This window comes from Miniopterus natalensis, chromosome 1 (assembly GCF_054644295.1).
Source record: "Miniopterus natalensis isolate mMinNat1 chromosome 1, mMinNat1.hap1, whole genome shotgun sequence".
NCBI lineage: Eukaryota > Metazoa > Chordata > Mammalia > Chiroptera > Miniopteridae > Miniopterus > Miniopterus natalensis.
In genome coordinates this window covers 97,719,653-97,780,600 of record NC_142081.1, presented here as the reverse complement: position 1 = coordinate 97,780,600, position 60,948 = coordinate 97,719,653, and the positions used below count along the sequence as shown (strand labels likewise).

The 60,948-nt window shown below is 49.3% G+C and overlaps 2 protein-coding genes across 3 annotated transcripts; both read right to left on the bottom strand.

Moving 5' to 3' along the window:
* Window positions 1-418: 418 nt before the first annotated feature.
* SEMA7A (semaphorin 7A (JohnMiltonHagen blood group)) lies at window positions 419-36,978 on the bottom strand. Its single transcript, XM_016210516.2, has 15 exons — window positions 36,918-36,978; window positions 27,525-27,741; window positions 13,057-13,208; window positions 12,526-12,567; window positions 12,079-12,171; window positions 11,780-11,864; window positions 11,519-11,629; window positions 10,750-10,889; window positions 9,974-10,158; window positions 8,981-9,089; window positions 8,699-8,897; window positions 6,071-6,198; window positions 5,734-5,888; window positions 5,455-5,516; window positions 419-5,174 (listed from the first exon to the last, which is right to left on the bottom strand). Exons 1-15 carry the CDS (start codon window positions 36,918-36,920, stop codon window positions 4,813-4,815), a joined length of 2,043 nt encoding a protein of 680 aa, XP_016066002.1. The 5' UTR covers window positions 36,921-36,978; the 3' UTR covers window positions 419-4,812.
* Window positions 36,979-37,090: 112 nt separating this feature from the next.
* Window positions 37,091-50,405, bottom strand: UBL7 (ubiquitin like 7). 2 transcript variants are annotated; one of them, XM_016210518.2, is made up of 11 exons: window positions 50,344-50,405; window positions 48,820-49,032; window positions 47,892-48,011; window positions 43,207-43,289; window positions 42,337-42,421; window positions 41,733-41,790; window positions 40,866-40,999; window positions 40,556-40,605; window positions 40,174-40,341; window positions 39,478-39,597; window positions 37,091-37,230 (listed from the first exon to the last, which is right to left on the bottom strand). In XM_016210518.2, the coding sequence occupies exons 2-11, from the start codon at window positions 49,001-49,003 to the stop codon at window positions 37,093-37,095; spliced, it is 1,140 nt and encodes a 379-aa protein (XP_016066004.2). In that variant the 5' UTR covers window positions 49,004-49,032; window positions 50,344-50,405; the 3' UTR covers window positions 37,091-37,092. The 2 variants fall into 2 exon arrangements, with proteins under 2 accessions (XP_016066004.2, XP_016066003.2); XM_016210517.2 differs by lacking the exon at window positions 50,344-50,405 and adding an exon at window positions 50,122-50,337.
* Between the last annotated feature and the right edge of the window lie 10,543 nt (window positions 50,406-60,948).

The window sequence follows — 60,948 nt, the reverse complement described above, 5'->3', positions numbered from 1 at the left end:
CTATCTATTATCTATCTATCTATCTATCTATCTATCTATCTATCTATCTATCTATCTATCTATCATCTATCTATCATCTATCTATCTATCATCATCATCTATCTATCTATTATCTATCTATTATCTATCTATCTATCTATCTATCTATCTATCTATCTATCTAACCATCTATCTATATCTATCTTTCATCTATCTATCATCATCTATCTACCTATCATCTATCTATATCTATCTATCTTTCTATCTACCATCATCTATCTACCTATTATCTATCATCTCTCTATTATCTATCTATCATCTATTATCACCTCTTTCCCCCCCTCCTTCCAGTCCACTCTCCTAAAAAAAAAAAAATCAATGGAAAAAATATCCCTAGGTGAGGATTAACACCAACAAAAAGACCATCTTCACATCTCAGTGCAGGCAAGGGTTTTTATTAGGAAGGACAGGGAAAGCAGAACAAAAAATCAGGGGGAGAGGGGAGTTGAAAGCTTTTCATGTGTAAGTCAGCACAGTCTATTCTGATGATTACCTCAAAACTGTTCTAGTTTTTATGGTTGACCATCAGCAAGTCTCCTAGAGCCAGAACATCCAGTTACTGGAGTCAGCTTCCTTTGAACTCTTACACAAATATGCAGTTTATCTATGGGTTACATATTAGTTAACAATTCACCTTTTATAAAAACACTTTTAATGGAAACAATATTAAAAGAATGGAGGGGTGGGTTATACAGGCACTGTTCTCAGTGATAGAGTTGCAGCTGTGACCAAAACTGAGAAGGGCCTCTGCCTTCTTGGAGGTCACATTACTCCAGCCAAGCCCATAACACTCCAGGCCCTCACACACACACGAATGCTGTTCCCTCTTCTATTCGTCAGAGACTTCTCCGCCAAAATTTTCCCTGATTTTCCATGGGTTGGGTACCCTTCCACCTAGGATCATCACACAGATGATCACCATCCAGCCCCACATCTGCCTCCCCTACCAGCCTGTGAGGGTCTTGAGGGAAGGGGCTGTGCTTTCCCTCACCAGTACCCCAGGGCCTGATTCTAGATAACTGGCCACAAAGCTCCATCTCCCACCCTCAGCTCAGAACTGAGCAGGAAAGGCATTAGGGGGGTTTGTCCAGGACTCCTTTGAAGAATTCAAGGTCATTCTGGAACCTCTGCTTGGGATCATCCTATCCTGGCATCCCAGGGGAAAGCCTCACAGGAGCAACGGTACAGAGTATTTCCAGCAAAGGTAGGTAGAGGACTGAGGGGGACAGCATGGAGAAGACAGGGGGTGCACAGGGCTGTGAGTGCTGGGTCAGAACATCAGGTCTGCATATGGAAGGAGCTGTTAAAGGGTTTCAACAGCAGGGAGAGAGAAGGCAGTGGCCTTCCCCCAAGGGAGATAGGTTGGCAAGATTTGGACCTACTCAAAGTAAGCCTTAGTGGCCCTTTAATTTATGAACTGAGGGAGACATAGTTTCCCATTCCCTGCTGGCTTTCCCAGGAGAGCTGAGCTTTGGTTTTTCAGTCTTGCTCCCCGTTTTGCACCCCACTTCTCCCCTGGGGTGGGGGAGGATGCACAAGACAGAGGGCAGAAGGCTGGGCCTGTGCCCTGGCCCCAGCACCCAAGAAGCCAATATTGGTGCCATATTGTGTGGATCTCCATGCCCCCAGTCCCAGCCTAATGGCCAGGCACCCACCGCTGCCCCACATCCACTGCGCTACTTGTGTGTCAGGGGAAAGCCAGAGAGAGGGAGGTTTGTGCTTGGCCATTCACATGGATTTACAGGACTCATTTCATGCCTTCATGCACACGGCTTCCCACCCACCTGCCAGCCTGGCCTCTCCTGGTGCCTCTGTACAGACAAAGGAATGTGTTCTTTCCTTTGAGTTCCTTGCCCTACGCCCATGGGGCACCAAGAGCATCCCTGCAGGAAACAGGGGGCCTATTGAAGTCCAGAGAAGGCAGAGACCTCACAGGAGGTCACCCAGCAATCCAGGCAGGCCCATACTTTCTTTACTAGCTGCTCCTGAAACCCACTTCCTCTGTCCTTTCCCTTTGAGGAACTTGCTTGGGGGGAGTGGAGAGGGCCTGGGAAGCCCCTGTGCTTCTTCTGCAGCTTGGCTATGAGCTGGGTAAACAGATAGATGGGCCTAAGATATAGATTCTGAGCTCCTTCCAAGACAATGTAAATTGGTCTTATAACCCAGAACAGTGTGTCAGAAGGTGCCCCCCAGAAGCCCTGGTCCAGTCCCTACCTCTTACATGAGGAGAATGAGGCTTAGGAAAGGCAAGGGCTGCCCAGGATCATAAAAGGTGATGGCAGCCCAGGATCTCTGCCCCCAGTCCAGTGCTCATCCAGGTCCCCCAAACTCTTGGACTGACCCAAGCATCTGCTGCCACCTTGGTCACCCTAGAAAGGCTGGGTGTGAGAGAGCAGAGAACCAGGCAGAATCTTCAATGTGGGGCTAGCCCAGGAGATCTCAGGGCAGACTGAAGGGGAGTGCCGTGGGTGGGGGTGATTCCAGCCCTGTGGGGTCTGCCAGAGCCTCCCAGAAGCTGGACTCAGACTCAGAGAGGGAGCTGTCCCAAGTTCCATTGCCACATCCCCCCTCCAGCAGTTATTGCTCTGGAAAACTTCCCAGCAAACCCCAAAAGGCATGGGTCCCAGCCAAAGGGGCAGGTGAGAAGGGAATGAAGGGGAGAGGAGAGAAAATGGAAGGAGGCCCCTGGAGGACATCCAGATTCCTCTCTGAATCCCCCACTAACCCTACCCTTCATCCCTGGACCCACCCACTCATACCCCTGGACAGCCTCTAACTCTCCTTACTTCCCACCCCAGCTTCAGGGGCCCCTTTTCACACATCCTTCTAGGTTGTAAAATGTATTTGCTTTATCTTTTAGGGAATTCAAGAGCTTCTATGTTACAAATCCCACCACAGCCCTGTCATTGCCCTGGGGTTGAAAGGTCGAGCCCCAGGCTAGCACACAAACCCTGCCCACTATCCCTCTGTCCCCTCTGCATGCAGACCAACACCTACCCTGCCTCGTGGGCCAAGCCTGGAGTAAGCACTTCACTCCATTTAGGCACCCCTTCCAGCTGCCTTCTAGCCCCCTATACACACCCTTCTATCATCGCAGTTTTATCCCACCAGCTCTTAGCTGATTAGCTTACTCCCTAGAATGGGCACCTAGAAGGCAGGGAGACCTGAGGCTATTTCTAGCATGGCCAGACAAGAAGGGGGAACTATGGGGGGTGGAGACTGGGAAAGGGGAAAGGTGAGAGGAGGTGGGATGCAGGAGCTGTCTGGGCTCTAGGGTCGATGGCTTAGCAGGCAGTGCACTGCTCAGGAGCACTGGGTTAGAATCCTGTTCCTGCCTCACTAGCTAGAAGCCCTGCTGAGGGTGTCCTCCCCTTCAAGCCTCTGAGAGGGCCAGTGACCAGGGGTGGGGGTGATGCTCACACAGACAGGAAGTGGAGTCACAAACAAGAGCCCTCACCCCATGACCAGAATGGCTTTGAAGGGAAGGATCAGGCACAGGTAAATAAATAACTTGTTTATTAGTAATATGTTACATCATTAAAGTGCATTGAAAAAAGATGCAGGGGCCAAAGCTGGAAGGTCACCAGCCCAGGCCCTGCCCTGGGCTGGCCAGACACACCAGAGAAGGCCCAGCTCTCCACAGAAATCCATGGACAGGGTTGGGGCCGACCCACCCACCTGCAGAGCTTGGCCCAGACTGTCCCCACAGGAATTCACAGTTTAGCCTTAGTTATAGCATGTCCTGAGCTGAAGGTGGGAGGCTAGGGCATGGAAGCACAGCCCCTGGGGAAGGGGATTGAGGGGAGGGGAGGGGGCCCCCACCTCCCACTCCCCAATGCCAAGGGCAGAGTCCTGGAACCTCCCCTTGAGGACCAACTCCTATATGAATGTGTGAATCTAGGTCTCAGATTTTCCTTCATTTTTCCCTGTCTCCCTCACCCCACCCCCTCCCATAACCAACAGGGGGGCTTGGACAATGTCCCCCTCAGCCTGGGCTCCCAGGGCAGAGCCAGCTCATGCCACCTCCTTGAACCCATGCCACCATGTCCCTGGACTCTTATCCCATGCCCAAGAGCCTCAGACTGGGAACCCCCACAACCTATCCCTTCCCAGCCCCTCCCTTCCCCACCCCACCCCCAGCATGTAGTTTTGGTATTTTCATACAGATGCAGTCGGAAGTAGCAGTACATGAAATAAGCCTAACATAAAAATAGAGCTCTTTCCGTCCTTCCGTCCGGAAAGCAAACATCCTTCAATAAACATGCAAGGAGGCTGCCTTAGTGGGACCCAGGGCTGGTGAGGGGCCACAGAGGGCAGCCCTGGGCCTGCAAAAACACCAACCACCCCCTGCAATGGCAGGAGAGAGGATGAGGGGGCAATCTGAGTATAGAGCATTCGAAGGTCCAGAAACGGGATCCCAGCTCCCCTTTCCCAACCTCTCTGGCCAATAGGCTCTTGGACCAGGAGCATCACTGAATTTGGTCAAGTTTGAGGAAGTTTTTCAAAAATAGTCTCCAGAAGATAAAGTCTTGGGCCACCAAAGCCCCAGCTTCATAGTCGGTGCCTTCATTCTCTGGCCCCCATCGCCCCCACCCCACCCGGGCCCAGCAGCTGCCTGTGGCTGGCCATCTCCAGGCCTGGCGTCCCCTGTTGAGCTATGCAGTCCCCCTGGAAGCAGTGGCGAGCAAGGAGCTCCCAGCCAGGGTGTCTCTGGGTGTGACTTCTAGTGCCCTGGGCTGCAGAAGCCTACAACATGCCCAGCCCCAGAAGGCCCTAATGAACCAGCAGACCAAGAGTGAGTGTTGGCAGGACCCCTAGCCAGAGGGAGGCCAAAAGGGCATGGGAACAGCCCAGGAGGTGCTGGGCCTTGGCCTCATCCTCAGACAGCAGCTGCCAATGTTGTGCCTCCTGGAGGTAGGAGCCCTCCTGGGCCTCGCAGTAGTAGTGTCCATAGTGGCCATCCGTGAGGTTCTCGATGAACAGGATACAGTTGGGACTCTGGTGGCCAGGCTCACAGCTCTGCTCCACCTTCTTCCCGTGACGCCATGAGTAGGTGGCATGGCGGGACTCCATGGGGCAGCTCAGGTAGTAGCGAGAGTTCCGGGCTAAGGAGACCTTCTGCAGCGGGGCTTCATCTGGTGGGGACGGGTAGGCAGCTATGAGAAGGGGCTGAGAGCTCTCAGGGCAGCCTGCGTCCTCCCCCAGGCCTCCAAGGCCAAGGTTTCTAAATGAACACAAGGATCCGAGCACCCAGTCTTCTTATTCTCCCCTGCCTCCCTCACCCCATCCCTCTTACAACCACCCCCACACCTAGGGGGCCCCCAGAAATAGACCATGTTTCCCTCAGAGAGAGCAGTCGGGGCATGGTGTACTACCCTCATTTTACTGGGGCCCTGACAGGGCTAAATCAGGTACCTGGCTTTGGGTTGGGGCACTCTTTGTGTGGCTCAGCTGGATTAATAGACTGCAGTACCGACCTGGAGTTGGGAGGAGAGAGGCTAAGCAGACAGAAGGCCACACACCTGGCCCTTCCCTGTCCTCATCCCTAACCCAGTATCTGCCACAGTGTTTACCAAGAGGAGGGTCTGGCCAGAATGGCCCAGCACCTAGCACTGATGCCTCCTGCAGCCCATTTACCCCACCCACATCCTGTATCCACTTTCTCCCAGGGACAAGGGATCACAGCCAACATACCTTTGGGAGCTGTAGATGGAGACACAGTGACCCTGGTCCCAGCCACAGTATGGGTCTCGAGCCATGAGGCAGCCGTGGCAGCCCCCACCATAGATGTCACACAGGTCCAGGGGCACCTGGCTCACCTCCCATTGGGAGCTCACATACAGTTTCCGCTGGAATGAGAGGCCACGTCAGGCTAGGACTTTCACCCCCAACACTGAGTTCTAAACTCCCAGCTGGCCTACAGCCCAAAAGTTCTGAAAAGGACATGTGAATTACATGCAAAAGAGCTCTGTTCTCAGCTGGCCATAACTGGGTAGCCTCACAGGGCAGGGCTAGGGGTGGGGAAGCTCACCCGGTCAGGGTCCAGTAACATGGCCTGGATGGCTGCTGCGCGGCGGAAGGGCTGGATCTCCATGATGTTGAAGATGAGGCTGTGTTCCCACTCTTCCGACTTCACCACCTTGTGGATGGTGCCCCTGTCTGTGGGTAGTGGGCAGAGGGTCAGCAGGCAGGCATCCCACCTCAGAGACAGGCAACCCCCCTCTAGCAGGACCAACCAGGAAAGACATGGGTGGGAAAGGCTGGGATATCATGGCTCAGGTAAGGGTCACAAGACTAGGTAAGGTGAGTCTGAGAGATGTGAGAGTCAGAGGGCAGCCCAGGAAGTCTCCAAGGCCAGCCCAGAGACCCATGAAGCCCAGGGGAAGCTGTAGCATGAAGAACAGAAGGAGCAGTCCTGCATATCCAATTACTGTGCTGAATCTGCATTACTTCTTTCCCCAACATCCCTGGTCCTGGGTATTATCTCCCCCCACTTTCAAGATAAGGCAATGAGGCTCAGAAAGACTAAGCAGCTTGTTCAAGGTCACACAGCTGGTGATTATAATCCAGAGGTGTCAGAACCCTACTCCTCAGCTTCTTCCATAACTCCCCTGCCTCCTGACTCTTCAGGAATATGTTTTCTTTAAATAAATTTTTTGGTTTGGATTATTTCAAATTTACATAAAAAATGCAAATATAGCACAGAGATTTTCATATAACATTCATATAACATTCACCCAATTTCCCCTAATGCTACCGTCTTACATAACTGTGGCACATTTGACACAACTGAGCAACACAGTATTATTAACTCAACTACAGACTTTACTGGGATTTCATGTTTTTTTCTACTAGTGTCCTTTATCTGTTCCAGGATCCAATCCAGAACTCCACATTGCATTTAGTGTTAGAGAATTTTTAAATTTTTATAAAATCTTACATCTGAAAAGAACCTTATATTCTACATAGGGATTCCCAAGGTCACATACAAAGCTGCCTGCCTCCAAGGCCAGTGCTCTATCCAGTCATACCTGTCTGGGTCTAATGGGCATGCTGACCCCCAGGTCCTCCCAATCCCACATCACCCGCTGTCCTAGTTTCCAGAATAGCCTACCTCTCTCTCCCTCCCTCTCTCCCTCCCTCCCTCCCTCCTTCCCTCCCTCCCAATTCCCTAGGGCATTGCTTGCCCCAAAAAACCAGTCAGATGATGAGATGGTCACTTGCCTAGGACATTTCCTTTAGTTCTATAACCCCTCTCGCAGGCTCTGGGATGTGGCCCAATGCATCTTTGGCCTGACAAGCTCCCAGCCCAGTCACTGCCCTTTACCTCCTTCCACAGTAGCCCAGTGAGAGCCTCCCATTCTTTACAGAGGGCTCAGAAAGCTCTGTTTCTTATCTGGTCCCAATTCTTCCTGCTGCAGGCTCCCAAATGGCATCTCTCAGGGAGAACCGAGACAACTACTCTCGTCATTCAAGTGTGCTCACCTCCCAGGTCTGTAGGAAGGGAGCACATGTTTCCCTTGGCTCAGGGCCTAGCCTTCTGTCTTGGCTCCTGCTCCCAGTCCCCCATTGTGTGACCTCTCCTCTGTTGCAAACCAGTGCCCTGTCATCCCCTGGCTAACTGTAACGGCTAGACCAGCCACTGCTGGAACACAGAAAGGACAAGGGCCCATGGGTAGAGCCAAGATGAATGTAGGAGCAAAGAGGTACGATCTCAGGACCCAGAAACCAGGTCCTCCTCCATAGGAATTGACAAGGCCACTGTGACCCTGAGAAGACCCAAGGTGAATCAACACCAGGAAGTCACATGTGAGGAGGGGTGGGTGCCTGAGGCCTAGACTGTGTGGCCCCAGAGGTGCTAGCACCTGGGGGGAGACACTGCATTTTATAATGGCACGACTGCCCACTAGGTCTCAAGGAAAACCTGTGGCCTGCCTACACTGATCTCCATGTTCACTCCCAGGAGTCCCCTTTGCTCACAGCTGGGACCAGGAAGCTGCCATAAGCACAGCTCAGGGCTGGTTCTTCTATGGCCAGTGGATTCTCAGGATGCAGGGGCATCTCCCAGGGCATTCCACCCAGCTTCAGAGGTCAGCCAGACCCTGCTCCCCCTGGAAGAGGAGATGCCTCTGCAGTTCTCTGCAAGACTGCAAAGCCTCTGCTATCTGGAAGTCCTTCCTCATGTCTCACTAAATTTTTTGCATCCCACATCAAATGTTTCCTCACCCACATAATCCCAAAGACAGGCAGAGGGTTCAATTTCCTCATTCTGTCTAGCAGAGGCCCACAGGATACCCAGTGACCAGATCTTTCCTCCTGGCTTTCCACATCTCTTCCTCCTATCCGCATGAGTCAGACATTAGGAACAAAGTGGCACCTGGCTTTGCTCAGACTAGTCACATTTCTGCCTCTGAGTCCTGGAACCTGCTCTTCTCCCACCCTAGGATGCCTTCCCCTCTTCCCTCTGCCCCCATCTCCTCTGGGAAGCCCTCCCGGCCTGATTCTTCCACAGCCACACATACTAACTCCTGACATCTCTTAGTCACTCAATTCTTCCTTCCAGGTATAAAGATCCAACCATATGTTAATTACACTATTACTTATAACTTTCATATCTATTTTCACAAGGCAGACTGGCGGTCACAGGGTAGTCCCTCACCTGTAGTTAGGTAAAGCACGTGAAAAGTCTCTCCATGGCTGGCGTGCATGCGGTGGACAACTATTTTCTGGTAGTGGTACTTAGAGTGAAAGAGTGGCGTCTTCAGAGGCCCAATGGGCTCCACTCTCTGTGCCACCTCAGGGTGACTGTCGGCCACCTGGAAGGTCTCTGTGGGTATTGGCTTCCGGTCTGGAAGGCACTGGGCAAGAAGAGGAGGTCCAGGTCATTGAGTGGCTGGGAAGTGGGGTAGGGGCCTGGGTCATGGTGGATGTCACTGCTCACCTTGCCAGGCCGAGGGGTGGGAAGGCCTGTGTGGTAGCCCTTGAGTGAGGAAGTGCGGAAGACCTTGTCAATGTCACCAAGGGAATATACACAGACAGCTGAGTAGTTCCTGGGGGGACAGAGACCACCTCAGTGGGGGGGCCCAGTACTCACCCACCTCCATTCACCCAGGCTAGCCCAGCGCCATACAAGGCACAACCACAGCCTTTTAACCAAGCTCTCCAGCCTGTAAGCTCCATGAAGACCAGGACTATCCTGGAGGTAAAGCCTGTGCCTAAGAGTTGTCAAACACCACTGAAGGCAGGAGGGAGGAAGGAAGTTTGACCTGCTGCAATCTAAAACCATAACCTGTCATGGGATCGCAGGGTTCAGAGGCCAGCCCCAGGGCAGAAGGATCCCCTATGTGTATCCTTGTTGGGCAATTCTCCCACCTCTCTGGGCACAGCTGCAGGATGCTGATGCCTAAGGAGGCCAGACTCCATCCCCTCCCCAGCCCAGCTGGGTCCACCCACTTGGGAACCACAGTGCAGGGTCTTGGCTTCCCTACTCTGTCCCCTCCAACCCTCCCACATCCAACACCTTTGCCTGCCTTGTTTTCAATCAATGAGAGTGATTAAGAGGTGTGAATAATCAGATGCAGGCAGTACCTGAATGGGTGTGATAGCACCCAGCACTCCATGAGGCCTCAGCAGCCTTTTCCTAGGGGCCAGCACCCACCCTGAGCACACAGCTGGTGGACACACAGGCACTGCCATGAGTGTGTGTACAGTACATGCGTGCACACCAGTGTGTATGACTCAGAAACATACCAGCACAAACATCTCCCCAAGCACTAACTGTGTCTCACTCCAGCCCCAGCAACAGCCCTGTCCCTTGAGCCTAGAGTCCCTGCTCATGCCACATCAACCATCCCTTCAGCAAGGCCCAAGCCCTCCAATCCCTACTGGACACGTAACTAATGACAGTCTCAGGTCCAGGACAAGGGTAACTCACCAGGGGTTGGAGAAAACGCCATAGACCCTAGTGTCCCTCCACTGGCCATTAGGGTCCGGAAGCAGGAAGACGTCCTGTAGCCTGTTGAAGTTCTTGTTGGTGGTGGGATCACTGCACACCAGCATGGCTTTCAAGAAGGTGTTCCACTTGGAGACTGACAGCGAACTCTCACCACCCTGGTCCCCCTGAAAGGGTGTAGGGGAAAGGAGGCCCCTCAGGACTTGCTAGGCACCTGCTGCCAGGAATGTCAGCACCCAGGCTTCAGAGGAGGAAGGTAGGCTCTGAAAGGGGCAGAGATCTGCCAGGGCACTAGGCAGAGGTGCCCCATGACTTAAGCCAGGTTCCTGGGTCAGCTCCAGCCAGAGGCCTGACTGACCAAGGCCAGCAGTGGGGACCTACAGAGTGAGGGTGATGAGTCTGTCCCCACAGAGCAGATGGACTCAGACACACATTTGCTCATTCTCACATATACAGTCACATATCCCAGCACTTTCATGTGAAACATGAAACACACCCATGTAAACACACTTTCATACACACACTCATACACACTCTCAGACAACTACACACACTTGCACACTGTCGCACATGCACATGAGCTCAACCATCTTTACCCACTCACAGATGCATGGACACTCTTGTGCATACACGTTATTCCCACAATCCCACACACAGACTCACTCACACATTTCACACACTCCTTCAGACAAACAGGCATGCACATTTGCACACAGGTGCTCACACACACACTCTTGCCCACTCAGCCTCCCACTCACCCTGCACAGCTGCGCCACACGGGATACATTGAGAGGGGCCTCAGGATTCTTGTCAGGGTTGTCCTCCCGGAAGAAGTAGTAGATTTTGTCATCATAGGCCTGGTCTTGGTGCACAATAGTGGCCTTAATGAACTGTGGATCTATCAGGGACACATGTGAATTGGTGTCAGAGGGGAGGCCACTCAGGGGACCCATTCCGACTGTGCATACCCCTCAAGTCTGCACAAGCAAACCTGGAGCAAATCAGACCTGGAATAAAACTAAGAACATCAGGCCCAACACCCCAAGGGGCCTGAGACTCTGCACCCCCATCCCACATGTTTTGCTCTCCCCCTACAAAGATGTCATCAGCCCAGGAACAATGACTTCATGCCTAGGGACCAGGAAGTTCCCCAGGCCTTTATGTCACTTCTGCCTAATTGGCAGAGACCTAATGAGGAGGCAAGGGGTGTTGCCCCCACATGAGCTCAGCAGAGGGACATACTAGGACTACACCAGGGACCCTACTCTGGGTCTGGGGCTTCCTCTATTTTGTTACCAGAGTGTGGAGAGCCCATCCTGCCTGTGTACCTTTGCCTCTGCTGTTCCTCTGCTCCCTGCCAACATCCTCGGCTCTGGCTGCTCAGACCTGTCCCAAGCTCCCATTTTCCTGACTCACCTGTGGCCCCAGCAGCCCTTGGGGAGCCCTCCCAGGGAACATGAGGATCCCATCTGCCACCCTGGGCATTAATACCCTGGTCCACCCCAGCCCCGCGGGAGCCTGACTCACTCTGCATGACGGTGTCACTGGTGTACAGTTCAATCTCACCCTGGATGCGGCGGAACCGAGGGATCTTCCCATTGTATTCCTGCTTCCGGATTGTAGAGTATACCTCATCCCCTGGGCACAGTGGAAGGGGCATGGGTAAGGGCAAAGAGCTCCTGGAAGTCCCTCCCTGGGGCCTGGGCCACCAGACACTGAGCTGATCACCCTCCCCCAGCCTAGGGCAGCAGCCCTCTGGGGACCCTTGTGCTCCAGCCACAGCCCTACCGTCAAACAGAACCAGGGAGTTCTCATCCGGGCTGAAGGGGGCATAACCTCTCCTCTCACCAAGTGACTCCACAGTGCCATTCACCTGGGGGAGACCAATGGGGTCAGACAGCCACGTAATCCCATGACTACTGCTTCCCGTGGGTGCCAGCTTCCCAGACAGGGTCCCCATCCTCCCAAGCATTCTATACAAGGTGAGACCAGCCTCGGAGTCCCGTGACCTCCTTCCCACCTTGGGAGGCAGAAGCCCACTCAAGCAAGGGTGATCTGACCAGGCATATGGGTAGGGGTCTTCTCACCAGGCTCCAGCAGCTGGGGTGCCGGGCATTGGTGCCGCAGGCCAGCAACGCCCCACCCTGTCTCTCCAGAAGTGTTATGTAGTTCTCACAGTCCTGCCCAGAAGAAGGGGAAGAAGAGAGGTTGGTCGGAGGCCCTGGCAGGCCTCAAACCAGAACCCTTAGTCTTGGGAAAGACAGTATCAAAAGGCTGAGCATGGAGGCAGCTTCCAAGGAGAGCCTAAAAGGGTGCAGGTGATTCCAACCCCTCCAAGAACAAAGGAAGAACACAGGGACCTCAGAGAAGAACTGTCTCCCACTCAGACTGGGGACCTTAAGGCAGAGCTGCCTCTTTCCTCCAACTGGGGCTCCCAAGGCAGGGCCATGCCTTCTTCCTCAGTCTCCCAGGGACTTCCCATCCCTTTTCCAAGGGGCCCAGCCTCCCCTCTACACTCCCTCTCCTCCACTCACCTGCTTGCCCAGGCAGGATCCCTTCGTGGAGCCAATGTTCACCTGGGAGGAGGGGGCACAGGTAGCATTAGTCCACCCTGTCAGGAGTCAGATGCCCTGCAAGTGCTGTCCATATGCCCCCAAGACAAGCTTGTTTTATATCATAGGTGAGCAACTAGGGCTCTGAGAGGGCGAGTGATTCACCAAGATCACACAGGGTGCTTGGCCTGATACCCAGAGGGTATTAGCCCAGGGGTCAGGTGCTAGCCCAGAGATCTCAGAAGCCAGGCGCCATGGGGTTCTGGAGCTCAGCTTCCAGCCCAGGCCTACCCCATCAGTGTAGCCCACCTGGCCAGGTGGGTAAGCTCCAGGCTTTTCTCCTACCTTCACGGAGCCTCCCCCAGGGACCATTTATGGGATATAATGGGAGGCGGACCAGTTTAGGAAGAGATGCCAGCTCCCTCTCCCAAATTCCCTGAGGCCCCTTACCAAGGCGAGAAGGGAGATAAAGGGAGAAATGGGGGAAAGGTGCATTGAGGGCCCCAGGCTCACCGTGTGCACAGAGGCATTCTTGCCCTCGGGGAAGTTCAAGAGGTAGACCTTGCCACGTCCACCGACCCATACAGAATCGCTGCCTGGCTCATGGAAAAGCACAGTGTGCGGCTCTACCGAGTCAAAATCCACCCGGTCCTTCCCTGTGTGGCCTGAGGAGGAGGCAATTAGCAGAAACTTGAAGCAGGGCTGTGGGCAGGGAGATCCTGTCCTTCCTCTCAGGCACACTGGCACCCTCCTGGCAACTAGAGCTTAGGTCTGGGCTGGGGCAGTGCCAGGACTCAGAGCCACGAGTGGGAGAAGTGAGGGGTACCCTGGTGGGGTCTAGCAAACAGCTGTCCTCACCCCAAAGCCATGGCCCCTACCCTACAATATGTGACCTCAGGGTAGGAGCAGGATTTAGGGACCCCTAGAAATAACAATCTCCCCCCTCCCCCTCCACACTTGGCTATTCCTAAGAGGCTGGGCTCAGGCAAGAGAGACCAGGACCTCCAGGCTATTTGAGGCTCTCTGCAGCCCAGAACAGAGCAAGCAGCCATCTCTGTCCCCTGCAGGTAGCAGTGCTCTAAGCATCCCACTTAGAGACCAGGTTCCCAGGAATCACTTTTTTTCAGTACCCCATCCCCTCTTTTGGGAAGCCCTCTCCAATTCCTCCTGGCCCACCTCAGCCCCTCAGTGAGTAGGTCAGCTTAGATCAGAGCTGGAAAGGAATCTAAATATCCATTCCCTCCCATTTCACAGAGGGAAATTCAGAGGCCCAGAGAGGATGCAGCACAAGGGTATAAAGTCAGGAGCAGGCCCTGAACAAGAGCCCAAGCTCCTGCCCGCAGCTGGACTCTGGCCTGGCCCACTCTGGCCTGGTTTCATGGAGGTGCCAGCTAGCCCCAGGAGTAAAGGTCCATCCTCCCTTGCCAGCAACTCTGGGACAAGGGGTCCTTCACAGAGCACAGCCTGGGCCTTTATTTTTATTTTAATAAAATAAAATAATAAAATAAAATAAAATAAATAAAATAAATAAATATACACACACACACACACACACACACACACACATATATATTTTAATATATCTTTATTGATTTCAGAAAGAGGAAAGGAGAGGGAGAGAGAGAGATAGAAACATCAATGATAAGAGTCATTGACCGGCTGCCTCCTACACGCCCCCGACTGGGGATCGAGCCTGAAACCCGAGCATGTGCCCTGACCGGGAATCGAACCCCAATCGTCTGGATCCTAGGTCTATGCTCAACCTCTGAGCCAAGCCTGGCCAGGCTATTTTTTAAAATATATTTTTATTGATTTCAGAGAGAGGGAGAGGGAGAGAGAAACATCAATGATGAGAGTCACTGATGGGATGCCTCCTGCTGGGGATCGAGCCTGCAACCTGGGCATGCGCCCTGACCGGGAGTCGAACGGTGATCTCCTGGATCATAGGTCAATGCTCAACCTCTGAGCCACGCCAGCTGGGCACAGCCTGGGCCTTTAAACAAAAGGGCTGACCCAAGCAATTTTGCCCAAAAAGGAAACTGTCTGCAGACACTGCCTCCAGGGAGATGTCTCATCTCCGGTGACATTGCTGAGGTTGTCGTGGTTGCAGAACTAAAATTCCAGGGATAGGACAGCTCACATCCTCCCACCTCTGACTAGCCTAAGGCCTCACCCAGGAACTCATCCTGACCACTGTTTATTGAGCTACAGCAAACTCAGGGGCAGCCAGCTTAGCAGTGACACCCAAGGAGGACACACTCCAGCCCAGGCATAAAAGAACTGCCATTTCCAAAATCTGCCCCAAACCCCTCTTGCTGCCATTTGTGCCACTCCTACTGACTCCGCGTTCAACTGGGCAAGGAACGCAACACACGGTGTGTGCAACCCACACCTTCACTCCCTTTCCTTAAGATACATCCCTATATGGCCAAGTCACTTCACCTCAGCCATTACCTGGCTCACTGCAGAGGTAGAAACTGAGGGCTCCTTGGGGACATGCCAGCCCAAGGTTACACTAGGAGGCTGGACAGACTGGCTAGTCCATTACTGAGTATTGGTTCTCAGGAGCTTTTAGGGAAATGCCAGCACTGTGGGCCACAGAGGACTGCTAAGTTCACTGCCTCTGGTTCACCTGGCTTTCCTTGGGCACTCCACACAACCCAAGCAGACTCCCTGCATCCAGAGGCTCACTCCCCATCAGTCCCAGCTATGCAGGCCCTCCTTTCCAACTGGGGTAAAATTAGAGTGCTAGGGTCAACAGCTGGAAGAAACAAGGCCTTCCTCACGCAGCTCCCACAGCTCCCCTTACACCTGCAGCCTGAGCAGCAGCCACCATCCCACAGCCCAAAGCCCAGCCTGGGATCCAGATAGTCAGTAGCCCCAGCTTCCCTCCCACACTCCCAGCCAGCCAGGGGCCAGGAAAAGCTATGAGTCTGCATCTGGTAATGTTAGGCTGGGAAAGAAGCTCTGAACCCCACCCCCAGAGGCTAAAGGGGAGGATCCCCAACCCTCAGACCACGCTGGCCATCTCTACCAGTCACCTAAACCTGCACCAGCAACCAGGCCACAACCAAGGCACAGCTGGGGGCCCTGGAAAGAAGCACCAGAGGGGGCCCTGATGGAGCCTTTGTCTGGGAGTCAAAGTCCTTGCCCTTCGAAGTCTAGTCTTATGGAAGAGGCAGCAGCCTGGCCCCGGGGAGCAAGGTCTGAGAGGAAACTGGCCCTACTCTGGAATTCAGTTGAGGGGTGAGTCAGCCACATCAAAGTAAGCTTCCACAATGCTCACGGAAAACTGTCTAGGTGCAGCTCCCAGGGCTGCTCACAAAGAATTTCTGAGGACAGAGGGCGGGTAAGGGCTGCTGCAGCTCAGTGTGGGGGGACTGCAGCATCAGGGCCAGGACAGTCCTGCACAGAACTGCAAGCTTGAGCCCTGTTCCCCACAAATCCCGGCTGCAGCCCCTGCAGTACGGGGGAGGCAGGGACTGCTGGCCCCATTTTGCAGAAGAACAAACAGGAACCCAGGAGCATTGCCTCCCTTGACCCCCAGGCTCCCGCCCCTCACTGCTCTGCGCCTGGTGATATGTATGGAGGGGATGGCACCAGTCTGGCCCCAGGACCTGAATTTGGCCCATTCTCCACCCTAGCCCCAGCCCTGCTCCTGCACAGCCCAAAGCCCTCAAAGAGCCTGATTGTGCCGGGGAAGTGTCTGAGCTGCAACAGCCCGATGGATACATGAAAGGAAGCTTTGTTCAGGTTGGCAGGAGCGGGGCCTGGGGACTCAGGGGCAGGAGGGCTGCCTGGAAGTAAAGGCAGCACCAAGCCTTTGGGGCCAGGATCCGTGGCCCTATGGCACCAACAAGGGCCAAGGAGGGGTCGGCCTTCAAGACTCTGCCCATGCAGAGCAAGGCCAAGGGCTGCCCCTAAAAAGACCCAGTCAAGGGATCAATTGTCACATCCCTAACGTGTCTTTTTGCTTCCTTATGAATTCAAAGAGATGGGGAAGGCAGATTAAAGCTAGAGGGGTCAGGAACAGGCAGAAAGAGAATTTCAGACAGGGGAAACAGCCAAGCAAAGTGGAGAAGCTGGCTGTATGGTGGGTACAGAGAACCTGAACAGAGAAGTTCAGGAAGGTAGGCTAAGGACCTGGGCGATGGAGCAGGGGAGGTGTTGCGGCTGACCCAAGAATACACATCCCTACTGCCCATCAGTCTCCAGGCTTCCCTTTCTCCCTAAGAACAGGGCCAGTGTCCTGAAAGCCAGCCCTCCTCTAGCCTAGCCCCCGCTAGTACCCTCCACCTCTTCTGCCTGCCCAGACCCCTCTGCTTCTCATCTGGATATCTAAAAGGAGCTCTGTCTGGCACCGTGTCTCCCCCCACACTCTCTAGCCTGATGCATTAGTGGCTGACTAAGTGGTAGCTAAAAGCTCCCAGAATAACCAGTAGCTCAGGCAGGGGAGGGGGCTAGGGAAACACAGGATGGGCATGGCCCCAGATGCGGCTTGGTACAAGGCCCCTCCCCCACCCCATGTGATTCCAATCCTTACTCCTTCTGGACCAAGGAAGAGCACACTCAGGCTGCCCTGTACCCAGCAGGATTCCATGGCCCTTCTAAGTCCCCACCCACCTCACAGTCAGGACTGGCAAGGCCCAGGCCCAGCCCAAACCAGGACTAGGGTCAAGAAGATGGCTAGGTGTGGGACGCAGTCTCCCTCAGTCACAGCCCCCCAAGTGGGGTTGTCCCTAAAGTTCTGATCCTGTTGGAACCAATGAGAGCTGACTCTTCTCATGCTCCTCACCCTCCCACCACTGTCCCAGCAGCCAGTTGGCCGGGTAAGTCTGGACTTCTGTAGGGTGGGTTCTCCTAAAGCAGCCCTGCGGGTGGAACACCATTCCTTCTCTCATACTCTCTGGGTCCTGTCACCACGCGGTCCACGCTGTCCCCATATCTTCATTGCTTGTGAAAGAGGGCAGCCCAAGGGGAGGGTGAAGTAGGAGCTGGAATGGGGAGGGGGTGGTGTTGTCCCTAAAAGGAGCAACAAGGGACAGGCCCCGAGGTCTGGTCTGAGCAGGGAGTCTTTAAACCTGACCCACTGACCCAACAGGTCTTGAATGCTAAGAACCCCTTTGAAAGTGGGTATTGAGGTTGGCTCTGAGAATGGCAGGAATTTAGATACTCAGCAGAAGCCGAGCCAACCTCCAGCTGGGAACCCAGCCACATCTGGCAGGAACTGCACCCCACCCTCACCCACCTCTCACTCTTGCCTCCCCCACAGCTGGCAGAGAGAAGAGGGAAGGCCCATGTGGAGCCTATGAATTAGCCTACAGCCTCTCTACCCTTTGGAACCCACACCTCACAGGTCAAGGTGGAAGGGAGGAGAACTGAACAGTCATTGAGCTGAGGGGCATAAAGGCAAGAGAGGCTCTGTCGTTGGCCCAAGGAACACAGCAAGAGAGGCAGGGACAGGCCACAGCCCAGGGTTTCTGGTACCCAGCACTGAGACCACACCTGGACTTTCTTGAGAGCCTCTGGATTTGTGAAAAGCTGTATATCTTCTCTCCACTTCCCTGTGTCATCTCCTACTCTCCACCCTCTCCCTCGCCACCAGGCGATAAGGCACTAACCTGATAACTGACAGGAATCACCCACAGACCTACCTTCAGGTGGGGTCCTGATCTCCAGGTGCTTTTAGCAACCAAAGCCTTAAATTCCAAGAAGTGACTAAAGGTGGAACGAAGTGCTGTGTTAGAGCAGTGGGGGGAATCCTTTCCACTGGGATGAATGGAGGCAAAGGAACAAATGTTTCATCAATTTTATCTCTCCTGCTATGGCAAGAGATGAGGGTGTGAGAGGCTACTCCTCATACCCAGAAGCCCAGTTTCCAAGATGGCACCGGCTCATGCTAAGGAGGGGCTATAGTTGTTGCTGGGGTGCTGGTGACATTCGACATTTGGCAGGTTCTAGACTGCTGCCTGGCAGAGGCAGAGCCATGCACTAGACAGGTGGCAGGCCCTTGATATGGTACTTAGCTCATGAGAAATGAGAGGTCTGCCTCTCTTTATCAGCCTGGGAACAGGGAGCTGTGTGCTGGGCTAAGGGGCGTATCCTCCTGCCCACCAAGGTCAGCTGTGGGTGGGAGGGGAGGATATCTCATGTGTGGACTAAGCCCTGACTCCAAGAAGCCTTGTGCTCCTTTTGGCAGCTGGGCGGCTTGTTGGCTATGACCATGACCAGGGGCTGGACCTGACTTCCTGACTTCAGTTTCCTCCTCTGTGGATCAGAAGGGCTAGTACTTGTTAAGGTCTAGGTTTTATGATTTTATGATGCACCATCAATCTTGGAATAAATCACAAAACAATCAGGGTTAAGTTTACAGGTCGTTTTTGGAAAGTGTGGGACTGTGAGTGCTGCCAAAGTGAGAGACAGCTTTCTGGAGGTAGAGGCAGCAGAAGAAGCCACATCCTCATCTGTATCCACCAACTGGCCCATCAAATCCCCCAACCACCCTGCAGTGTTTAAGTGAGCGTGGGTATACAAGCCTGATGTGGAGGTGTCCCCATTTTATAGACAGGAAAACTAAGGCCCTTCCAAACCAGCTCTGGGCCACTGTGCTCGAAGGATCAGGTTTGGCCAGTGGGGAGACCAGCTGAGGCAAAGGCTTGGAGGAAAGGGGCAGTTGAAAAGCAAGTGGGGGGAGAGGGAGACGACACTGAGCTGAGCCAGATTCAGGGGCTCAGGGAGGGAAGGTTAGCACTGAGACCCAGCTGGAGCAGAGAGGAGGCAACATGTCCAAGGAAGGCAAGAAGCCCAGGATGAACATCATGTCCTATCTACCTTCCACCTGTTTGTCAGCCCAGCAGGTTCTAAAAGCCCCAGAATGAGGCCAAGGTCAGCTGGTGGCTCCTTCAAAGGAAACAATAGACAGAGCTTCAGGGCCTGCCCTTGGGCTCAGAGCCAGGGCAAGGGTGGCAGAGAGGGCAGAAGATGGCTAGTGGACGGAGGGAGGCAGGATGAGAAAGCCGTTGAGAAACAGGTTTCCCAGCTCAGCACAGCCTGGGCCAGCCATGGGTGGGTAGAGGAGGCAGTGCAAGGGGAGCCGGCGAGGGAGAGCTAGCAGGGGCTGGGCTGCCAGCGCTGCATGTCACCAGAACCAGGGCTGCCAAAGGAGGAAGAGGATGATGGTGGCAGTGATACCTCTACCTACCACCTAACCTCCCACAGCACTCACTATGTGCCAGGCATTATTCTAGTGATCTGGGGATATATTAATTCATTTAATAATCACTGAACTCTTACGAGGTAAGTTCTCTTATTATCCCCATTTTACAGATGAGGGCAGCAAGACAAAGAAAAATTGAGTAACTTGCCCAGGATCACACCGCCGTTAAGTGGTGGAAAGAAGGTTGAAACTCAGGCAGACTGACTCTGGAACCTGTGCTTATAACTCTGTGCTCCATAGAGGGGCCCTTGGAAGTTTCCAGGCCAGACCCTCCCGTACAAATGAGGAGACTAAGGCACAGAGAGGGTATAGCCTGCTCAGACACCTCCTGGCCAATGAAGCCCTGACCTCCGTCCAATGATGCCCTAAGGAGAGTGTTTAAGTGAGCATGGATATACAGGCCTGATGTGGGGGTGGGAGTAGATCTAGGGGTGCAGCACAGCACTGAGTGCTGACCAGCATGACTAACTGGGAAGATAAGTCTACCGAGATCTCTGACCAGAAACAGAACATACTCTCTGGTCTTGGGCAGACCACAGTGAAGGGCAGGGTATACTCACAAACCCTTCTTTAATACATGCCCAGCAAGGTTCCCACCAGCCAGCACTGGCAAAAACACTCACCTCTTGGGTGTGGAGAAAAGGGAACCCTCGTGCATTGTTGGTGGGAATGCAGACTAGTGCAGCCACTATGGAAAACACTATGGAGGTTCCTCAAAAATTTAAAAATAGAACTACCATATGACCCAGCAATTCTACCTCTGGATATTTATCTGAAGAAACCCAAATCACTACTTCAAAAAGATATATGCACCCCTATGTTATATACAATAGCCAAAATATGGAAGCAACCTAAGTGCCCATCAGTGGACGATTAAATAAAGACGATGTGGGACATACACACAATGGAATATTACTCAGCCATAAAAAAGAATGGAATCTTACCATTTACCACATTGATGGACCTAGAGAGTGTTATGCTAAGTGAAATAAGTCAGACAGAGGAAGACAAATACTATATTATTTCGCTTATATGTATAACCTAAAAAAAGAAAAATAAGAGAACGTACAAAACAGAAACAAATTCATAGATATACAGAATAAACTGATGGTTGCCAGAGCGGAGGGGAGTTGGGGGGCTGGGTGAAAAAGGTGAAGGGATTAAGAAGTACAAATTGGTAGTTATAAAACAGTCATGGGATGTAAAGTACAGCATAGGGAATATGGTCAATAATATTATAATAATTACGTATGGTGCCAGGTGGGTACTAGACTTAGGGGGTGATCAGTTTGTAAGTTATATAAATGTCTAATCACTATGCTATACACTTGAAACTAATATAATATTGAATGTCAACTGTAATTGAAATTTTTTTAAATTAAATTCTAAAAACACCTCTACCCCTGGCTCCTCAGTTCAAGAACCTGCCATGGCTCCCCACTGCTCATCCCAGCAGGGCCAGGCCTCCTTTACAGAGGACAGGGCATGAAGGCAGAGAGACAAGTGGAGGGAGGCCAAGAGCTGAGGCCAGGGGTAGGCTTAGGCAGAAGACAGCCCTGGTCCCAGCCATGCCTGTCTCACTAGGTAGCCCTGGGCAAGTCCCTGTCATCCCCAGGCCAAGCCAAGGCTAGGGCTGGACAAGTAGGGACAGATGAGATAGTAGGGAGGGCCAGGACTGAGGTAGGTTAAATCCCATGTCAGATAGGGAGACATTTTAGAATAGGTTCCCAGGGCACTAACAGTGTGCTGAGCTTATCATGGTGACCTTCCTTTCTCAGTCAGGCCCAGAAGACAAACAACATGAGCAGCTCTCTGTGCCACACTCTACCCCCACCCCACACCCCTGGCCCTGACCCCAGCTTGGTTCCTCCCTCTCCCCAGGAAGTCTTCCCCAGTTGTACCACTCCACACTGACCCTTCCTGCTCTCACCCCATTACAGTCCTTGGCTGTATCTACTGGTCCTTCCTGACCTCTCCTGGTACCCTCCCTAGTCACTGGCAGCAGGCCGACCTCTCCTGGCACCTGGGTGCTGCCCAAGGACAGACCCAGGGCTTCTCCTCCCCTCTCGCCAAGGAGAGCTGAACATAGACCTAGGCACGCACGGGGCAGGGGCTACTTGCCCTCCATGATGAGGGCTCCTCTGGGGCTCCTGGCACAGAGCTCCCCCAAGTACCTGACTGGAAGCAGGGGGTGCAGGAGGCACTCAAGATCAGCCTAATCCCAGGCTGCTTTGGAGGTTAAACCCAGATTAGCCCAAGTTGTGACACAGATCAACCTGCCCCTAAAACACCCCCACCCCAGGCCCAGCTGCCCTGAGGAAAAAGCCAGAAGAGGTGCATTGAGCTGGCCCAAATCTAAGGTCCTGAAGGGAGGAAGGTCATGACCAGTAGGCTCCTGGGAGCAGATAATGCCGAGGCAGGAAGAGTCTGGGCTCAGCTGAGCCAGCCAAGGAGGAAAGGGACTCAGGGAACTCCAAGCCTGGGACAGAGAATGAAGGCAAACAGACAAGTGGAGGGACACCAAGAGCTGAGGCCAGGAGCAGAAGACACAGCCCTGGCCCCAGCTATACTCATCCCACTAGGTGACCTTGGGCAAGTCCCTGTTATCACTGTCCTCAGTTTCCCCATCTGTGGAACTTGTGGTTAGCTCAGCTGATCTGATTTTTTTTTTTTTTTTTCTGACGTCCTAAACTCTGTCCTGTCAGGTTGTGTGGGTTGAAGTCACGTCATGCAAGAAGGCTCCTTGGAGGAAGTGAGATAGCACTGGCAGAGAGGAATTAGAGGGTGAACAGTGTGCAGGAAGGGTTGACCAGTAGGGTAACAGCCCTGAGGCAGGAAAATGTGGGGAACTGGTGAATAGTGAGGAAAGAAGTGTGGAAGATAAGGTGGGAGTGGCGCCAGGATATCATGTAGGACTGGAGAAGTGGCAGCTCTGTCTCTGTGTGTCACAGGAGGAACTCTCAACATAGTGACGCAGAAGGATAGAGGAGCCTCACAGAGGCCAGGGCCCAGGCCAAGGCTGGGGAAAAAAGAACGTAGAGGCTGACTGGAGGGGGAGAACCACCCCCTTCCTCATACCACAGGGGACAGGGAGGGGATGGATCTCCTGGTCCCTCATGGCTTGAGCTGGCTAGGGAAGGGGGAAGCCCATTTTGGGGGGGCCAAACAGGGGCCACACTCCTCCATGCCCTAGAAGGATCCCTTCTTCCCCTGTTCTGAGAGACAGAAGACTTCTGGGGCAGCCAGGCCTTGCCAAAAAAGGAAACCAAGAGAAGGGGAAGTGTCTAGCCCCAGAATTGGCAACTAAAGCAGGGGAAGTGTGGTCAGTCTCCTGTGACACAGCTAGAAAGCCCTGCAGTGGCTGAAATGAGTGACATGGGGCAGGGGGAGGAAGACAGGATATCAGCTGGGGCCCCAGGTATCAACACAAGGGCCACCCACTCCCACCACTGTCCCCTCCAGGTAACTGGGCCCCATTCCCTGGGCTGAGCCTCTGCTTCCCACCTGCATACTGGGGGCTCTGGCCTGGCCCTCCTCATAGAAGGGTGCCCAACTCTCCCTGTTTCTCTCAGCCTGAGGAGTGATCTATCCCCACTAAGGAAGTGAAGGTTCCTGGAAGGGGCAGCTCGTCAGAGGAAGGGCATCTGCCCCTACCCCCCCAGCAGGACCAGGCTGGTGCCAAGGCTCCCTTCCATGGAAAGTCTCTACCAAGGAACAGGGCTCAACTGTCCCCCATAGTCAGGTGACCAGGGAAAAGCCTTGGTCTCCCAGGTCCCAGCCCCAGCTTCCCATCAGGAAGCTGTGACACTGGGGAGATCTTTCCTGAAAGCCATGGTCCTTCCTCCCCACTGCTGGGCTGGCTGTGGAAGGTCAGGTGGCTGAGCTCAGATGTCCCCTCCTGCAAGAAACCTTCCCGAAACCTGGAGGCCAAGGCTGACTCAATGTCTCCCACCCACTGCCTCCTCCTCTCCTGGTCCTAGTTGTAAGTTTTAGGGTCAGAAATCCTGCCATACCAGGTGCTTCCTCCTGTCCCTCCCCTCCCCCAGGTGGCTCCTGCTCCACCTGCCATTATGGCATACCATCTTTCAGAAAGCCCTCCCTAATTGGCGATACTGGGTTAGGTACCTCCCACAGCTGCCCTCTGACACATTTCATTGTAACTGCAAGTTGACCTGCCTGCTTCCCCGTCTACACTGAGAAGTCTACGGACTTGTCTAGTTTCTCATCCCTGGGTCCCCAAGCACAGTCTCATAACTAGTACAGGTTGGCCCCAGCAAATGTCAAATGTCAAAAATGCTGAAATATTATGTCTACCTTTTAGGCCACAAACCAATACGCCACTTCCTCCAGCTGATCCTCAGCTCATGAGAGAAAAAGATAGAAAAGAACATGAAACTTAAGGATTTCCCTTGACTTCCCAGGTTTCAATTTCTCCTCACAGCTAAGATCTGAACGGGCCACCAGAGCCTCTGTTCATCCCAAAGAAGCAAGAATCCCAGGGGATTAGTGCTCTGATAAGTGTAACTCCTTCCTCTACCCACATTTGAGGAAACTGAGGCTCAGAAAAAATCAAGCCCTTGCCCAGAACCACACAGAAAATCAGGCCAGAGCTGGGATCTCTTTCCCTCACACCATGGTTATGTTGGGCCCATGCCAGCCTGCTCTCAGAACCTTCACTATTCAGGACAGAGGGGTCACAGAGCTTGGCAGAAAGTTCCTAGGGGCATCACAGAGCATCTCTCTCATCTCTCCCAGCCTAGGACATCCCCCTCTTCTCCTGGGAACTGACCCCTCCCTGTTCTGCAGGGAGGTTCACCCTGAAGGTGAAGAGCACATCTAAGTCCCCAAAGGGGCAAGGATTTTCACTGAAAATGCTGATACTTAGGGAGTCCCAGCTGTGGCCTCATCCCTTGGAGGTGACAACAACCCCTGCCCTGGGGAGCAGCTCCATAATGGCTTCCCCAGCAGCCTCCAAATCAACAATAACATCCTGTTGTTTAATTGGACAAGGGAGAGGCAGAACCGGCTGGGCAGGTAGAGACTGAAGACTTGGGTTCTGTTTCTCCTTGGGGCAGTCTGGTTTATCTCTGACCTTGGGGGTCAGGTCCTTCCTGAGCTTCTCCATCTCCTCCAACTGAGGATGAAATGAGAGAGGGGTGCAGGGCTTCCACAGGCATGCCAATCTCCTGCCTTCACCTGCAACCCATTCCTCTCCAGTGCCTGCTTGCAGGAAGGTCAGGTCCAAACAGTCCTATCTTTGACAGGCTCATGTGCCCGTAACAGCCCTCACGGGACAACTTCCACAGCCCTTCCTGCTCTGGTGAGCTCTGAGGGTCAGAGACAGGTGTGGAGCTCAAGGGCACCCAGCAGGTTAGTGCTGGCACATCTCTCCCTGCCCAGAGCTGCTGGGCCAGAACACAATATGCTGGAGAGGTCTCAACCTTGGACAAGTGAAGGCTGGGGCCCTCCCAGAACTCCCTAATTTAATCTTTCCCTAGGGTGTAGGGGTCTATGAAGCAGAAAATAAGTGACAAAGAAGAGCCCTCCATAGTTGTTCCAGTCCCCACACCTGTCTTGGCTTAAAACTAAAACCCCAACCTATGCCTCATAGAGAAGTGGCTCCAGAACCACCATTATCCTTGATATGGTTGTTCCTGCAGGCTACCCCCACCCACTGGTAGACAGGAACCTAGTCCTATACTACAGCAAGGCCAGGAGGATCCTCCTCTCACCCCACTTCTGGGTTTGCCCTGCCCAAGACCATTTCTGTCCATGTGTCACCCCACAGGAAATAGAAGACAGATGTCAGCCAAGCATACCATCACCAGCTGGTGGTCCTGAGGAACAAGCGGATGGCAGGGTCAGCCTGGCCAGTGGGGTGCCTGGCACTGATGAAGAAGACTATAGGCTGCCTGTTCTAGGGGTTGACAAGTGAGGGGTTGAAAGACCGCAGCAGGGGACATTAGTATATTACCAAGCAGAGGGCACAGCCAGAGTGGCTATTACAGTGAAGTGTGTGCAGGGGAAAGAGAGGTGGAGCTGGGTTGGGAGCTTTGAAAAGTGGGCAAAAGAACTGAAAGCAGCTTCAAATAGCCTCAGGGTGGAAAGACTAAGTGCCCAAGATGGGGAGGTACATATTAAGTGCTAAGAAATAGGTGTGCATTAAATATGTGGGCGGAGGGGTCTTGGGAAGTCTTGGGGAATGGAGGCAAGCAGAGCCGAATGCAGGGGTTTGGAGCAGGGGGAGATGCTAGAACACTTAGACATGTCATTTATCCCCTTGAGAGGGCCCAAATGCTGTGCTGTCCAGGGGAGCCAAGGGTCTGACCCAAGGCAAAGATGCTGGGATGGCCTAGGCCTATACTACAGCAAGGCCAGGAGGATCCTCCTCTCAGGAAGCCTGGGCTGGAGGTCCACCTGCCTGCTGCAGGAACACTTCTGGCTGGGTAACAGAGCTGGCCCCCAGAGTTCCTCCTTCATGGCCAAGAAGTTGCCTAAATCCATTTCCCCTCCCTAACGCAGTGCTAGCACTGGTCCTGTGCCAGATCAGAGCCCTTGTCTGCACTGTGAGCTCAAACGTTGCCCAGTGACCTTGGGCAAGTCACATTCTCTCCACTGCAGCTGCAGTTCAGGCCACTGGTTTTGTGTGTGTGGGGGGGGGGGGGGTCCCTCACTCTGCTAAGAATACCTGCCCCAGATAATGCTCAGGCTCTGGCAATCCCTGCAAACCGCCTCAGGCATCAAAGGGCCCTGTGAGGGCCAGACCTGGCATGTTCTCCAACCCCCACCCTGAGTCCACCTCCATCACTGGCAGCTGCAGCACCGCCAAATTTGGGGACAGAACCCAAATTTGGTCCTGCGGGTGGGAAACATTTGTGTGCAATGCAGGGGAGGGGAGCTCAGTGCCTCACCGTTAAAGCCTCAAACCCCACCTAGCCGGCTTTCTGACCCATTTTATAAGGGTTTTAAACTAAGGCACCCCAGAGGGAGATTCCGGTCCTTCAAGCTTGCACATCCACCACAGTCTAAAAGCTGCAGCCCCCCCCCCCATCCGCTGCCTGGGGTCCCAACGGCCGCGCCCCATCCAACGCTGTGCCCCCCACACTGCCGCCTATTCCTGGTAACAACGGCCACGTGCGGCCAGGGTGAGGTGGGGGGATCGGCCGGTGCTGGTGCGGGCATTGCAGAGATAGCTAGCGCCTAGGTGCCCCAAGCTTCCGCACCGCACCAAGTCCCAGCACACGACAGGGTACCCACCCCTTTACCGGCCGGGCCCTGGGCCCTGGGCCCTGGGCCCTGGGCGGGGGCGGGGGCAGGCAGCGGGGTCTTTGTTCCCACAGCCAGAGCGGAGCAGTGGCAGCAAGGGGTCCGCGCCCCCCTCTCTGGCCCAGCCTGAGCCCCTTGCGACACGGAGCCCGCAGCTCAGGAAGAACGTGGGTGGAGGTCCCAGCTGGAGAGTCTTGCACAGAGGCCCGGAGCAGGAGGACGACGAGCGCCTCTGCGCAGAGAGGGGCCCGCTCCCTTCCTCTGTGCCCTGGCGGACTTGGAGCCACTTAGCTGGGGTTCCGGCCCCACCGCCCGCTCCCCGCAGCGTTCCAGCAGCTCCAGTGTGCCAGAGCGCACTCATCCAGACCCACATGCTTTCTGAGAGGAGCGCCCAGACCCGCAGAGCCTCGCGCACGCACTCCCTCCGGTGCCGGCACACTCTGCACCCACCCCGCTAGGCATCGGATCCCCCCTCCACCCGCCGCGCGGCGCCACCTACCTTTCCAGACAGTGGAGATTCGGGGTCCACTCCTCGGGTGGCCTTGGGTGTCGGCCGCTGCCCAGAGCAGCAGCAGTAGCAGCCGCAGCGGGCCAGGAATGCAGTAGCGCAGGACTCCGAGGGAGGTGCATCCGGGCGGAGGCGGTGTCATCCCGCGGCCCGCGAGCGACTGCAGCCAGCAGTGGAGACTGAGCCTGCACCGGAGCACTGGCTGATACTAGCACCAAGAGGCGGAGTCAAACGCCTGACCCCACCCCACCCCTCCCCCGCCCTTCACAGCCTTACTCGCCTCCGGCTACCCCAGCGGGAAGCAGTGCCCACCGCCAGGGGAACCTTCCTCATCCCCTCTCTGGCCGTTCCACGGGAAAACCCGGACAACCGAGACAAGACAGACTTGTGGTCTTCCGTGATTCAAGGTAGTCCTGTTCCCTCTCAGGGCCTCAGATTCACTCCCTCTAGCCAATGAAAAGATTTGGCATAGAAGTTGGGGATGACCTCCCTGAGGTACAGACAAGTTTACCAGGCAACCTCGCTAATGGCTAGCTCAGTGGTTTGGACCCTGAAGGCTGTGGCTCTCAGAGGGTAGGTTGGCCTGAGTGGACGTCTCCCTCTGAGCCTATAAGCAGGAGCAAGATGCTTCCCCCTAAGGTGGGTGAATGGCAGAGGGTGATGAACTGTGGGAAGCACTCAGCACCCCATCATTGCTCTGCTGTGAAAAGGTGGAATTTTCATCTTGGCCTGGTTCCCTCCCTTCCCTTCCCTCTCTCTCCCTTCCCAAACCAGCAGCCTTCTGGGCTGCCTCCCCGCAGCCAGCTGGTGTGTGCTCAGAAAATCCAAACTAATTTCCATGTGAGTGCAGGGGGATATAATCAACAAGGCCCCTTACCCAAGCAGGAAGAGAGGGAGCATCATGAATGCTTAGGACTCACTGTGAGGAGGAAGAGTCAGACAAGCTCTAGGGGATCTCTGCTTACCAGCTACATAGGGCTGAGCTACTGAAGACAACCTGGTGATCCCCTGCAAGGTCCAGGCCCAGTTCCTGTCCCTCTGCAGTCACCTGAGCAGCCCAGGCAGTTCTCCCATCAGCTCTGCCTAAAGAGGGCCAGACATTCCACCTTGGCTTGTGCCTGAAGGAGCCATGGATGGGAAATCCACTTATCCAGGGCTTAAGAGATGTCTCTCCCCAGGTGGACTGCACTGAAAGGACACAGGGTGAGGAGGAGGTAGCAAAGATGCATGTGAGCCTCCAGGACCCACACACTTAGCTGGACTTGATTTATACACTGGAGACACTAGCTAAGACAGGAAGCAGGCTGCTCTGGTCCAGTCTCAGCTCCCAGCCCTCTAACCTGATGTACATCCAGGAAAGTATTGTTATCAGGAAGTTTTGATTTACCATTCCAAATTTTGTTTCCAGCTATCCCCTCTGTCTTCCCTAAGAGTCCCAAGATACCCCAATAGGCCAAAAGGGTAAATCAAGATGCCACCAGAGACAGTGCAGGGCTAGGTTCCTGGTAGACTGAGTGGGGCCAACAGCTTCATAATGTCCAGAGGTATACTGCCCCAAAGAGAGGGAGGCTGTGGATAATTCAAGAGTCCCTCCCCAGGCCTGTACCCACACCTGTGGCGTGTGCTGCACAGGCTAGCCTCCAAGACTGACACTGTTTCCGGCCTAGGGCCTCATGCTGAGCTTTATGGCCCCATATCTGCCCTCTCTGCAAACATAAGCAAATTAAGAAATTGCCTGCCCCTGCCTTTAAGAACTGAGAATTCAGAATTAATGATAACGCTACTCACGTGCACAGCAACTCACAACACACAACCCACTTCCACCTACATTCTCCCCCTCAGTGAGAAAGCATAACCCCATGTTAGAGAAGGAAACTGAGGCACAGAGAAGGAGGGATCTACTCAAGGTCAGCTAGTGGAGCCAAGATGGAAACCTGGGTTTTCTGACTCTAATGGCAATAGCTAAGACTAAGGTTACTATGTTCTGTGCACGTTTCTTAGCCTCATTTTAAACTTATTTCACCTTTAGAATCTTTTGAGGTGGATGCTAGTATTTGGCTCCTTATGCAAACAAGGAAACCAGGGAACAGAGAGGGAATGTGATGTCCCCAAGGTCACAGTTAGTTAGAGAAGGGTTGAGATTAACACTCAGGTAGTGTCTCTGGAGCCTATACCCTTACCTTCTAGATCATAATGCTCTTAATGCAATGTCCCCTTTTGCTGCTGCTGCCACCTGTGTTAGACTGGATTCTGGATCCAAATGATCCTCCCAAAGACTGGGACAGGGCCCAGGTTACCGGGTGCTGGGCAGGAGGGTAGGCCAGGGTCTAAGCTCAGCCTTCCAAGCAACAAGGCAGCAGATGGAAACTGGGGCAGATGCCAGGCATTTTTTTCCCTCCAGGCTGGGGTAGGGGTGAGGGGATAGTGCTAAAGACCATCCCACCCCATGTCCCAGGGTAGGCCTCTGGCTGGGTTCCTCCATGGCCAGCTCAGCATCTGCTTCACCACCAGTGGGCATCCCTGAGCCAGCCAGTCTAGGGGCAAAGGGCCAGAGCCAGATGGCAGCCTACTCCTACTTGACTACAGGCAGCCAGGGGAGGTAAGAACCAGACCCACAAGAGAGGGCAGCTAGACTATGGGCATAGAGGAGAGCAGGTACCCCTCTATGAGGTGGAGGGAGGACAGGACCAGTGTTTGTGTGTGGCCTCCCTGCCTGAGGAGGTGGTGACAGGAACCTGCCTGCCTCACTGGCAGCCACGGCTGGCTCCTGGGCCTTAAACAACGACAGGGCACAATCCCCACTCCCAGACAACAATGGGCAATGGACCAGCAAAGGAAGCAACAGATGTGGATGGGGAGGTCTGACAGGTCTGAAGGGGAGGCACACTCCTGTCCTCTTCCCCATAACTCCAAATATGGGGGATTGGAGGGAAGAGGCCAAGAGAAAGCAATGATATGGGGACTCCTATCTAGGAGAAAAATACCGTGATGAGCTATTCCCTGTATGGCAGCTAAGGCAGAGCCAAATCCAATAAGGCTCCTTGGGAAATCAGAGAAATGGACACATACATCCCTGAGGTCCACAAGCTCAAAGCAGCAGAGGCAGCCTTCCAAGCAAAGCCTTTCAGAGTCCTACTCAAAGCATTCTTCCACTATCCAAGCTTCCTCTGACACCCTCCTCAGCCCTGACTCCATGGCTACACTTGGTCTTCAAAGGAGTAACCCAACCCTAACAAGAGGCCTGTGGGAGGTTAAGGATGGAGGTATAAGGAACCCAAGCCCACAACAGCCCTTCATGCTAGATCCATCCAGGCTACAAAGCCTCAGAGTTCGATGCCCACCCAGACCTTCTGGCTACTACTACCAACGGCAACTCTGGTGGGGGTGGGAGCCGTGACAGGGCACAGGCTTTGTCTACAGGGCAGTTGCTACCGTTCCAGCCTACAGGGCATTGAGATTGCGGCACGTGCGCCATCTGGTGGCCACTAACATACAGAGCAGCAACTTAGCAGAGAGTGTAGATAGATAAACTTTGTATATACTCTCAAATCTTTCTGGAGACAAACTCCTCCCTCCCCCCAACCTCCAGCCCTAAATCCATCTCAGAGCCTCCATTCTCAGGGCCCAAGGCCTGAGGCACAGCAGGATCTCGTGGGAGCCATGTGGAAGCCATCTAGACTAACAAAGTCTCCTGACTAGATATGGCTGGGAGGCCAAAAACAAGTCCCAGCTTGGCCACGGACCCAAGTTAAGCAAGGCCCTGCTCCTGCCCAGGCCTCCATTTCTTTATTTAAAAACTGAGAAAGAGGAGCTAAAACAGTTCTTCTTCAGGTCTATCTCTTATCTAGACCAGAGATACACAAAGTTTTCTATCTTCTGCACTGCCTTCTGGTTTGTAGGTTGAAATAAATATACTTTAAAACTATCCCTGCAGGATAGAAGGTATCCCAAGACCCTCCCAGCCCTGATGTGATCCTTGGGCCTGCTGGGGCCACCTGAGGAGGAAAAGAAATGCATGCAACCACATGGTCTCCCACAAACATTCACTTTCTTTCATGGATATGGTGATCGAAGAAGCCCTATTCTTGAGATTAGAATTCTCAGAGGTCATTCAGTCCAACCTGGGAGCCCCTTACAGCAGCCTTTATGGTGGTCATGCAGCCGCTGCTTACATACCTCCAGTGACAATGAACTCACCCTCATGGCAATCTGGCCCATCTTGTTTAGCTCTGACACAAAGCCTTCTCCCCAGAGGAAGACACCCCCTTCCCCCAGCAGTCCTAAATCTGTCCTCCAAGGCCACAAAGACCATGTCTAATCTCTATTCCTGGAATAGAGCCGTTTGGGGATTTCAACACAGAAGCCATACTCTTCTAAATCTACTTTTTCATAAATAACCCCAGTTCCAAGTAGGTCCCTCATGGGGCTTTGCTTGTTCTCTCTAATCCTGCTTGATTCCTAGGATATCAATCATTTAACAAACTTCTACCGAGACCCTCCTAGGTGCTAGACAGCCTGGTTTGTGTCCACTTCCTTCAAAGATCTAGTATTGGATCAGAATGCAACAGCTAGAGGAAAAACTGAGCAATAAGAGGGCTAGAAAGGCTGACCTCTTCCCTCCTGATTACAATCCCTCCAAAGGCACTGCCATATTGAGCTGAGACACCAGGTTGTTAAATTCTGTTGATCTTAGCCCAGGGTCATCCTTGGGCCAATTCCCATCCAGTAGTGGCTTTCTGGGACACCAGGTGAGAAAGACTGAGTTTGAATCTGAACCCAGGAGAAGAAATGAGACACCATCCTCCATGAGAACAACTGGTTTTCTAGTCCCCATCACAGGACCGTAGATTGTCCTTGTCACATTTGTTAGGGTTGCTTTGTTGTCAGGATCCTGACTCTGTTAGTCATCTAGAACATTCACCAGTCCAGCTCTGAGTGTCTGGCATCTCTGATATAAAAATGGTCATCCCAATTGAGGAAATTTTCAAACAGGACACAACTGAGGCCCTAAGAGGCTAGGGTGTCTGTGGAAGAGATCATAACCTCAGTGGGTTTGACTTAGAAGCCTGATTCCCCTCCAAGATTCAAGCTGCCACTTCCAGGATGGATGAGTGGTGAGCAGACCCTTCACCCCTTTGAGTGGCTACCAGGACCACCAGCCAGGCAGAAGGCCAGGTGGGTACACTGATGGGATTGCGCTGATACAATCCCACCCAGGCTCTGGAAAGGCCAGTTTCCCAGCACAGTCATGTCCTGTTAACAGGAAGCACTTATCTGTAAATGGAGATAATATCTACTTCTCAGGATCAACTGAGATGGCATATGTGAGCACCTAGCTCAATGGCTGGCACAGAGGGTACTTAATAAATGAGCACTATTATACTGCAATGCTGTTAGCCACTTTTGCCAAGGTAGAGGAGGGCAGTGTCTGGGTCTCTGCAGAAGGCATTTCAAGCAGAGGAAGCTGAGTCCTGTTACCAGCAACTGCAGAGCCTACAGAAGCCAGACAGGGACAGGTCCAGGGAAACGAGGGGCACAGCCAAAGTGACCTAACCCCAGCCCAGGGCGAGAGGGGGTAAGCAGATAGAGGGAGGCCTAAATAACCCCCACCACACACATCCTCACCAAACATTTACTGCCAAGGCACAGGCAATGGGGCCACCTCAGGGTAGGGCTCTGGAAGCTTGGTCTGGGGCCCAGGCCAGATGGGGCTGAGAAGAGGAGCAGAACCAGGGCCCATGTGCCCAACAAGCTGTGCCAGCCCAGCCAAATTTGAGTTATATCAGGAGAAGGGATCTGTTCAGAAAATTCACCCATCTCTGGATATTTGCATATTCTATTTCAGGGTCTCTTCCTCTCCCCTCCCCCCTTAGCTTCTTAGAAAAGTTCTCATGATCAATTCCAACTTTACCTCTGCTGAACCACAAAAGCTCGCTCTCAGCTCCCTCTCTCCTCGACTACCAACTAGAGTTCTCAGCCCTCCCTACTTCCACTGCCCCCACCTGTGCAGGCCTCAACCCCTGCAACTGGACTCCGGTTCCACCGTAGCATATCCCCAAGGTCACCATGGCTCAAGTCAGCAAGTCCAAGGTTAGCCATTGTTACTAGGTTTCTCTGTGGTCTCACACCACTGAACAAGCCTTCTCTGTCCAGATCCTTCCACTTCATCAGCTCAAATGACTCCTGCTCTTGCCTTTCCAGAAGCAGCAGATCCCACTCCCTTACATGTTCCATGTCCATCAGTCACCATTTCCTATAAAGTGGGTGCGCCTTCTCCCTTTGCCTGAAAAGCTGAATTCTCTTGAATGACACAGGCCCAATCTTCAACTTAAAACTTCCTGATCATTATCTCCTCCCTAGAAACATCCAACTGTCTATGACATCCCACATGGCTGTCCCATAGCACCTCAAGCTCAACATGTCCAAAACTGGACTTGCATTCCGAATTCTAACCCCGGTTCCTTGTTCTTGTTGCACCACCCATCTACACATTCACATCCTGCCTGCCTCCTCCCTCTCCTTCCACCCAGTCTGTCTTTCACGTCTCACATTCCTCTTCTCATCCCAGCTCCCCCTGCTACAGCTCTAGTTCAGGCTCTACCATGTTCCATCTGGTGGCAGCAAGCCTCCTAGCTGGTCTCCCAATCCCAGCCTTACTTCCCACAAATCCAGCCTCCACGCAGCTGTCAGATTGTCTCATACACACTTCTGGTCCCCCACTGCCCTGCCTAAAGCTATCCACAGGGTGCTCTTTGCCCTCAAGACTAAGCCCAAGATTCTCAGCCTGATCAGACCCTGCACCATCTCCTACTCCTCCACACTCAGAAGCTACAGGCTGCAGTGGGAAGGATGCCAGCTTTGGTATAAGGCAGACCTGAGTTTCTAAGGACAACTTGTCCACTGCCTAACCATGAGATTATGGACAGATGATCTTACCTCTTAACCTCAGTGTCCTTTCCAATCCAACAAGTAGAGATAGTAATACTACTTAGCTTTCTCAAGATGTGATATTACCAATTCCTAGTCTCTTCCCACCCACAACTCTCCTCTCCTCCCCAACTGCCAGGTCAGCCCACCACCAGTTCTAAGTGGACCACAACTTCCCCACTGGTCCCCCTCCCTCAAGCTTGGCCCACTCCCCATCTGTTCACACACAGCAGCCAATATCCTTTCTAACATGCAAACCTGACTCTCTCAAATTGTCTTGTGACTCCCCACTGTCCTTAGGGTAAGTCCAAACTGCTTGCATGGCTTAAAATGATCTCTACTTCACAACCCACCCTCACACACAGGGCTACAGGAGCTGTGTTCTCCCCACATCCAGCCCACTCAGCATGTACACCTTCCTGCTCAATTCCTCCTCATCCTTCAGGTCTCAGCTTAGATGTCGCTTTCTCCAAGAAACTCTCCCTCACACACACACAGCCCCTAACCCTAACCCAAGTTAGCTCCCCTATCTACGAGTCCCATGCCTGCTGGACCAGCCTGGCCCGGGTCTCATCAGATGTTAGCATAAACTTTGTCTCTCTTACCAATGACCTGCTTCTGGGAGAGCAAGGATCAGATGATCCTTTTTCACTTGGCACAAAATAGAGGCTGAATGTTTGTTGAAAGGGTGAAGGGGACAATAGTAAGGAAGGAGTCCTTGGCGCATGGAAAACCCAGGCTCAGTAGAGGCACTTATCAGGCTAACCATATGTAATACATACGTAATGCTTCCTGCCACAGGAAGCAATGCCAACTTGCCAAGACCCTGGAGGAAAGAGCTGACAAAGAAGGGAAAGAGAAATTGTGGGGATGGCTCAATTCTGGGAAGCAGTATAACTGGTATTTGGAGGTTGGTCCCAAGGATAGGGCAGGGTTACTCAAATGTTCCACAGCATAAAAGGCAGGGAGTTACTGAGCTCCAGTGTCTTTGAAGGCAGTCCCTGGGAGCAGCGGGCGAGATGTGGCAGAAAGGAAACCACCTCTAGGGGGACAAGAAGGGCTGTGTCAGCCCCATTTGGCTAAGGCAAGCCCATGAGGATGGAACTGGCCCATTTCTACCACAAACAAGCCAGAGATATTGGGTTCAAAGACAGGGTTTCCTGGTCTTTGTCCCAACCACAAGAGGTTGTTGGGCTCTAGACAGCCCACTGAGGCACAAACGGGCTTGGCCCTTGGTGAGTTCAGTCTGTCTTCTCAGCCAATGCAAACACCTCTCAACATTAATTCTAGGATTGAGGGAAATGTGGAGAGACTTCACATTTTCTGGAGAAAGGAAAGCACACTGTGCTGTTCAGGCTATTTCTGGAATAGTGGGTCCTCCTGAGTATCTCCCTTTAGGAGTATCACTGATAAGCTGGAGGTCATCCAGAGAGAACAAGATATGCTGTTCTGAGGGGACCAAAACTGGAGGTCAAGGAGCAAGTGAATCACAGTCTCCTTAACTGAAGCAGTGCTAGTGAAGCAGAGGGAACAGGCTTGCCCTGTGTGCTCCCTCGGGGCAGAAAGGGGTAAAGGCTGGGAAACGAAGGGCAGAGGAAGCAGTCCTTATAAGTGGCAAACCTTTTGTCCCAGGTGACAAGCAGAAGTCAATGACCATGACTGTGATGCTATGAATGGAACGAACACCTGCCAAAGGCACAGGGCAAGGGCAGACCTCTGAGTAACTTCCTACTGAAACACAATCTGACGGGAAGAATTTTTCTCCTGACAAAGTAGTCAAAGCACATGAAACCCACTCTTTCCACTTGGACATGTCTGGAGTGCAGCAAGGAATGCCGTGCCAAGGGGAAAGCTCGGACAGGTGGAACAGCACCTCAGTGTTGGTGCCCTCTCTTCAATATGAAACCTGAGACCTGTGCCTGTTGGTGGTGCTGTTTAATACTGTTATTTAACTGCTCTTGTATTTATGCCTTCAGGACAGAGAAGAGGGCCTTGCCTCCTGACACAGCTTAGGCCTGGATTCTGGCATCACTAGAGAATAGCGTCAAAGAATGCCTGCTGAGACCAGGCTGGGGGAGGGACAAGGAATCTTTTGGAAGCCTCTAGGAGAGGAATTACTGTGGAGGTTAAGCTGCCCCTACCTGCTCCTCTGAAAGTGCACCTGGCCCCTGCTGAAACTGTCGTCATCTCAAAAGCACAAACCTTTTCTGGCGATAGCAGTAACACAGCAGACACTCTGGAGACTGGGCAGCAGCCTTGCTCCAGCCTTAGGCACATCCTGAGGATGCTGCATCCCAGAGTACCAAAGAGTCTGGGGACTATCACTGAAAACTTCTCCCGAAAGAGAATGTGGGCATCGCACAGCATCCCAAGACATGGGACTAAAATTGCCCACCCAGGGCCCAGAAGCAGGGGCCAGCTGTACTCCATGATATCACAACATCAAGATCTACACACCATGCTTGCCCCACTGCCTCCACCAGCATGGATCAGCAAGAATGGCTAAGCACTGGACAAAGCGAAGGTCAACCATCAGGTGTATTGAGGAGAGGAGAGATGGGGCACCTCCAGGAGTGCCTCCCACAGGCAGCCACCTTGGCAGTTTGTTGGGGGTTCAGGAAGAGCAGGGAGTTCATGGGGCTCCTCCGGCAAAGATGAGCTCCAGAGCTGCTTGGATGTCCCCCCCAGTGGCCTGCAGGGCCCGCAGGCTCAGCTCATCGTCCTGAATTCCCATGTCACGCAGCTGCTGCAGCTGGGGCTGCCACTGGCTCTGCAGAAAGACAGGACCAGGGAAAAGCTGTTAGTTGGGATCCTACAGTGACTTCAAGCACGTCTATCCTTTGAGAGGAGAGAAAAGGGAGGGTTCCTACTGTGAACCTGCTGATTTGAAGTTCCATAGCACATAGGGTTTCTAATAAGACAAGAGAGGCTGAGGATTCAGAGAACAAATTAAAAATTTATCCAATAAAAAAGGGGAAATTTTAACATAAGGATCAAAAGCACAAACTACTCAATGTCTAAAGTTCAAAAGATTACTTTCTTTCTCCTACTATATGTATAAACAGACATAAACGACACTGCAGTGACTGACTCTGTACAAATGTCACTTTCTTCATGCATACACATCTCCAGGATAAACTCTGAGAAATGAGACTGCGAGAAATTACATGGCTTAGGGGTCATCTGTACTGTACTTCCATGAAGTCCGTTCATGACCTCTCCCCTTTTTTCTATGTAGTTCTTGGTACTAATTTACTGGAACAACTATGTACCGGGGAGGTTTCCTGTTGTCTGGTATGTGTTACAGATTTTTCCCCAATTTGATGTTAGCATTCAACTCTGCCTGTTTTTCTTTTTTCTTTTTTTTTTTAAAACATATCTTTATTGATTTCAGAGAGAGGAAAGGAGACAGAGAGAGAGAGAGACAGAAACATCAATGATGAGAGAGTCATTGATCGAGCCCGCAACCCGGGCATGTGCCCTGACCGGGAATCGAACCCTGATCGCCTGGATCCTAGGTCGACACTCAACCGCCGAACCACGCCTGGCCGGGCTGCCTGTTTTTCTATTTGTTTGGTTAGGACTGCTATGCATAAATTTTCACTTTAACAAACTCAAAATGTATTACTCTTTATATAATGGCTCCTGGATTTTGACTTTCAGTTATGAAGGTCTTCTCAAAAGTAAGGGTTTAAAGAAATTAACTCACATTTTCTTTCAGTACTTTCAAAGCTTCATTAATATCTCTACCTCATGAAAGAGGTAAGTGCACAACTTAGGGAAAATGATGTGTTCACACTGTGGGCAGGAGAAGGCAGTAGGGAAGGAATGCAAATTCATGCAGGCAGGAGGGGGAAGGTGTGGAGACCTTTTTAAAAACCCGCACAAAACAACTCTGACTCAGGTTGCAGGCCTGATGGAACCACTGAAAGCTCTTGAGCTGGAGAGCAAGGTGAACAGGCCTCTAGCTGTGGAGGATGAAGAAATGGAAAGGACAAGCTGTCCACAGGTCCTGCTCCCATTCCCCTCATTGTCCACCTGGGCCACATGGGGTAGACAAAACCACAGGGCTTGAACCCGGTCTCTACCACTTCCTGGCTTATTGACCCTGACAAGTTCCAGAAATGATGCTCACCCCCACACTTACTGAGAGCAGCAAAGAGAACAGAATGAAGCAGACAGCTGTGCTCAAAGACATGCAATAAAACCTGATCCCTTGGGTCTTCCACTTAGCTGCTAAGGTGACCATGCCATGAAGCAGAGCAGATGGTGTCACTCCCTGCTTAAAACCTCCCACGGCTCCTTAGTGATTACTGGATCAAGCCTAATCACCTTACCCAGGCACTCTGGTCCTTACACTCAGGCAGGCGCCAGCTCTCCTTTACTCTGGCTCCACATCTCAGGATGTTCTCCAAGAGGAAACTGCCTCAGGCCTTGTAGTTCTGAGTTTGTCACAGGTCCCTCCACACATGCCTGGACACCATCCTCCACCCCAAACACCCCCTTCCCTGCCTGGCTAACCTCTCACTATTCTTTGACAATCAGCTCAAACACCCCTTTCTCAGAAAAGTTTTGCCTGACCTAGGCCATCACCTCAAGCCTGGGGTGGGCTTCTTGCTCTGTTACTCCCCAAGTTCAGTAACTAACTGCCTGATGCCCCTCTGTGGCAGGAATGAGGACGGCTCATCTCTACACCAGGTCCAGGACCCAGGTCCAGGCTCAGTATTTACATGCTCAGTGCTCAGACAATGCTCACAGAATGAATGAATTGACCAAAACTGCCATAAGTATCCAAGCCAGGTGGTCAGTGGAGTCAGGCCATGGTCACTGGGTGCAGGAATGGAAGTCACAGGGACGACTGCCCCTGCTGGGAGTATCCTCCTGTTACACCGCCATGCCCGGGCTGTTCCTGGAGTGAAGCATGCCAAGTGGGGAGGCCCTCCAGAGAGCAGAAAAAAGCTCAGTATCCAAAGTAACCAGAAAAGCCGCATGGATACCAGGAGCGGGGAAGACTGACCTGAAGGCTGGGCTGCCCAGAGGCCTGCAGGGCATGCTGTAGGGCTTGGCTGAAGAGATCATTGGTGATGGGCGTCCCTGACTGGACACTGGACATTGGCGAGGTCCCTGAGGAATGGCCCTAGAGACAAACCAGTAGTCAAGGCCACCCTCAGAGCCACCTCAGTCTCCCAGCACATACCCACTGCTGTCACATCACCTCACGGTGCTCCCGGGGTGCTCAACTACTGCCTCCCAACAGGGGCCTGCATGAAATAACCACACAGAGGTACCTAAAAGCTCATTAGGTGGACAGGAAGGGCTCCATTCTTTTCCGCTCTAGAGAAATGGAATCAAGCCCCGGGCCTAGCCTTGGACCCTAGTACTGGAAGCTGCAGTAACTACCACTAGGAGTCTTAAGCCATTTCAGGCTGGGCCTCGTCAGGGATGTCAGGAATGGGGAAGCACACTTTATGTGAGGGGAGGTTCTGCTGAACTACTAAGAGGAGGAATCAATCAGGACTGTGCTACACCCTGGTCGTTTGAGCCCTAAAGGCAAGTGAGAAGAAGGTCTCACAGTGAGAAATCTGCGAGGGTCCAGGCAGAGTTCAGCTCAAATCAGATCTAGCACCAGGGTCAGCAAGGGCAAATCCATTCTACTGTTGGGGAGCATCTCTCCTGGGGGCCCGGCCTCCATCTTCCCGCCCTCTCTCCATACCTGGGTGCCAGGAGTTGGCGTGTGAGAGCTGCTTTCTGGAGTACTGGCCAGGGCCAGGGCAGTGGCCAGCTCACTCTGGGTGATGGGCCGGGGTCCAGCAGCTCCACTGTACCCCAGGGAGGCTGGGCGGGAGCTGGGTGTGCTGCTAGAGGGTGTGGACCTGGCCCTCTGGAGAAGGGAGGCACCCAGAATTAGCAAAGTGGCCCTGTGACAATCCCAGACAACCCCTCAACCCCCCGCTGCCAGGTTCAGAAAGCAATAGTATGACATAGACTTGGCCACTAAAGGCCTATGACCACCTCACAGCTTGGGCTCCAGGTCCCAGGGAGGAGGGCATCCCTGGCACCACATTCCCCAAAGAACAGGCAGCCAGGACACTTACTGGGTGAAAGTCATCCTCATCATCAGAGAGCCCTTCAAACAGGAAGCCACCTGGAGGAGGGAGAACAGATCTCAGGAGGAAGAACAGAAAGGCACAAGCGCAGCTCCAGAATCTCAGCTCAGATACTCTCCAAATTCATATTTTCATCTTTCTCCTTGGAAAATTACAGGACAGATGCACTCCCTGACTCAAACTGAGAATTCCCGAGGAACACCCTCTGCCAGTGCTATACATAGCTGCTGAGTAAAGCATTTTCCTGGGCCACTGCCGGTTCCCGAGGGGGCCTGCATGACACTTTCCTGAGACTTACCTGGCATGTCCCGGTAAGAGCTGGAGGGCGTGCTCCGGGAAGCGGAGTCCGCCCCCGGTAGTGGCGTGCTGCCTGCCACTGAGTGCAGAACCAGGACAATGGCATTGACTAGGGCTGGGTGAGCAGGTATCAACCTGGAAGAGGGGCATGAAGAAGCCCAAATGTGAATAAAAAGGGCACCCTCGCCATGACAAAAGTCTGGGTGGCCCTCAGAACTATCAAGCCACCTGTGCCTGCCCTTAAATTCCTCCGTCTTCAGCACCTCCTCCCAGTTCACTCTGTCCTCTTCTGCTCGGCCCCTAGCAACAGTGGCAAGGCCTTCAGTCCTGGGATCCATTGTAGATGTCTCACCTTCCCTTGGGCATAACAGGACAGCCTGGGAGGCTCAGGAGTCAGTCTCTGGTCTCAACTCTATCACTACTTCCCTGAGCTATCTTTGACAGGTCCCTACTCTTCCCTTGGGGGCGTGGGCGGGGGCAAGGAGCTGTTTTCTTGACTTGCAAACTAAGAGACATAACCTCTGCTGTCCCTTCCGGCTCTAAAACAAAAAAGATCTATGCATCTGCTTCCTTTCCCAGCTTCACATGCTACAAAGAATCCTTCACAGCTATTGAAAAAGAGCTAAACTGAGCCTGGCCCCAAGGCCTCAGGCCCTGCTTCACCTCCAAAGCAATAGTGTTCCTGCCCTTGGTCTTGTTATTCCCACACAGCACTCCTGCTAGTTCTCACCTCCTGACATATTTAGAAGGTGAACTTAAGGGTATACAGGGACTGGGCTCCAAGAGCAGAATCCAGAGCAACAATTAGTCTCTGGCCCAACCATACGAGGAGAAACATGCAACTCTTTAGTAAGATGTGTATACTTACGTATCAAGCATGTTGGGATCAGCAAAGACAGAGAAAAGGTCCTTGTCCTGGAGAACCCCTAAGGACAACAGGACTCACCTCAGAGACTGAAACCTAACCAGATCCAGGAGAAGTAGAGGTGTTGGGCTTCAGAGCAACTGGCTCAACAGGGACACATGACCACAAAGCACCCCATGTAAGAAGGAGAAGAAACAAAGCACCAAGCAGCACATGAGTGCTCCCCATCTTGTTCCCTGCTTGCCACCCTCCCTGCACTTAAGTCATATACTGTGTGCCAACACGGCAGCCTCTTTTCCCCAAATCTCTTTTCCCCTTATCCATCAAGGTATGTAGGAAGTCTTCCCCGATTACTGTGGTTTGGGCTAACTGCTGTCCTCACCTGACATCCTTATAGTCTCGTTTATGATGTTAGCTAGGCCATGATTTCTCTGAAGGGCTAACAGCTCTTGGAGGGCTAGGTATATGGAACACATCTTGGTTTTCCCCTCCTCCCACAAGACCAATGATTCTTCAAAGGATGGTCAGTCTCTTTAGGGTGATTGCCTTCTTCTGGTCTCTGCTTCTCCAACAACTCCTATTTCCTCAAGTTCAGTTCTGTACTTACCAAGAGCAATGGGATCACTGCTGAGGCCTGGGGTAGCCACAATGATCTGATCCAAAGATTCCTTATTGCTGAGCATCTTAAAGACCTGCAGGAGAAATGGGGAGGGCTGAGTACTCCAACTAGCTCAATCCACTCAGCAAATTCCCACACTGCTGAAGTACTTCCTCCCTCTAAGTGCTACACATACACTACCACAATAAAACAACAGCCCCAAAACACAGATGAACTTCTTCCTTCTCTGAGATCATGGCTTACTGGAGGGGAAACAATTTTAAAAGGTTTATCACAGTAAACCTTCCATCTCTAGACCTTCCCCCATCTATACTTCTAAAGCTTCCAAAATAAAAGCTCTCGTTACAAGCCAATAATGAAGGTTTCTTTAGGTCCCAAGTTCTTTTTAACCTCTGTAGAATTATCATTTCATATTCATATATATTGGGAAGTTTGCAGCTGTATTAATTTTGCTTATCAACTCTCCTATAGAAAGACATCAGTGTAATTTCCCAGTGAGGAAATCCAGGTAAGGAGCAGTGGGCAGGCAGTTCAGCCAAATTCCAAGAATGAGGCCCAGCAGAAACCATCTGCAGATCCTTCGGCTGTAATCATATTCATTCTGTGAGGCCAATATCAGGAAAGGTTGTATCATTATCATTAGATGGAAATCAATAATACCTAGCTGATATAGGCTCTTTGGGGGAAGACAGAGAGGGCTCTACTGAGACCCACAGACATGGCAAAAACTCCTCAAGGAACTCTTCATAGCCATGGCAACGGGCTCCCAGCTCCCACTCTATACCACTCTCCAGTGTTCACACTCTCTCTTACAGGCCTGGGAAGAGTCTCAGGCACGGGGCTGCAGCACAAACTCACCGCCTCCCTGTAGGAGGAGCTGCTGTGCAAGGCGGTGTGTAGCACCCGGAACTCCCGCAGGGCAGCCACTTTGTCCACAGGTTCTGTGGATAAAACACACAGTTACCCTACAGCCAAGGCCCTGCTCGTGTGGCAGACACAGAATATCATTTCAGCATGTGTCCAGGTGCAGCTTGGTCTGCAGGTTCCCTCCCTCATCATCCCACTAAGAATGTAAATGCCCCTTCAGGAAAACCCTTTTATGACACAGATGTGAAAACTGCACTTTTAAGCATCTTCAGTAGATAATCAAAGTCAAGTTCCCACAGAGGGAAATCTTATCACATGAAAGAGACTGCTCTGATCAACATCCCACTGCAGGAATTCTAGACTTCTTACACTTCAAAAGGTCTAAGTAACTCAGTAGATTTTTATACAATGCTTTAAAGTAAGTGCTGTAAGCCATCTGAACAACATGTGAAGAGAAATAGAACATAGAACATAAAGTTGAATGTGCATTCTCTAGTAAAACCACATAAAATGTGTCAGTGTGCGAGTGGTCCACGGCTAGAGGGGTTAAGGGGAAGAACAGCACTTAGTAGAATCTGGGGTAATTGTTTTCTCTTTGATATTTTCTTTCAGGCTTCCTTAATATTATTTTGAATTTTAACAAAACACACTGTACTTCTAGGGTTCTTAACAAACTCTGATCACATACTCAGTGTTTCACTGAGACTCAAAGTTCCTTTTTGATTTTTGGACACTATGATTCCTACCTATAGGAAAGTTTAGCAGTTGTCTTAGTTTTACTTGGTTGCTTTACTACCTACGGCATCAGCCCATTTCAGAGGTGAAGAAATGTAGGTAAAAGAAGGGGGAGTAAGAAGTTCACCCTGGGTCACACTTTTAAATATTTTTAAAATATGTTTTTATTGATTTCAGAGAGAGGAAGGGAGAGGGAGAGAGAGAGATAGAAACATCAATGATGAGAGAGAATCATTGATCGGCTGCCTTCTGTGCGCCCCCTACTGGGGATAGAGCCCACAATCCAGGCATGTGCCCTGACTGGGAATCAAACTGTGACCTCCTGGTTCATTGGTCAACACTCAACCACTGAGCCACACTGGCTGGGCCTTGGGTCACACTTTTAAAAGTGTGGTTACCTTCACCTAGGATAACTACTAATGATTATGTAGACTGTGTACTGCCCAACTCCAGGGGCACCATTCCCAAAAAAAAGTGAATGGCATCCCTGTGGTTCCATGTGGAACCACCACATCCTTACCTATAGTTCTAATTGTGAGGACTATCTCTCCCAAAAAATATTCATCTTAAGTAAATTACCTAATTTATTCATTCAACAAACATATACTAAGCATGCTTGGTTTTAGGCACTGGCACAAGAACGTAAAAAATAAAGAGTTCTTGACATCAAGGAACTCTTAGGACAACAGGAGAAACAAGACTACATCAAACAAAAACCACACTACTACAAAATACCACACTGAGGACCTCAGCAGAGATGCGGACGCCAGCACTAGGAACAGGAGGCAGATAGCCATTACTAAGAGGGACAGCTAGGACACAGAGCTGTCTTCCAGGACAGGCCATTTGAGAAGGTATTTAAGGGAGAGCTGATGTTTACTAGGAAGAGAAGGTAGTCCAGGTTTAAGCAAGAACATGTGTAAAGGCATAAAGGAATAAAATGAGATGCTCTGAAGGAACAGCAAGTCTCTTTTGTGGGTGGAACTTGGGGTACACATTCCTGCTCAAATAGGAGGCTCACAGAGATCCTGAAAGTATTTGTAAGCCTCCATGGAGAACCACCAAAGGGATCCAGGTGGGAAGGGAAGGTCTGACAGATTCTCCTCCTACAGGTGCTAATCTAGTGGGAGACAAAGAAATGTGCTTCCTTTTCGAAGAGCACTCAAGATAAAATATTTTTAAAACTCTAAAATGCTGTCACAAAACAGTTTCTTTCCAGGTCTAAAAGTTTATTTTTACCTTCTAATAAAAAGTCCATTTGTTTCCAAAATAAATCTCCAGGCGGAAGGGGGGAGAAAAAGAACTCTTACTATTTTAAACCAATAATCAGTTAAGAGTCATGGTTGTCTCTATGACATCTCCGAGCTAATCTCACTTTTTGAAAGTAGAAGGCAGCCAGCCCAGTAAAAAACGCATGGCCTCTTGAAGCCAGAAAAATCTGCATTCACATCCCAGCTCTTGCATTCATTTTCTAAGTAGGTGACCTTGAATAAATACCTTTCTAATCCTCTTTTTCCTCATCTATAAAATGCTAATTTTGTTATCTATCCTGCAGGGCCACTGTAATTATGAAATGAGATATCAAGGAGACACAATCTGGCTGGAAGAAGCAACAAATGCTACTTTCCTTCTGTCAGTATCCTCAAGCCAAAGACCACAGGGGCTCACTTGCAGTTACACAAGTTGAACTTACTACTCCTTACAGAAGAGAATGCACACCTGGATTCCTGGATTCCTCTTATTTCATCTCAATAAGAGGATGTTAGAAAGGACTTATTAGAGGATTTGGGCTTTGGCTGGGTGATTTGGGGGGAATATTTAGGAAGTAGGATTTTGCTTTGGACTGGATGCTGTCAAGAAGTGGGGGTGATTTTATGATTGGGTATCTTAATAATTCTTACCTAGAAGGAAAACTAGAGCAAGGCAAAAAGTATACTTGGAAAGAAGCAGCAGTCACTCATAATAGCCACAACAGAGGGATATTTTGTGATTTTGTGGTGGGACAATGTTCAGGTAAATGAGAGGGCTCTTGTTTTTGTCTTGATCCACTAGCCTCTGAGTGGCCTTGTAAATGTTGGTGATCTATGAAATGGTTAATGTTCCAAGGCCTAGCTGAGGGCCAGGCCAACCTCTGGATATCGAAGACTGCCTTTCTCTTTCTCACCTCCCATCAGTGTACAAAATATCTTTCTCCTTTATGTGTGGAATTGAAAAGAGGGTAAATTTCAAGCTGATAACCAGTCATAGCAATCATGAACATTATAAAAATGTCAAACTGTCAGTTTAACAGTTTATATAGATTAGCTTTTAAAACACAGATGTAAAATTTAAATTATAAGTTCCAAGTAGCACCTTTTATTAATAAATCCAAAAGGCATTAGAGGTTTTGTATGTTTTCTCCAGGAGCTACTTAAATACTGCTCGAATATTTTCAAGTTTCAGAAAAATAAATTACCACTATAGCAGGAAGAAGTGAGCTGACTGAACAAGTCACTGCCTGAGGCAGTTTGCTGGAAGATTGGCTACAGGAGAACAAACTACGGCATTGGAGCAGCGATTTTCAACCCTTTTCATCTCATGGCACACATAAACTAATTCCTAAAATTCTGCAGCACACCAAAAAATATACTATATTTTTTGCTGATCTGATACACACACAAAAAAAGGCAAAGGGATGGGCAAAAGTAGGTTTGCAGTTGTGAGTACACAAAACAGTTTACTTTTTGTCTTATTATTTATTCTTGCATTATATATTTTTCCACATGAACAACTGTAAACCTACTTTTGCCCACCCCTGTGTAATTGTGATTCATTCACACCAGATGGCTGTTGTGTTGGCTGTTGTCATTTTTCTTATTTCACAATCTAAGGGAAAATAGGTCAGTGCCCCTAACTAAATAGTCAGGTACTGCATATTTTAAAAATTCTTGTGGCACACTGGTTGAAAGTAGCTGCATTAGAGGAATGCAAGGAGTCCCCAGCTTTTTTTTTTTTTTTTAATATATCTTTATTGATTTCAGAGAGGAAAGGAGAGGGAGAGAGAGACAGAAACATCAATGATCGAGCCTGCAACCCGGGCATGTGCCCTGACCAGGAATCGAACCCTGATCACCTGGATCCTAGGTCGACGTTCAACCGCTGAGCCACGCCCAGCCGGGCTTTTCTTTTTTATTTATTGATTTGAGGGGAAGAGAAACATCGATTTGTTGTTCCACGTATTTATGTATTCCTTGGTTGATTCTTGTATGTGCCCTGACCAGGGATTGAAACCGTAACCTTGACATACTGGGACAACACTCTAACCAACTGAACTACCCAACCAGGGCCCCAGCTATTTTCTCATATGAACAATAACAAAAAGATACAAAGTTCACTGAGAAATAAAGTGTTAACCTAAAGGAGTTTAAATAGACACATACTTCCCACCCCATTAAAACAGTGGATAATGAACTTAAAAAGTAGAGAAATCCCCATTTGTTAGTGGTGTTGGCCACAAGATCAAAACTGCACTTTGGCCCAGCTGGGTATGGCTCAGTGGTTAAGCATCAACCTAGGATCCAGGAGATCATGGTTCAGTTCCTGGTCAGGGCACATGCCCAGGTTGCAGGCTTGATCCCTAATTGGGGGTGTGCAGGAGCCAGCCAATCAATGACCCTCTCTCATCATTGATGTTTCTATCTCTCTCTCTCTCCCTTCCTCCCTCTGAAATCAATAAAGATATATTTTTAAAACAAAAAAAAAACAAACACAAAAAAAACCCAACCTGCACTTTATCACTGTGGTCTAGCCCAATAGATAATAAAGACAGCCTCTATTATCACTTCAGTAAATCACTCCTTTGTTCCATCCACCCAGGCCTGTGCCTCAAAAACTCACAGACCCTTCTTCCCTTGATACTACTGAAGATCTGCCTGTCTGACTAAGGGCCAACTATTACTCACCTGGTTTCTGATCAGGCTCTGGCCAAGACTTTCGCAGAACATGGACTGTGGACCCAGGTTGAATACCATAGAAGTCAAGGGTCTGGTCATCTTTTAGCTTTCGGCCACAGTAGATCAGATCTAAAAAAAAAGAACTGTCCATTTATACTTTGCTCCTTAAAACCATTTAGATGGTTTCTGTCTCCTAGGAACCTTATTTTGATTAGACAAATAACTGGAGAATGATATAGGCTTACAAAGTAGTCTTACTTAATAAATACATTTTAATAACAATTGTTAGCAAGCACAAACTCATAAAATAAATACAGGATCTATGTACAAGAAAACTCTAGAGCTTAACATTGTGGAGACTGCTCAACTTAAATGAATGGGCAAATGCAACAATCAAAAAAGAGGAATCCAGTGTTTTTATGACTGAAAACACACATTTTGCCAGTTGGATCCCTTAGCTATTACAAATTACCTTTATAATATAATTTAGTTGTTATATTTAATTCCTTCTTCCTCCACCTAGAATATCCTTGCCATCTTCCTTTCCTTTTTTACTGCCTTCTCTCTAACTAACCAAACAAAAATCCTTTTCATCATCCCTTAGGACCAACCTCAAAATGCCACATACTGGAGGGCTTTCCCTGACCAGCTCCTCCTTCCCTATTCCACCACAAATTCTTGCTCTTTCACAGAAAGAATTCAACATCATAGTTAAGGAATTTGTGATAAAGTAGTTCAGTATAATACACAACTAAAATGACAATCAATAGCTTCATTATTTGATTTGTGTTTCTTTTCACCCAAAACTCACTTCCCTGGAGTGTTAATATTAGGAGGCAGCTAATCCCAAATTCTTAATTTACCCTAGTAATCCCAGAAGTATCCTCCCCCAAAAGAGGCCAGAGGAACAGCCCATCCCTAGTTCACAGAGACTCACCAATCAGCTCAGGGTCTGGAACTGACTCCTGGAGTTTGCCAGCAATGAGCTGCTTCAGAAATGAAATACTATAGCTCCCCAGTGAGTATTCTCCCAGCTCTGTCTCTGGCAACCGAAGAATAGACTTTGGGGCAAGTGGCTGGTCAGCCAGTTTCACCGCCAGGTGCCAATCTGAGAGAGACATCCTCTCTCTTTCACGCTCTCTCTTTCTCCCTGTAAAGGAAATGAGCCCTTTGTGGTTAAAGGACAGACCACCATCCTACTCCACCCACACCCCACCAAGAGGCTGAGAGACAATTCAGTGTGACACTGCTGGAAAAGCACAGGATGCAGCATCAAGCCAGAACTAGAATCTGGGGTCCTCTCTTTACTCATTCTATGATGGCCAGCATGGAACTTCAGCCCTCTAGGCCTCAGTTTCTCTATCTTTAAAGTAGACATAAAAACACCAGCCCACCTAATAGTAATGTTGTGAGGTTCAAATGAGATCATCCAACCATTTCCCTTATGTACATTCCTCATTTCTGATTTTCTTCACACCTCTTGCTTGAACTATTACAAGAGATTTATAACAAGTTCCCTGACTCTTGCCTCTCCCTATCAAACATCCATGCTGCCACCCAACTCAGGTAAAAACACAGATCTGATCAAGTTACTCCTCTGAGTGGAACTCCAATAACTCTAAACCACCTCTATGAATAAGTCTAAACTCCACAGCCTGGCTTACAAAAACATTTATATCTTCCCTCTGCCGGCCTTCCTGCCAACAAAACCTGTCCCACCCCCACCAAGCCTCCATTCAAAACAAAGCTCCCCCGCTTTACACCTCCGCTCATCTAACTCGGCTTGTAATTCCTCTCCTCTTTGGCCTCTCAGCAAAACAGCAAACTCCTACCAAGACCAACCAAAATACCACCTCATCTGTTCCCTCTCCCTTTCCTGTTGTCCCCACATTCCTTCAAGGCAGAGTTACAAATATCTACTTTCCAATCTCCCCCCTCCCCTAACCCATTCTTGGAGGACCTTGAAAGCAGAGACTAGAATTTTTTTCCTTTACTGCCCCAGTGCCTGGCACATATAGGTGCCCAAAAAATGAAGCAGAAATTCTGAGGGTAGAATAACCTTGTGAGGCCAGAAAAGCCCTTGTTACAATCACTATTGCTTCCAAAGTGGCCGCTAGTAGGGACTAGGCTAGAAAAGGTTGTGAGGTTGGCAGGCTGCTCAACAGGCCCCAAGCCATCCTCAGGGTACCTCCCATCTCCAGATTCATGACAGGAGAGGGAACAGGGTTTTTTTACATACCGTATCTCATTTAATCCTCACAATCGTTCCCTGAGGAGACATTATCGTCCACATATTACAAACCCGGCAACAAAGACCCAGAAAGTCACTGGCACACGGTCACAGATAGCTAGTAGTAGGGAGGACAACTATCTCTTTGGCGGCGACCCTACCGCTCCTACGGAACCAGCTAACTTGTCAATACACATCGAGCCCACGCGGCCCGGGGCCCAGCGCCCTCACCCGTCCCGCGGAAAGAACCCGGCCGCAGAGCTGCCGGGCTAAGCACTCACTCCGGTCCTCTCGCCGGAAACAGGAAGCCCCGCGCTGCATTCTGGGAGTTGCAGTTCCCGCTGCTGCCCCGCCCCTTATAAATGGGGGGGGGGGAACAAGTGGCGCTGGTGGCAAAACTTCCGGTTCCGGGGAGGGTGCGGCTTAGGGATCGTTTGAAATTTCCTGTGCGAGGGCTTCTTGGGGGTTTAGCCCCGGATTCCTGTTTCTTGTTGGTGTTCCGGGGCGCGAGTCTCGAGAGAGCTGCTTAATGTGGCGTGTACAGACAGCCCTGTGACCCCTGCGCGGTCCTGGGAAGCTTGCAGAGTCGGTCGGTCGCGCTGGGCTGTTACAGCGCCGCAGACGGTAACGCGAGCGGTGGGACCCTAGGCCAGACGGCGGACCCAAGTCCCCTTCCTCTCCGACCCTCCGTCCGTGAAGACCCTTGCCTTAGCGGCTTCTTCAGACACACACACACCCACCCCCACCCCCACCCCCGTTCTTTGCAGTCCTCACTAGGAAATCGGGTGCCCTTGGTGAAGTCACACTTTATGTTCCTTGCCACAACTTCTCGCGGCTTAGCTACCTATGGGGGCAGACGGGGAACGTGGGTTCATTGAGGGGAGTTACTAAGTCGGATTTTTGGTACGCTCAAATGCGGTGGTGGGGTTTATATAACAATCATTCATAGAATCAGTTTCGGGGGGAGAGGGAATTTCCGCAGAACCCTCAGAGAAAACTGCGTATTTTAGCTTCCCAGTTAGAATTGGATTGTGTTTGCACAGAAGTTAGGATTAGCTAAAATGTTGAAGAGGAGGGCTACTTCTAATTGAACTCTAATCAAGCAAAGAAAAAAAAGTGAGTATAAGAAAATGAGGTAGATCATAGTAGCTAAAGGCTGATCCTATGTGCCCACACGTAAAAGCATAATTCGAACATCCCAATGCCTAGGACTAGGGCAACCACTGAGCAGACTAGCTTCACTGAAGAGAGCAAACTGCAGGGTCCTGAAGGGCCTAACATTGGAGGCCAACCACCCCCTCTACTGTTCTATTATGTGGAGAGTTTTGCAACGTCTGTCTCCATCTTCAGACTTAAGTCCAGGTTCCTCATGACTGTCCTCAGAGCACCCTTTCCCCATCCTACTCACATTTAGAAATCCTTCTAACTATCCGGCCTTCTTTAGATTCCCTTCTTTCCTATCTACTAAGGTACTTGCACCTGATTCACGTAACTTGGTTTTAAATTTTGTTCAATATTGTGCCTTAACTACCTGCAGAAGAAAGCAGGGAGCCTGTCTTCTTTTTGTTTTCCTCAAAAGTGGATCTGAGATACTAGGTGCTCATGAATGTCTTGTTTTGATTAATTTCATTATAATCTCCATAGGGGAATGGATATTGACTATGGTGTATTCTATATTCAGCAATTGACCTTGGACAAGCACACAGTAGGTGAGCAATAAATATGTGTTGAATGAGCTATCTACCAAATGTGGCTGTCTTACTAAAGCTTTTTGCTCCACAGAGAGGAGGTAAACCTAAATTCTACAAATGAATGAAGGAATAACCCAATACCAAATAAGTTCTTTGAGAACCAGTTTACCAAATAGGAGCTGTGCTCAGAATCAAAGGACAGATTCTAGAGAAAATTAGAAACCCGGACACCAGGCAAAGATGGATGACCAGAGAAGTGGTAAGGAGAAAAGCATCCGGGACCTGTCCTTCAGCCAGTCCATATTTGGAGACATTGATACTCTCATTAACCATCTACGAGACAGTGGTAGACAACTATTCATTAAACCCTCAGGCCAACCAGTAACCATTGGAAAACAAATGATAAGAATGCACATTTGCATTTTTTAATGTTTTTTTAAATTGATTTCCGAGAGAGGAAGGGAGAGAGTCATTGATCCGCAACCTCCTACATGCCCCCTGCTGGGGATCGGGCCTGATACCCAGGCATGTGCCCTGACAGGGAATCAAACCTTGAGCCATGCCAGCCAGGCCACATTTGCATTTTTAAAATAACTTGTTATAAAAATAATATTTGGAGATCTGGGTCTAACAAGATAGCAAATGAAAATCATCTGTAAATACTCTTGCTACAAACAAATGTTTAAAATAATACATTTATTAAAAATCATATAGCTGTAGTCAGGAGAAATGGGAAATGAAAGGCTAACTGGAAACAAGGCAGTGAGCTTGAAAGCTAATGGCACTTCTCCAGAGAGATCAGTGGTCCTGGAAACCCTGATGTACCTTTAACACCAAACCATTAGGCCCCTCAGAAACTGAAACTGACACCACTGCATAAAGTTGAAACATTTAAAACATATGCAACCTACCTCAAAGGGAGGACTACAAAAAGTCATGGATCGGCACTAAGAAGACAAGAAAATTTTTCTCTACTTGGTTCTGAGGGCAATACAGTGAAAGTGGAGTTGATTTGGGAAAGAATAGTCTTCCAATAGTCTAAAACCCCAGGTTTGTGGTCATACTTTCCCAGAAACATCCAAAATTGGTTCTGGAGTCTGCATTTTAACATACAATAACAGAAATATATAATGTCCAATGAACAGATGCAGAAACTGAGACATTCTATTAAAAGATTAAAGATTCAGTGACAAGACAAAATGTATACTTGTGAGGGTTTTGTGTTAGTGAACTTGATTAGGCTAAGGTTTGCTATTTAATAAGGGGGAAGCTTTGTGCAGTGGCAGTATCATAGCCAATGAGGTTTATATAAGGCACTATTATTGCTAATTAATATGGGAGGAAAGGCAAATAACATGTTATTTGAGTGTCTATAAATTTAAACTTTGAATTCATTCATTTAGAAAAGCAACAAAACCCAGATCTTTATGAATAAAAATATGTAGACTAAAGGCATGAAAATAATTAAGTTAGGATGTTCAAAGTGTTGTCTTGATTAAGTATTACCTGTAGTTTTGTAAGTCAACTTTATTTAGAAATAATTTACATACAATAAAGTGTACACTTTTTAAAAATTGGTCCTGCGGCTCTTTGTAAAGCAACTATAAATCCTCTTTGGAGCAACACTACCAAAACCAACGTCATCCAACAGGAAAGAAGAAAGATAAGTGAAGATTTTACACAAAGAATTAGAAATGGCCAATGTTGCTCAGTGGTTAGAGCATCGACCCCCTGCACAAAAGGTTTGGGGGTTTGATTCCTGGTCAAGGGCATGTACCTGGGTTGCAGGTTTGGTCCCCAGCCCTGGTTGGGGTGTGTGCAGGAGGCAACCAATCAATGTGTCTCTATTACATTGATGTCTCCCTCCTTCTCTTGCTCTCTCTCTCCCCCTCGCCCCCCCTCCCCATCCCCCTCCCTCCCTGCCAGTCTTCCTAGAAAATCAATACAGGAGATTCCAAGAAGGCTGTGGATTAAGAGGAAGCTATATTGGCACTCTCCTAGGACTAAACTGGAATTATAACTAAAATATAGAAAATCCATCCTGAATAATCAACTGAAGACTAACTGGAGAGCACCCTTATATCTAAGGACATAAACTGGAGACTGCATAGAGACTGGTAGGAAGTATGGAGGCATGAGAGGGCTGGCTGGGTTCCCACACACAGCAGCTGAAGTTCCACAAGGATATCTCAGCTATGGGGAGCTCCCACTGAGAACTCTGGGGCCTAAACTCCAAACTGGGCTCCGCAGCCCAGAGCACCAGAACTGAGACAAGTGCTCACAGAACAACTGGCTGTGAAAAGCACCAGGATTTCTGTCTACCAGGGAGAGATGGCTGGGTATGCAGGCATCCTCTTAAGGGCCAATACACAAAATTTCACGTGCAACCACTCACCTTGGGTTCTGGTGGAGAGAGGGCAGAATGGGACAGGTATGTGAGGAGAACCCATGGGTGCTGGCTCTGGAAACAGAGTTTGGAGGGTGGCAACCTGGATTTCTGTGCTGACTCATGCCCCCATACTGCAGAGGACATATTTCTCAGGCAGACCTTTACCTTCATGAAGGGAAAGCAATTGCCCCACTCTCTTGAAAACCTCTTTCTCCACCCTGTGGAGTTTATGCCTTGCTGTGGCCTACAACCTGGGGCTTATTAAAATAACAGCAGCCTGCAGGCAAAGATTGGTCTTTGGATGCTTTGAGTCTTTGATCTGCTTCTGGACCAGGGGTTTGGAAAAGCAGATCACGTTGGCCCTTTCCAAAGACACCCAACCCCAGCAGAGGGAGCCGCAAGCTGTGGACTGTTGGTACCTCCAAACAAGGTACTCAGGGCCAGGCACAAACAGCATCTGACGTTGTCCTGCCCCAGGATCCCTCCAAAATGACTGGGAGTTGTAGCAGGTCTACGTAATACATAGAAACAAACCCAAATAGGCTGCCAAAATGGGGAGACAAAAAAAAACAAGCCCCAAATGAAAGAAGAGAATTCTCCAGAAGAAGAGAGAAATGAAATGGAGATAAGCAATCTGTCAGATATAGCATTCAGAATATTGATCATAAGGATTCTCAATGCATGAGAAAAGATATGGAAACTATGAAGGAAATTATAAATGACATAGTAGAAATAAAAAACTACATTGGCCCTAACAGGTTTGGTTCAGTGGTTAGAGTGTTGGCCTGCAGACTGAAGGGTCCCAGGTTCAATTCCAGCCAAGGGCACTTACCTTGGTTGCAGGCTTCGGACCCTGGGCTATGTGTGGGAGGCAACCAATCAATGTGTCTCATTCACATCAATGTTTCTCTCTCCTCCTCTCTCTTTCCCTTCCACTCTCTCTGAAAAGCAATGGGAAAAAATCCTTGGATGAAGATTAAAAAAAAAAAAAAATACATTGGAAGGAATAAACAGCAGATTAGAGGAAGCTGAGGATCAAATCAGCAAATTAGAAGACAGGGTAGAAAAAAAAGTCACTCAGAGAACCAAAAAGAAAAAATAATTAAAAAACGGGGACAGTTTAAGGGAGCTGTGGAATAACATGACACATAACAATATTTGCATTATAGGAGTGCCAGAAGGGAAAGAAAGTAAGCAAGAGATAGAGAACTTGTTTGAAGAAATAATTGCAGAAAACTTCCCTAATCTGGTGCAGGAAAAAGTCACACAAGTTCAGGAGGCACAGAGAGTCCCAAGCGAGAGCAACCCAAAGAGGCCAACGCCCAGACACATTATAATGAAAATGCCAAAAATTCAAGACAAAGTAAGAATCTCTTTTTTTTAATGCTAATGTAGGCATCAACTTACACTCTTTATATATATATATATATCTTTATTGACTTCAGAGAGAGGAAAGGAGAGGGAGAGAGAGAGAAACATCAATGATGAGAGAGTCATTGATCGGCTGCCTCCTGCATGCCCCAGACTGGGGATCGAGCCTGCAACCTGGGCATGTGCCCTGACCGGCAATCGAACTCCGATCGCCTGGATCCTAGGTCGACACTCAACTGCTGAGCCACGCCTGGCCAGGCAGTAAGGATCTTAAAAGCAGCAAGAGAAAAGCAATTTGTTACTACAAAGGAGCTCCCATAAGGCTTTCAGCTGATTTCTCCAGAAACTCTACAGGTCAGAAGGAAATGGCATGAAGTATTCAAGGTAATGAAAAGCAAGGCTCTGAAACCAAAAGTATCTAGCAATGCTATCATTAAAACTAAATGGTAAAATAAAGAGCTTCCAAGACCAAAAAAAAGGCTAAGGAGTTTATCGCCACCAAACCAGCACTGCAAGAAATGTTAAAGGGACTGCTGTAATAAGAAGAGAAATAGAGAGCATTTACGCCACTGAATACTATGCAGCTGTAAAAAAGGACCTCATACTGTTTGGGACAGTATGGTGGGACCTGGAGAATATTATGCTAAGTGAAATAATCCAGGCAAAGACAAACATCACATGATCTCACTTATATGTGGAATCTAAAGAACTTAATAAACTGATGAACAGAAATGATTCGATGACATGGAAGCATGGATCAGACTGATGAATCTCAGAGGGATGGAGGGGAGTGGATGGGTCGAGGGGGAGAGATTACCCAAAGAACTTATATGCATATGTGCATAACCCAAGGACATGGACAGTGGTGTGGTGAGGGACTGGGGAGGGGAGTGGGGTGGAATGGAATGGATCAATGGGGAGAAAAAGGGACATCTGTAGTATTTTGAACAAAAATTTAAAAATAATAGTAATAAAATAAGAGAAATAGAGAAACATAGACATGAAGAATTAAAATAGCAATAGATAAGTACCTATCAATAATAACCTTAAGTGTAAATGGATTAAATGCTCCAATCAAAAGACATAGATGAATAGATAAGAAAACATGACCCGTCCTAGCCGGTTTCTCAGTGGTTAGAGCATTGACCCAAGGACCAAAGTGTCCCAGGTTTGATTCCCTGTCAAGGGCAGGTACTTCAGTTTCAGACTCAATTCCCAGCCCTGGCTGGGGTGTGAGTGGGAGACAACCAATGGATGTGTCTCCATCACATTGATGTCTCTCCCCCCACCCTCCCTCTCCCCTCTCCTCCACTCTCTCTAAAAAAATCAATGGAAAAGATGTCCTCAGGTGAGGATTTTTTTTAAAAAAGAAAGAAAAAAAACATGACCCAAATGTATGCTGTCTATAAGAGGCCCACCACAGAACAAACATCTCAGGCTGAAAAAAACTTCTGGAGGACTTTAAGGAAGAGATCAACAGCAATACAGTCATAGCAAACTTTAAGACCCCACTGACTTCACTGGATAGATCTTCCAGACAAAAAATCAACAAGGAAACTGTGACTCTATATAACACACTAGATCAGATGGAGTGATTGACATTTACAGAATATTTCGCCCCAAAGCTGCAGAATATACATTCTTCTCAAGTGCCCATGGGATATTCTCAAAGGTAGACCACATGTTAGGACACAAAACAAGTCTCTACAAGTTCAAGAAGATTGAAGTTATATCAAACCTCTTTTCAGATAAACTGCTGGTGGGAATGCAAACTGGTGCAGCCACTATGGAAAACAGTATGAAGTTTCCTCAAAAAATTATATATGGACCTGCCTTTGACCCAGTTATCCCACTTCTAGGAATAGATCCTAAGAAACCTGAAATACCAGTCAGAAAGAATTTATGCACCCCTGGGTTCATGACAGTGCAATTTACAATAGCTAAGATCTGGAAACCCATCAGTAGATGAGTGGATAAAAAAGCTGTAGTAAATCTTCACCATGGAATACAATGCAGCTGTAAAAAAGAAGGATATCTTGCCCTTTGAGACAGCATGAAGGGACCTGGAGGGTATTATGTTAAACAAAAGAAGATAGTCAGAGAAAGTCAAGTAACACATGATCTCACTCATATGTGGAATCTAATGAACACAACAAACCAATGAACAAAATAGATCCAGAGACATAGAAGCACAGAACAGACTGAGGAATCTCGGAGGAAAGGAGGGAATGGGGAGAGATTAACCTAAGAACTTATATGTATATATGTATAACCCATGGACACAGACAATAGTGTGGTGAAGGCTGGGGTGGGGGGTGCAGGGTGGAGGGGATCAATGGGGAAAAAAGGGGGACATTGGCAATACTTTCAACAATAAAGATAATTTTTTAAAAAATCAACGTAAAAAATATCCTCATGAGGATTAACAACAACAACAACAAAAATAGAATTAACAAATTTTCATGGGAATTTGTCTTTGTAAGAAAGAACAATAAGGACAAACCAATCACAATACCAAGAATGTCAGACATAAGGAAGTAAATTTTAAAAGGGAAATAAAATAATCATAAAATTTATCGAAGACACTAAAGAAGATATCAAGCCTTTAAGAAAGACTAAGACACCCTGGTTGGTGTAGCTCAGTTGTTTGAGCATCATCACATGCACCAAAAGGTTGCCGGTTCAATTCCTGGTCAGGGCACATACCTAGATTATGGGTGTGTACAGAAAGCAACTGATCAATGTTTCTCACATCGATGTTTCCCTCTCTTTCTCTTCCTCTCTCTCCCTTTCTCTCTCTCTCAAACCAATAAAAAAGTATACCCAGGTGAAGATTAAAGTAATAATGATAGTAACAAAAATAAACAAATGCTAGGGAAGGGGGAGAATCTGATTTCAAGAAATACCACATTATTAGATTCAACTGTACAGTTTTCAACAACAACAAAAAATCATGAAACATACAAAAACAGAAAAGTATGGCCCATTCAAAGGATAAAAAAATAAACAGAAACTGTTCATGTAAAAGACCTGGTGGGAGATCTACTAGACAAAGATTTATTTATTTATTTATAAATTGATTTTAGAAATGGAGAGGGAGAAAAAGATTGATCAGCTGCCTCCCACACCCTGACCAAGGATCAGATCAAGCCCACAACCTGGGCATGTACCCTGGCCGGGAATTGAACCCATGACCTTTTAGTGCATAGGATGATGCTCAACCAACTGACCCACACTGGCCAGGGCTAGACAAAGACTTTAAAACAACTATCTTAAAGATGTTCAGAGAACTAGAGGGATATGTAGGGAAAATCTGAAGCTTGAAAGTACAATAACTGAAATGAAAAAGTCACTAGAGTGATTCAAAGATATATTTGAGAGTGCAAAAGAAGGAAACAACAAACTTGAAGATAGGACAATGGAAATTATCAAGTCTGAGGAACAAAAAGAAAAAATATTGAAGACAAGCAAACAGAACCTAACAGAGCTGTTGGACACTAATCAAGAAGAAAAGCATACACATTGTGAGAGACCCAGAGAGGAAAGAAAGGGGCAGAGAGAATATTTGAGGAAATAATAGCTGATAACTTTCCAAATTTGAAAATAAATAAATATAAACATCCAAGAAGTTTAACAAACTTAAGATTACCTCAAAGAGACCCACAACAAGATGCTTTATAATCAAACTTTCAAAACCAAAAGATAAAGGAGAAATCTTCAAAACAGTAAGAGAAGAAGCAATTCATCTCATACAAGAGATTCTCAGTAAGGTTATAAGCAGATTTCTCATCAGAAACTTTGAAGACCAGAAGGCAGGGGGCCAATATATTCAAAGTGATAAAAGACCAAAAAACCCTTTCAACCAAAAATCCTATATCCAGTAAACCTGTTTTTGAAAAGTGAGGAAGAAATTAAGATATTCCAAGATTTTTCCAAAAGCTGAGGAAGTTTGTTACTACTAGACCTGCCATTTAAGAAACGCTAAAGGGCAGAATGAAGGGATTCTAACTAGATAGTGACATAAAGCTGTATGAAGAAATAAAGATCTCAGTAAAGGTTAATACATAGACAATTATAAAAGTAATATAGTAACAATGGGTTCTAACTCCTCCACATTTTTTTTTTTTTACTTTTTTATTGAATTTATTGGGGTGACATTTGTTAAAATTATATAGTTTTCAGGTGTACAATTCTAGAATACATCATCAGTATATCACCACCCCAAGTCAAGTCCCCTTCCATCACCATTTATCCCCCATATACCCTTTTCTAGCCCCCTAACTCCTGTAATTCCAGTTTTTGTTTTCCACATAATTTGAGACTTATTTTTATAAATTATTAAGTTGTAACTGGTTTGTAACTCATGTTTTTTTTCCTACATAATTTGAGAGACTAATGCATTTAAAAGAATTATATTTTGTTTTGGGACCCACAATGTATAAAGATGTAATTTTGTGACATCATTAACAGAAAGAGGTGGGAAAGGAACTGTAAAGGAGTTTTTGTATGTTGCTGAAGTTAAGCTGCTATAAATTCAAGTAAGAGCATTATAACTTCAGAATGTAAAATGTAATCCCCATAGTAACCACAAAGAATATAGCTACAGAATATTTTTAAAGGAAATGAGAATTTAAATGTTTCACTACAAAAAAAAAAAAAAAATCAACTGAACACAAAATAAAGCAGTAAAGCAGTGACTGAGGGACAAAAAAAGTTATAAGGCATATAAAAAACAAAGAACAAAATGACAATAAGCCCTTCATTATCAGTACTTACTTTAAATGTAAATGGGTTAAACTCTCCAATCAAAAGACAGAGAATGGTAGAATGATTAAAAACACAAGATCCAATCATATGCTGTCTATAAGAGATCCACTTTAGATCCAAAGACACAAATAGATTTAAAGTGAAAGGGTGGAAAAACATTCCATGCAAATAGCAACCAAAAGAGAACAGGGCTGACTATACTAATATCAGACAAAATACACTTTAAATTTAAAAAAAGGTTACAAGAGACAAAGAATATTATAAATTAATAAAAGGGTCAAAACACAAGAAGATATAACTATTGTAAATATTGACATACCTAATGACAGATCATCAAAAGATATGAAACAAAAAATGACAAAATCAAAGAGAGAAATAGCTCTACAATAATAGTTGGAGATTTCAATACTTGATTTTATCCATTCTATCTAACAGATTGGACACGAGTAAGAAAACAGAGGGCTTAACACAATAAACCGACAAATTTGGTTAATAAACACAAAAACACAACAAAATAAACCAACTCATAGATCTAACAGAAATATACAGAACACTTCACCCAATAACAACAGCATACATATTTTTCTCAAGTGCACATGGGTCATCTTCCAGACAGAG

Excerpts from the sequence above, each read along its gene's own strand:
- SEMA7A (XM_016210516.2), bottom strand. Across the intron at positions 10,890-11,518 it reads CAGTGACACCGTCATGCAGA|ATCCACAGTTCATTAAGGCC; the intron begins GTGAGTCAGGCT and ends TGTCCCTGATAG. Across the intron at positions 5,517-5,733 it reads TCCATCTACAGCTCCCAAAG|GTCGGTACTGCAGTCTATTA; the intron begins GTATGTTGGCTG and ends TCCCAACTCCAG.
- UBL7 (XM_016210517.2), bottom strand. Across the intron at positions 42,422-43,206 it reads GCTCCTCCTACAGGGAGGCG|GTCTTTAAGATGCTCAGCAA; the intron begins GTGAGTTTGTGC and ends TTTCTCCTGCAG. Across the intron at positions 41,791-42,336 it reads CAGTGATCCCATTGCTCTTG|GGGTTCTCCAGGACAAGGAC; the intron begins GTAAGTACAGAA and ends TGTTGTCCTTAG.